This window comes from Acomys russatus, chromosome 15 (assembly GCF_903995435.1).
Source record: "Acomys russatus chromosome 15, mAcoRus1.1, whole genome shotgun sequence".
Taxonomy (NCBI): Eukaryota; Metazoa; Chordata; class Mammalia; order Rodentia; family Muridae; genus Acomys; species Acomys russatus.
The window spans coordinates 55,107,459-55,177,635 of NC_067151.1; the positions used below are offsets into that span (position 1 = coordinate 55,107,459).

The following is a 70,177-nucleotide window of genomic DNA, read 5'->3' on the forward strand; positions in this document are numbered from 1 at the left end:
CTATTATTGCTCCCCGTTCCTGACTGAATGTGGCCTTACCAGTTACTTCAAGCTTCTGCCTTCCTGGTTTTCCCATCAGAATGGGCTGAACCCTCAAACTGTGAGCTAATATAACTGCCTTTCCTTTAAGTTGCTGTTTTCGGGGTATTTTTTTTTTCAAAGCCATTGGGAAAAGAACTAAGATGGCTGGCACTAGCGAAAATGCAAATGCAAAATCAAAACTTAAAAAAATAATCACCTGTGTGTTGGGCTAACATGAAATCTCAACACTCCAAAAGATGGATAACATGGAAGGTCATGAGTTGGAAACTGACTTGGACTACTTAATGAATCCCAGGGGAGCATTAGGCCACAACATGAAACTGGGTCTGAAAAAGCAATAAATTGATAGAGCAAAATATAAAAATGAGGTCTTTCACACAGACTCTCAGTAATTGATTCCCCACAGGAATGATGTCCTCTGCATAATATAGGGTGACAAATTAAACAGGAAGAAAGCAATTCAATGCATGGAGAATACAATTATTTGCATGTGTCCCCAAATGTCAATCTTTTCTCTAAGTTATGCACAAACACAGGGAGCTCATGGCGCTCTGCAGAGGTGTAGTTGATAGGAAAAAAAAAAAAAAAATCACACAAAATAAAAGTCATGTTAGCAACAAGGTAAGCAATGCCCCCGGATTCACCTGTATCAGTCTCAGACTCAAATTATTTCACCACATTCAGTTCGGTTTTGTTACTTTCATAATATGTCATGTAATTTAAGTGGTCATTAATAGCAAGCTTTAACGTGTGCCTTGAGAAGGTGTGGGGCCTTCATGAGGTATGGAAAGGTGCCAACGAAGAGCTGGTTGGCGGTGTGGGAAAAGTTAGTGTCGAGTCCACAGCTACTGATCTTAGACACTTGTGACTGAACACACGACCTTGAACAAGCTGCCCAAGTCCTCAGCGCTTCTGTCTCCTCATCTTCAAACGGATGTGCTGATGCCATTATAGTAGGAACTTATTCTGAGATTTCTAATATAAGACATTTCTAATAGGAGAAATTCTTACCGTTTTCTTACAAGAAAACCTAGACGTTGTTAAATATTTATAAGAGCTGGTGATTGTAAATCATAAATACCAGTGCTTATAAAGGAACAGCCAAAACAGACAAGACAACTGCCCAGGAAAACCACTTAAGATTGAAGTAGAACAATTAATAACTGAATAAAACGTACAAGCTTCCAGAGAAAGTAAAAACATAGTGAATGAGGATTTGACTACTATAAAGGTTGAGGAAGCATTAAGGAGATGAATAATGTTATAGAGACATTACACACACACACACACACACACACACACACATTCATGTGTGTGAACACATGCACACATATGCATACAGGTACACACACACTCGTGTGTGAACACATGCACACATATACACATGCACACATATGCACACAGGCACACACACACTTACATGTGTGAACACATGCACACATATGCACACAGGTACATACACACACATTCACGTATGTGCACATATGAACAAGCACACATATGCACACCGACACACACAGACACACCCAGGCCTAGAATATCACTTATGTCTGGCATAAAATAGAGGCAAGGTAAATTGGGCTACAGGATGGCAGCCGATGGTGGCCCACTTCACACATCACACGGGTCTGTGGTCTCCCTGCTGCGTTGTCGTTTCAGGCCTGATCTCTGTGATAGACAGAAGACCTGGTGTGCTCAGGACAGATCAGCTGGAGCCTCTGCAGCACCCAAGTGCAAGGCCCTGGGTTCGATCCTCAGCTCTGGAAGAAAAAAAAAAAAAAAAAAAAAAAGAGTTTTAAGGACTTTACCCAAACCTTAGGACAACTAGAGGTCTTGTCTACAAAGCGGAACCAAGTCCTATGAACTTCAGATAGCCTCAGCCACGTAACATCAGTGTGTAAAACCTCAGGAGTGACCCTGAGCTACCACATGCCAGCCTGGGCCTGGTACTAAATCCACAGAAATGAGTGCACAGGACATAGTGTCATGAGTTCCTTTCTTTGGAGATTATTTTTACATGTGGTATAGATAACTAATACAAGTTTATTAGTTGGAGGAACTTCCAAGCATTATTTTGTAAATTTACAAAATTCCCTCCTCCTATGTAATGCCATTCTCTTCATTTCATATATTTAATATTTTACAACTTATTGGATAATGCCATATAAGTATACAGTGTATTTTTATCATATTCACCCCTCCCCCCACTCCTCGGAGACCTACCCCCCTCCCCATCTCAACTTCATTGTCCTTTCTTTTTTGGTTGAGTTGAAAACCCAGGGAGTTCAGTCTATGCAGCACAGAAACTCATAGGCATGAGCATCTACTGGATCCTGCATCATCTGCCAGTGGCTATATCCTTAAAGGAACCTCACACCCTGAGCCCCACACACAAACCATCACATATTAGTAGCTCATGTGCTCTCCTCTATGTGTAAACTTACTCTAAAAATCAGTAGATATTTGCCCCTGCCTTTCCCCGATAAAAGCCTTCTCAAGGCACTTAAAATAATTGAATAATTGTATACTTATAACAAATAATTCTAATTTCACTCTTACATGGCCTATGAAAATCGGCATGATCTCTGCTTGTGATTTTATTTATTAACTTTATATATTCATTTATTTATTTTTGAGGCAGGGTTTTTTCTATGTAACAGCTCTGACTGTTCTGGACTCACTTTGTAGACCAAGCTAGCCTCAAACTCAGAGGCCCACCTGGCTCTACCCCTGCTGCTGCTCCCGCCCCTGCCCCTGCTCCCGCCCCTGCCCCTGCCTCTGCCTCCCACATACTGGGATTAAAGGCTTGACTTTCCACTCTCAGGCTTTTGCACGTGATGCTGTACTGAGGGTCACGCGGACTAAGCTGCGAGTAGCGAGGAGTGATCGTCAATATCGCTTTTCAGCGCCTCATGCATGGAGGAAACAGAGTTGATCCTGTAGTCAGGGCACAGAGGTCCACGGAGGGGCCCCTGGTGACAGGCTTGGTCTCTTGGTGATATTAGAGGAAGATAACGCAGACCCAGTGACGGTTTTTTTTTTTTTTTTTTTTAGGTCATCCCTTGAAGTTGCTCCATGCCTTCAGGGTTATGCCTTTGCTCCTTATCACATCTGCCTTGTTCTGGTTTTGTTGTTGTTGTTTGTTTGTTTGTTTGTTTGTTTTAAAAAATATATTTCTGCAGCATTCTGCCCATCAGAAGAAGACATCAGATCTCAATATAGATGGTTGTGAGCCACCATGTGGTTGTTGGGAATTGAACTCATGGCCTTCGGAAGAACAGGTAGTGTTGTTAAACCTCTGAGCTATCTCCCCAGCCCCTGCCTTGATCTTTTATCTATGACAAATATCTAAAGGAATGAAACTGACTCCCTGATCCTAGACTGAAACCTTCATAAACAAGAGCCAAGGAAAGTCATTTTTCTTTATATAGTGCTTGTATCAGGTATTTTGTTATAGTAATATGAAGCTGCCTGATACAGCTGGGTTATCAATCTCAGAGGAAATTCCGTCTGCTTTTCTGCACATTTCATCCCTGCTTATACCTTTGTTTGGTGAGTGGTAGCCTAGGAAGAATACTCTCTTCTCAGAGTCACAGAGACGGCTACAGAACTTGTAATTGTAAAATGAAATTAGAAGGCTGTTTGCTCACAAAGTACTGTGAATTTTCACTCAAATGATGGTGGCTTCTGGCACCCACTTCAGCACTGTCACACTGTTCGAAGCTGGCTCTCAGGGGCCCCTTAGAATGTATCTTAGGTAAGCCTTCCAGATGTCCTCACAGTGGACATCATGGCCCTCTTACATCTGCAGAACCCACATCTCAGTTAATCTTTAGTTTTTATTAGGTACAGGGAGTAACTGTGCTCTGCGTTGCAAAAAGGATGATTTAAAAAGTATGATCTGGCCATGAAGAGAGACAGGGCGGTCCTTCACACACTCACTCCACGATAAGATGTTGTTCCTCTTGGAAAGCTTGGCAATGCAGATGCAGCTGAGATAACAACAGCCCCACAGATTCCTGCGTACGCTCACTTCAGCAATCCGTTCGCAGGCAGCCCTTCCTTGTGGTTTACTCATCTCTACCCATTTTCTTCTGCTATTAAACTAAAGTTAGTTTTCTGATGATATTTTTTTTTTTTTTTGACAATCTTTTCAGTTAGGACATTTAAGTTTAAGTATTCAAGCTCAGAATAATTGCTGTGATTGAATGAAAGTTTACTGGAACTAAATTTAATAAGTTTTAATCAACAAATATTTATTAATTGAGTAACCACTAAATATCGGTGTGGAAGAGGCTAAAGAGATGACAGCATCTTTGGCCTCATGAAGCTGGCATTGCAGAAAAGTGCTATGGCCCAAATGACACAGATGTTCAGAGGTAATAGAACAGCATTCAAATAGTAGGGGAGCCTGGCGTACCATGTCTTTAATCCCAGCACTCAGGGAGGCAGAGTCAGGTTGATTTTCCTGAGTTTGAGGACAGCCTTGTCCAGGACAGCCAATGCTGCACAGGGAAAAAAAAAAAAAAAAAAAAAAAAAAAGGCAGGTTTTGGGGGAGGGGGTCAGTTTAGGCCTGAGGACCAGGGTCCATTTGATCAAAGACAAGAGGAAGAAGAAAATGAAGCAAATGAACTATACGGTCATTCAGATCCGGGCAGGGACAGAAGCTAAGACAGAAATGTTTCAGAGGACCTTCCCGTTTCTGGGAACCGGGTTAAAAGTCCTCCACAACGGATCTCCTTTTGGGCAAGAGAAAGAAGCGCACAGATGAGGAAGGGTGTGGCAGGTAAACAGAAAAGGGAGAAAAGAGAAAAAGAGAGCAAGGTCTCACTCCAAAATCGGAATGTGCATTTTGTGCGCGCATGACGTTCTGAGAAGCAGCTGCCTGATCCCAAGAATCACCAATGATACAAGATGTTTGACCTCAGATTTTTAACGTCACCCAGTCTCCTAAAAAGAAAGCTATGCCCCACTCTACCCCTAAGCTGAGATGTGTATGACCAGGCTGACATATTGACTGATTGGAACACAGTCTGCTTCCTTGTTGTGCACCCCACTCACTGGCCCTGTGGTAAACGGAAGCAGGGTGTTTTTGGTGGTGTTGTTATTGTTGTTTTGTTTCGAATCACACCAATTAATTAAAGCAGGCGTTAGAAAGTGTAGAGGATGGATTATGAAATATTTAACTAAGAAGAAATCAAGAAAAAAAAATTAAAGCTTCCTTGACAGTGAAATAATTTAAAAAGCACACAAAACGTGGCCGACATATAATGAAGCGTTTACAAGAATTACCTAGTTAAATTTCATCACAAATTTTGGAAGCACGTGCGGTCTTCCACAAGTGCAGAAATGCCCACAATATTATAGATGAAGAAAGTGTGTGCTTTTGTGCAGCAGTACAGTTTTTCTATGTATTTGCAAGCATCCACAGAAGAGTAGTGTAAGTTCGCACACGTCACATGTCTACGTGCAACCTGCTGGATTTAATTTGCACACATTTAGCGAACGCGTACTCAATTTGAAACGTCAGGAAGAAAAATAATGGGCAGAAAACACAATAGTTCGTCTCTTCCTGCTGCCATGTAACTCACTCCTTGGTCTCTTTCCTAAAAGATAAGAGGCAAACCCTTGAGGCTCAATAACAAAACAAGGTCGATGATTATCCCAATCAGCACCAAACGAAACAGCGGGACCCCAGCCGCTTCCTACTTCTGGGCACGCACCGCACCGGACTCCGGCGGTGGGCGGAGCCAAGGAATCGAAAGAGAAAGCCGGCTGGGCGCCCAGGACTTCAGGAGCCCGCATGGAGCCTCGGTGGGCGAGCCTCTTGCTGCTGTGCTGCTGCTGCTGCTGCTGCTGTCTCTGCCGTGGGGTTACCCGGATCTGGCCTCGGAGCCAGGAGCATGAGGCGGCTGCCTTGCGGGTACCAAGCTCCCTCCTCTACCTGCGCCCTGTCCCGGGACTCCTAGGGAGGGACCTATGTTCCTGGAGGGCATTTTCCCAGCAGGGCTGCTGCCTAATATCTTGATTCCTCGGAACAGGGATTTATGTGCTGAGTCCTAAAACGTTTCCAAAGCAAAGAAAGCTAAAGGGAAGCAGCACCCTCGGAATCCCAAAGCTGTTCCGTTCCTTCTTTCCCACAACAAACCCGTCGCTTGGAAAGCTACCTGCAGGGGGCGCTGGCTCCCTCCTCCTGTAACTGGAAGTTCAAATGCAGGGTCATTGATTCCGAGGCTGCCAGCTAGGTTAATGATTTCCCTGTCCTGGGACTCTGTACCACATCACTGTAAAGTTCTTTCTGATTTGGTGGAGACTAACGTAGTGCAAAGGAAACATTTCATTGCCTTTCATTTGGATTGCTTTTAAAAAGTTTTCATAATAATCTTTTAATTTTTCTCCAACCTTAAAATTCCGAAACCAGTTAGCTGACCCTGAGGACATTTTCCCAGTAACCAGGGAAACTGACTGGAGTGTGGATTCACAGTTGGCTGCAGTCCCCATCTTTCTATCTGAGAAGATGCCATCGCGATTGTATTAGAAAAGTCACTCGTTCTGAATCAGTCAGTGTGAATTCAGTGAAGTGGCTCACTAGATGTGCTTCCATTTACTTGTTGTTTTTGACATTTCTATGGGACTCCATAGCGCTGCCCTCTCCTGGTTGTCCTCTTTGGGCTGGAAAGTTCCAATATTATGTCAGGCCTTCCTTCCTTGGCTCCAGCTACCCTTGTGTTTTACTCAAACCAAAATGTGTGTGCTTTCTCTCTCTCTCTCTCTCTCTCTCTCTCTCTCTCTCTCTCTCTCTCTCTCTCTCTCTCTCTCTCTCTCTCTCTCTCTCTCGTTACTTTTGAGTTCATTTCTTGTCACCAAACTCAGAAACGCCATCTACTTCGCAGCAAAGTCCTCGGTTGGCCTGTGTGTTTCTGAGTCCTGTCCTTGGTTTCATCTCCTGATCAACCAGACCCACTGGGGTAAAATAGTCAGTATTGTGGGTGTGGGTAATGGGTTCACTGACTAAATAGACGTTTTCTCAACCTTGAGTATGGGAGGCCAACAGTGTAAGTGTATAATTTCTTTCCTTGTTGCCAAAACAAAAACCTGACAAAAGCAACATAAAGAAAGAAGGGTGTGTTTGGTCTCATACTTCCAGGGGATGGTGAGATGGCATGATGGCCACACTACATCACCAGCCAGGAAGGGAGAGTCATGGATGCTGTAGCCCGGCTTACTTCTCATTTTTATTAGACTGACTCCTAAGTTTGGGATGATCTTCCTACCTAAGGTACCTTGATCTAGAAATATCCGCACTCATATGCCCAGAGGTTTGCTTCCATGGTGATTCCAAATCCCAGCAAATGGACAATCAAGCTTAAAGATTACAGTTACTGATAAATATAATTTATTTAGATAATAGAATAAAATAGAATTTGTGTTTGTAAATTATAATTTTCATGCCTACTCATAATTGACTCATGGGAGGTTGTCACCCCGAGACAAATATCTGAAAAATGCTATTCTTTTGAAGAGAAATATAACCAAGGAGTCATATGGGAAAGGGAAAGTTGGAAGTTGAAGGAAACATTCCAAATCTTAGTACATTTTTAAAACTTTGGGTTAAAAATTCCAAAACAGAGCAGAGTGCAGTGGCAGCATGCACCTTTAAAACCCAGCACTCAGGAGGCAGAGGCAGGTGGATCTCTGTGACCCCAAGGCCAGCCTGGTCTACAAGGCTGTCCAGAGAAACCCCATTTTGGGAAAAAAAAAGAAAACCCAAGCTACCAAAATAGCCCCCAATCAGTTTCTGCTAGCTGGAATTTTCTTGATAAGATAGGCGCCAAGTTCTCTGAGCATTTAGTCCTTAAACTATAGTCACACACTGCTCGTCCCTGGATGACATCAATCAGCTAGAGTTGGACACAGTGGGGTTTGCTTCTTTGGGGACTATGGGTGTTAAGAAGGATTCTTCTGGCTTTATGGTATAGATTAAAATGTATACATCTCAAAAGCTTCATTTTTAGAAAATTGTTTCAACTGTTGAATTAGTTGGTTGGAGACACATTCTGTACAGGATCTAGAAAGTGAAGTAAAGCATTTTTATTTCATAAAGTAAAACTGGGTAATCAAACGCTCAAAGTTCCACTGAATATCCATCCCTTAAATGAAAAAAACTAAATGGCAGTCCTACCAGATAGCATTACACTATTCTCCAGTGAGACAAAACTCCGCCATGGCTTATTATGGGATGCCTCAGGCTTCCTGAAGGAGAAGGAAAGGTAGGGACAGAACCCTCCTACATGGGCCACTTGGCTTTTTCCTCTCGGCTTGGTATGAGCATCATCTGTTGCTCTTCGCTTTACTCCCTTTGTGCACTTTCACGGGAGTTTTCCTCTCGGCTTATTGATATTATGACAAAAGACCGTAGCTGACCTGCTTACACAGAGGACACCTTTATTCTTGCTTAATATTTCAGTCCACGCTTACTTGGTTGTGGCTGTGAACCTGTGGCAGCCGCAGAGTGCTCTGTGCGGTGAGTAGCAGAGGAGAGACCTATTTGTCTCTCTGCAGCTGTGAAACAAAAAGGGAAATCCCAGGGTGCTAATTGCTCTCCAACATTCACCAGAAGCATTTGCATTCTTAGCCTATGAGGAGGTGGGGGGCTATAGATGCAATATTGGACCAAATGAAAATTGTCTCCATACTCCAGGCTCCCTTCAGAATAATCCTGACCTATAGCTTCACATACAGCAAGTAGCTTTTACCATAACACTGTAATGGCTTATGCGACATCTTAATTAAATTGTGTATGTGTCCCAGCTCATTTATATGTAAGTGGATTATTATAACTTTTTTTGTTCTGTTTTTCAAGATAGTGTTTCTCTGTGTAGCCTTGGCTGTCCTAGAACTCACTCTGTAGACCAGGCTAATCTTGAACTCACAGAGATCCACCTGTCTCTGCCTCTGGAGTGCTGGCATTAAAGGCATGCACCCACCACTGACTGGCAATTGTTAACAATTTTAAATGAGTGATTATGACGAGTGAGTCACAGAGAGCTGGGTTATCTCCTCCAAATACACCCCATCTATCACGGAAACTGCATGAGAACTGTCTGGAACAGATGACTTTGAGGTTAGGTAACACTGTTCCCCAGACATCATTTTCTGATGATTTTTAGCTTAAAGCACACATTGTCTAAATGGAAATATAGCAAAGAAAAGAAAAAAAAAGAAAAACCTTGGATCAGATTATGTTTGTTCATTTATCCTTTTGACGATCCACTTGTCCAACAATTTATGTGGTGTTTATCCTGTTTTAGGAACTGATATAGATTTCCTTAGTGACACAGAAGAATAATTCATGTAGAGGCCTCTGACAAGCTATATTACAATGACACATAGCATGAAAATATGTAAATTGGGTGTTGTGGCACATGCCAGTAGTCACAGAATGTGGGAAGCTTGATAAAAACTCATACAATCTGTCTGAAAATCATCATCATCATCATCAACAACAACAACAACACGCACACACACATACACACACACACACACACACACACACACACACACACACACACACACACACACCACACGGAGCACTATAATTCATTTCTAAACAGTAGTCTGAAGTCCTGTATACCAGAAAGTAGATTACCTCAACTCGTAAAAAATTCCCCATTGCAATAAGGGATAGCATAATTCTCAGCTGGGAATTACATTTCTCATGTCTAGAGAGAAACCCCCAGCAATGATTCCATTGCTGAGCATAGTCTGTATTTATTTGTTTCTGCTTAGATTTGCCAGACCTGCTAAAAACCTAAGACAGTTCCAGAGAGAACACTTTACATGAATACGTGGAACTGGTCTGTTACACACGATACTTTAGGACTCGCCAGGGAGGACTGATAGGAGAAAAGCTTAACAAATAATGAGGTCAGAATGCTAAACGGAAGTGACCTGACAAGATGGGCAGTGGCGTGAGTTCATGCAGCCATAGCCAACTGACAGGCTGAGGGTCACCGGAGACATGACGTTAGAGATCAGCCGTGGTGCCTAATGAAAAACCCATCTCCAGATCTGAAACACACAAAGACCAAAGGCATGTTTTGCAAGCACGAGCATCATCACAGGGAAATAGCTTTGCTTATATTGGTAGGGAAAAGTGAACCAGAATTGAGGAAGGCCAACATAGCAGTGGGGAAAAGACATCTAATTTCCATGGCCTTCTCTGCTAATAAAATCAATATAAAGCCTCACAAAGCACCTGTCCTGCGTCCTGTGTCTTTCAGGTGGGATGACTGCACCCATGCATCATGTGCTGGTTGTGTGATTTTAGGGAAAACACTCATTTATGCCTCAGTTAATTAACCTGAAAAGAGAAGATGAGGTGAGCAAGTAGTTCATGCTGAGCCAATAGTTTAAATACTTAGAAAAGAGAAACAGTACTTCGGTTAAGCCAACCTTTTCATCCCCTCAACTGTATGTTTAATGAGCTTGGCAGCTATGAGCATCTGTTTTAGGGAACGGAAAGCCCTACAAAGTGGTCCTTTGGGTTTCTTTCCTTCTCCAGATACTATTGAACACATAAAAGGAAAAGCTTTATATATCCAATTTATTCTTTGTATTAACAACCTGCAAGAGAGATTTGCCTGGGTCTTCTCTAGGGGGAGAGTAAGGACTTTCCCACCACCCTGTGAGTTTCTAGCTTTAGATATTTTTGAAAACCACTGTATCTCTCAGCTAATCATAATCAAAACAAGCTTCCACCACTTTGTTTCTCATAGTTGGAAAGGTTTGGATAGTCGAGATAGCTGAAATGGGATGAGAGGCTTTCTGGTTTCAAAAAAAAAAAAAAAAAAAGTATGCTGCCTTCTGAAGAATTTTAAACTTTAGCCTGATCTCCATGTGAGACCAGTTCAGGCGCCTTATCTTCAGAGTTATCTTTTATCACTAGCAGATGGAAACAACCCTCTCCACTTCTGACTTCCAATAAACATTGGGTTTTTCTTCTTCTTCTTCTTCTTCTTCTTCTTCTTCTTCTTCTTCTTCTTCTTCTTCTTCTTCTTCTTCTTCTTCTTCTTCTTCTTCTTTCTGACTGTGGGACTAAAAGCAATTCCAAGCTAGGTAGGCCAGTTAAGCAGCAAATTAGAATATGAAAAGAAAGTCAGACCCCACTCTCCACTCAGCTGTGGAGAATGTCCTGTCCATTGGTTAGATCTGTGTAGGAGTTCAATGTTTACTGCAGGTATTGTCCTTAGCTGGTGCCATAGTTTGAGCAGGACCCCTGGGCCCAGATCTGCCCATGATAATGTTCTTCTTGTAGGTTTCTAGGACCCTCTGGATCTTTCTATTTCCCCATTCTCCCATGATTCTCTCACCTAGAGTCCCAATAGGATGTCCTCCCCTCTGCCCCGCTTTCCGGGTAAGTGAAGACTTTCATGGGACATGCCCCTTGGGCTAGTGTCCAGATATAAGTGAGTATATACCATTTGAGTCTTTCTGCTTCTGGGTTAACTCACTCATTATGATCATTTCTAGTTCAATCCATTTGTCCACAAATTTTGGGAATTCTTTGTTTTTAACTTGATACCCTATGAGCATATACAGGGGGAGGAGGTCCTCATCAGTCACAGTACTTGGGGAGGGGAGTAAGGGGAAAATGGGAGGGAGGGAGGAATGGGAGGATACATGGGATGGGATAACAATTGAGATGTAATATGAATAAATTAATAAAATATATTAAAAATATAATATGGAAAGAATTACATAAAATTATCACACAATTAAATTTTAGTCTTGATATGTGAACAGCATAAGCAAATGTGCATGCTGCATACATATGCATGTGGGCACAGATCAACATACATGCATGCTGGCTCATATATGCAGATGCGTGCATGCTTGCGCACACATACACCTGTGCATACCTGCATACAAGTATACAGAAGCAAGGTTAAGTGATTGGAAGATGTAGAAGAAGCTTGGCAAAATAGGGTTTTCTAGAGTCAGGGTCTTTAAATGCAGTGCTAATTAGAGCCATTTAAAGATATTTTTTTTTCTTTTTTTAATAATAGCTGGAAATTTTCTTTATACTCTTTATCCTTAAATTCGCTCCAACTCAGGCATCTGATATCTCCCATACATCAGTCAATTAAATGGTTAGTTAAAAACCAAACAGAAAGTAGGCAACAGTGGTTTTCCTCCCATTGTATGTGCGCAAAGGCTCTCCTTGGTTATCAGGTCTTTCCCTCTTAAATGCAGTTGTGATTCAAATCTAAGTGCTGGGGTGCAGTACAGTGGTACAATATATGTGTTGCGTATATAAGGCCCAGGGTTCTACCGCAATGCCAAGATCTCTTGGAAATACTTACATCTTTCATTTGGAACGTTGCGTGTAGCTTTAGAGTTGGTTACCGTGTGCCTGCAAACCGTCACGGCCTCTGCTGCTTTATGTTAGAACTCACTAATTGACCTTTCACCTGCTGTCTGTCCTAAGACACAGGTGTTTGCTCCACTGAGATGAAACCAACGCGGATTCACAGCTGCTTCAACAGTGAGAATTGAGGGCTGCAAGTAGAGCGACTGCCAAGAGCAGAAAATTCCAGAAATTAAACAGAATTTTAAACAATGGTGTGCCTCGTGTTAGGTAAACTAGCATTGAGTTCTAATAGTGGAATCAGTGCTCTCAGATAGAATGTTCGGATGGCCTGGCTTCATTTGAGTACAGTATCCGATTGTTTGCAGTAGCTAGTCTTCGTTTGTAGAACCATGAGAAATACTTGCTGCATTTTAACTCAAGCAAAGTGAAATCATGAAATTTGAATGATGTCTTCTATAATTAAAATGCTCTGCTTTTTAAGAGTGGAGATACAGCTTGAGGGTATCTAGCGCGAAGCTCATCCTGTCGGCAATTTCAGTATACATAGTCTCAACAGTATTATAGTTAATCCCTGTATTCTGCAAGTACCCAAGTTTGTCAGTGAAGAAAGTGGACCACACAGAGATGGAATATATGCCTTTAGATTGCATTTCAATGGTAGGATATTTACTTCAGTTAATTTCAAAGTCAAGCGTGTGGATGGTTATGTGCACAGGAATGCAAGAGAATCGTGTCTCTTTAGGAGCTGCTAGGGAGGAGTTTTCACTGTTACTGGAGTTAAAGGGAGGGGTGTGTGTGAAATTACTGGTAGGGAGGAAGTGACACAGAACATTTTGTTCTTCACAAGACATTGGCAATCCCTGGCATGGATCTAGAGGCCTATGAAAGGGCAGGAGTAATCTTAGGGGTGATGATAAGACTGACACGTGGAACCTCTGCAACTGGTGTCTGGTTGAGCAGATGAGACAGACCATCATCCACAGGAGGCCTGCAGGGGCGGGTGCTGCTGTAAGAAGCACATCTCACAGGAGGTCTAATTGTCAATTGTCCTCTAATCCGCCACAGTTCTGCCTATCAGTATTTAAAATGGGTCAATCTTACGTCGTTTTCTTCTATTGCTGTTACTACAAACGACATGGCACCCAGATGGACTGAGCTATAAATATCACAAGCGTGCTATAGATTCCAGGTAACGTACATCGTCTTACGGAAGAACAGCGTGTCGTTTTACTCCCTCATTCTGCTAAAATGATTCATTGTGTTGATATGCTTTCCTGTGCTAACCAGTGTGCCATTTTTATATCTTCTCCGTGTAATCATGACGTATTGTCTGTCTGAAACACTGTAGGGGATGGTTTGTTAATATTTCATTAAGGATTTTACATTCATATTCAAGAGAGTTACTCATGTATAGTCGTGTTTTCTTGAGCTGTCCTTTTCTAGTTTAAAATCAAGGTAGCACTAGTCTTCTAGTATTCTTTCTGCCTTAATTGTATGGAATTCATCAGTGAAGCCATGTGGAACTCGAATTTTCCTTCTGGATCGATTTCCGGTTATAGTTTTAATGCTGTGGGTTGGTGAAGATTCAAGTTTTCTGTTTCTCCCATGTTCAGTAATCTGTTTCTTAAGCGGCTTTCCATATCGTACAAGTTGTAAAATTTATTGGCATGAAGTTGGCGAAAGAATTAGCATTCTAATGCTGAAAGCACTGTAGTCTTGGTCTTTTCATGCCTGTCTAGCGTGTTCTATCTTCAACCTGTCTCTCTCCCTCTGTGCTGCTCTCTTTTAAGTTGCCTCTCCTCTCTGTCCTCATGAGAATTGGGCATACTCTATTCTGTCAAATCTTTCACTGATTTCTCACTTTGTCTGCTTCTCAGCTAGACATCATTTTCAAACATGGTTGCTTCCTTCTACAAACTTCATTTACCTTCATTGTTTGGAATTAAAAGTGTGTACGAAGAGCATGTTCATACCCAAGCCAGAAGGATTAAAGGTGTGGGGTGTGTCTGCATCCCAGCAGGACCACACAGACATAGAAGGCCTTTGGATGTGATCAGAGCAGCCATGTTTACTGGATTCAAATGCCTCTACAGATGGTTGAAGGTTTTTCAAGGCCACCGAATGGCTATTATTTAATAATTTTCTATCAGAAGAGTCTCTGTGTCTGCCCTGTATAGGCAACCTTAGTGCTCAGGCAGCATCTCTTTGCCACCATGGTAACTGCAGCTCCCTGCTGTGGGTTCCTGAAGATTCAGCTGCCAGCAGCTCAACTCCCACAGATGGAGGTCTGCCATGCAAGCTCCCACAGCTGACTGTGCTCAAGCCACATGCTACAAATATCCTGCCTCCTCCATTCTTGCCCTGTCTTCTTCGGCTTAGGAAAGTGATGAAACCATCTGATGAACGGTTCCTGTAACTTTCTTTGTCGTTACCCTTCTGTGCCTGTGTTGTCATTTGTTTCACTCAAACTTACCTTATACATTTTAGTTCTATTTTCAGATGATGATGTGTGGGTTGTATTCCAAGGGTTGCTTTGCCAAAAATTAAGTACCCAGAACTCAAATGCGCTTTTAAAATTCACTGGTTAGCAGCCCTTCTAGTCACGTTGAGGAAGAAAGAATTAAGCTCAACTGTGCTGAGTGTCAAAGGCGGTCTTGCTAAAAAACAAGCTGATGAAGCATATTTAGAGGAAGCCATGTGGAAATTTCCCATATGTCATTGTTAAAAGGCAGGGGGTTGTTGAGAATCTCTTGCATTCCAGGCATGTCATCAGTGCAGTTTGCCCTGATTTGGCTTATTGGTTTCTGATTTGTACTCACAAACAAGTGTGTAAGCCGATATGTACACAAGCTAGCATGGAGAATAGCGGTCCCTTGAATTTCTGGGTAACCTGCACGATGAGCCAGTGTTGGGAAATTTAAGCATTTTCATAGAAAAAGGCAAATGGAAGATAAATTATGATGCAATACAGAGTTATTATTACATTTTCCTTGCCTCCAGCTAGTTAGGAAACAAGTCTTCTTCTGCGGAGGCCCCTAGGACTGCTTCTTTTGTCCCAAATTAAAGAAACCTGGATTCAGCTTTAGGAGAATTGGACTTCTTCATTCACTTATCTACTTAGTCCTTTTTTTTTTTTTTTTTTTTTTTTTCCTAGCTTTGTTACTTTGCACAGAGAAATACAAATGTGTGGAAGACACATTTCATGTGCATAATTATATATCTGGTGCTTGTCAACACTTTAAAAAATGTGTGTGTGTCTGTGTGTGTATGTGTGTGTGTGTATGTGTGTGTATGTGTGTGTGTGTGTGTGTGTGTGTGTGTGTGTGTGTGTGTGTGATATTGTCATCATCTGTCGGGAGGAAGAAGTACAAATGCATAAGACATCTTTTGCCCAGCCTGAAAATCAAGCTCAGGTCTTGCATTTAAAAAAATACATCAAATTTAGTTATACATTTATGGCGTTGGAGAGCTGAGGTCATAGATGTGTAAAGTTTGTTTTCATCGTTTTAGGAAAGTCTTAACAGACATCGATACTTGAACTCTTTCCCTCACGAAAACTCCACTGCCTTCTATGGAATAAATCAGTTTTCTCATTTGTTTCCTGAAGAGTTCAAAGGTAAGGTCTGGCAATACTATTGATTAATTTCCTGTTTTTAACTTTTTTTTCATCTAACTAAGGAAAAGCCTAATTGAAAATATTGTAAATTATATGATGGCTGATATTTTTGTTTTGTTTTGTTTTTGAGACAGGGTTTCTTTGGGTAACCCTGGCTGTGCTGGAACTTGCTCTGTAGACCAGGCTGTCCTGGAACTCACACAAATCCACCTGCCTCTGCCTCCCTCCCAAGTCCTGAGATTAAAGTCATGCGCCACTACCTCCCAGTGATGGTTAATATTTCTTAAATGCCAAATTTGAAGTGTGTATCATATGCTAAGCATAAGGGATGTGAATTAAGGACTACCCTCTGCTAATCATCATTTTATATGTTTACATGCATGTCCATGGAGCTGCAAGCAACACTTGTCTTTTCATGCCAGTAGTTTCCTTTCCCCATTTCAGTTCAGAGTCTTCATGGTTTTGTGGGTAATAATAAAAGAAACATCAATTATACACATTTTTTTCATTACTGGCCTAATTCTATCAACCCGGTCATGTTACATAACCTCCAGTCCTACTGCAGAAATTTACATGTATAGCTTCCAGTAAAATGCATTTCATGTCACAGGAAAACACTGAGGGAAAAATCTCGAATGACAGGCTGGCTAGGTAGTGACTGTTCTTGCCTGACAAGGTGCTCCAAAGAAAAAGACTACAGAGAAGCAGAAGCCCTTCTTGTGACACTCCCTCCATTCTGTGTTCCCCTCTCTGTTCAGCTTTATATTTAGGCAGCAAACCTGCCTGGGCTCCCAGATACCCAGCAGAGGGACAGACACCTATCCACAACGTCTCTCTGCCAGCGAGATTTGACTGGAGGGACAAGCATGTTGTAAACGAAGTGAGGAACCAGAAGAGGGTAAGCTCTGCATCCCTTCCTCTTACTGTCTACACATTAGAAAGCACTTCAAGGTCAAGTTCAGTCAAAGGTGCCAGGAGGAATCCGGGAGCTTTCCTGTGTAAGATCACACCTCAGTTATGCTAATGGAAGAGAAAACTCCTTGGGGGATGAGCCATAGCCATCTAGTTCTGACTTTTAAGCCTGCCTGGTGTGCTCACACACCCATGACCATTGCCCTTAGCGCGCTCATGCCTACCTCAGGAATATATCGCAGTAGCCACACTGCCATGCCAAGCAGGAATTCTGCCGACTAACAGGTGGAAGGTAAACACAATTATGGGCTGTGTACGTGATTCAAAAGTGAAGTGCACCGTGACGTGAAATGAGCCTGGCTACACGGTGTCTGGACTTTTAACTTCACTTCGTCCTATGAGCTCTATCGCACGTTGGACAGAGCTGATCAGTCCTGAGTGCATGTGGCCTCGAAGCTACTCTTACTGCACTTCTAAGGACATGGGTTGGGTGGTATATGTCCTTATGGGAAGTGAGGGTACACAACAGTGTGTGGGAGATGTAAGTAGTGGATTCTGCATGAATCCAGTCCTTCCCAGGTGGGGCTTTTGTAGGATTTGCCTCAGTGGCTCATCTGCTTCTAGCTGTGGGTGTGTTGTCCCCAGTCATGCTCACATCTCTCAGATTTGGAAATCATTTCACCTTCAGTTGGTGACTGTTTTCCCGTGTTGTGTGCACTAAGGTTAGAGCCCTAAATAAGACCTCTTAAAACCATGGTGTTGGTCAGGGCATCACCCTACAAGGACACTCAAGACTTCGCTGTGCTAGCTTTGCAGAACCTGGTCTTATGATTAAAGCAGGTTTTCAGTCCCCCACCCCGCTGCCTCTTCTATGAATCATGCAGAGTTTTATGTGGCCCCCACTCTGTTCCTTGGGTCTCCTTCTTTCCTTAGAAACACCCCGTGTATTCTTTTCCAAGAAGCAGTCAGTGATTCATAAGCAGAAGTTACTGACTAATCGTAAACCAATCACCACCTCCAATTGTTTCCTTGACCCCCCCTCCTAATTCATTAGCCTGGTGTACTTATTTTTAATAGTGACACCACTGATTTAGTTTTAATAAATAACTAGCTGATGTTAAGGCTCATGAGAGAATTTTAGTTTAATTTTGAATGAATGCTTTCTGTTTGTCATTTTGTTGTTTTGTTTGTTTTCCCTATTTATGTTGCTGTATCTAAAATACTGATAAGTTTAATTTAGATACTGTGTGTTAGTCTTCACCACCCCTGTCTTCTGAGCAGTGTGGAGGATGCTGGGCCTTCAGCGTGGTGAGTGCAGTAGAATCGGCTTATGCGATCCAAGGGAAACCACTCGGTTACCTAAGCGTGCAGCAGGTCATCGACTGCTCCTTCAGTAATTACGGCTGCAGCGGTGGCTACCCTTTCGGTGCCTTGAGCTGGCTAAATACGGTAATCATCTCAGCTTTCTAAATCCCTGATCTCCTCTCATGTTCTGTGTACACAGAATTCAATCACTCTCTGGTATTAAACAAGGTTCGGTGTTCCGAAATCTCAGTAGACAAAGCCTGAATGACTTAATCAGGAAGAAAGGTGTACTGTGAAAAATCAGAACAGGGCCAGGCATAGGTTAGGCCAGAACTCCATCGCATTACATCACAGACCTTGAAGATGCAAGAAGTCACGGCTTTTAGCCAATTAGCTATCAATAAACTTAGGGGTAAAGACATCTTAAACTCATTTTCATAAAAATATAAAGATGTCTTCACTTTTGTTAGTAGGTAATTTTCATGTGGAAACCTGTCACATAAAACTTCTCAGAAAGATTAGGGCATGCAGTTACTCTTTTTCCATAGACATTCTGAGTGACAGTGTTAGGAGGACACCACAGGTCAGCTGGCTTTGTAAGTCTTTATAGATGAAGAGATGATCACTGAAAGTTGGAATCATGTCGCCAGACAAAACTTTATGTTAAGTCCCCATGCTCCCACGGTAGCATTTTGTCACACTCTAGTTCCATATCCAGCATGTGGCATGAAGTGCGAAGATAAGGGGCCATCGTAAAGGTCATCAGGTCAGTGTTATCCAAACCCAAATGCCCTCTCACCACACACTCACTTTCCCGGCAAACATTCCATACCAGTGACCACTGTAGACACATTAAGGATAACAGTGATTGTACCTCTACTTTTTGAATAAGCAACCCTTAAGAAATGCATCACATCAAGAGATGCAATGAGAAGAATATGTGACCACTGTTCAGCCTCAGAACATCACTACCTCAGTCTTAGGAGCCCTGTTTCCCTGGCCTTCCCTCAGGGAGAAAGATGACAAGACTTTGTTAGTACATCTATGGTGGTTCTAGGAAGGGAAAGCATAAGAAAAACACAAAACAAAAAGTGAAGGATTCATGTTTTCTTGGATGTTTGGTACAAGGACTTAGTGGTTTCTTAGAATCTTAAGATGCCCACAGGCTGCTGGGGTGCAGCCTAACCAATTTGGCAGCTTTGATGTAAGCTCTATTTAACCCTTAAAACAATTGGCCATGAACACTTTGCAACTCTTTCTTCTAGACACACTTAAAGTTGGTGGCAGAGTCAGAATACCCATTCAAGGCAAAAAATGGCCTGTGTCGCTACTTTCCCCAGTCACAGCCTGGAGTTTCAGTCAAGAATTTTTCTGCATATGACTTCAGGTAAATGACTTATTTTTTGTGTTTTTATTTTTCTGCATGATTATGCTGTTTTCAGATTGATGGAAGTACCTTTTCACACTGGGTTCGGAACCAATTTCCTCCTAAAGAGAGCAACTGACGGTCACCCAAGAGGACTCTTAAAGAGAATCTGCATATTCTTCTATGTAGAGTCACACTAAAAATAAGAAATTTAAATGACTAGCTTTTAACTGAGCTAGAAGCTACCACCACTCACACTATTCTGATACTCAAACACATGAGCCTGTTTCAATCTTAATAGTTGAGTCTGTCCAAATTCATATTGTATGGGATTTGGATAATTGCTCACAGAGAACATTCTAAGAAGCCCTTTTAATCAACATATATATATATATGTTCATATTCCTTGATGTTCTCAAATAACCAGCTATTAGAAAAACCTGAGCCAATCACATCAAGTCTTGGAGCTAAGATTATTGCACTGAAGATAAGGTGTGCAGCATGCATGCCACATGAGTGCGATAGGGATACAGGATGAGTAAAGGCTGACAAAAGGGAAGGAGTGATAGAAATTGAAAATTAGTGCAGCTCTGGGTCACTGCAAGTGTAAACCATAATCATCAAAATATCTCTAAAATCACATGAAAAAAATCAAAGTTGCCCAGTGAATTATTTACACCATTTAGGAACAGGAATAGAATAGAAATGTTATATACAAAGGAAGGAAACAACTCCTAGCTCCACTTTGGTAAATGCATTTTGGGTTATTGTGCCATTATTGAAACATCACAGGGAATAAAGCGATTTATGTCAGACAAGGGCATAGACTGTCCTGTGGCTTACTGACGCTCGATCCAGATGGCATCTCCATGGGACATAAGGGAAGTCCTTGAACAAAATATAACCTTTTAGTGCCCAGAGCACTAGAGATTGTCAACGCAGCTCCTGTTTGCAGCAAAGGCCATGAGAAAGATCCTAAGAACCATCCACAGAATATTTCTTCCACAGGTGGCTGCACAGGGTTCTGGCTGTGAGGACATTGGCCACTGTGTCCTTTGCGAGTAAAGGAAATAAGAAAACAGGTCTTTATAAGTTGCCTGTTCTTGGAGAGTAAAGAAAAGGTATTCTCAGGAGGACCTAGACTTCCACATGTAATTTAATGGAATCAAGGAATAATTATTTCCTGGGTCAGGGTAGTAAGTTGAAAATATGGAAGAGACAGAAGAATAAAAGAATATTACACTGAATGAGCATGTGTGCCGTGGGTGAGGGGGCAAGAGGCTAGATTGGAGAAAGAGAACTCTCTAGCACTAAGCAATACCTGCAGCCCAACAACGTCTGTGGATTTAATATTTTACAGTAACCTCAAACCGCCAGAATCAGGCCTCAGAAAGATCATAAATTGATTTACTCCTTCACTCAGATGACTACGGACCAGTGGTTTTCTGTTGGGGATTGGGCAATGAACAACGTAGGCAAAGTCTGGTCCTTTCAGATTGTCCTTTGGTGAGGAAGACAGACAAGTGAAACAAATAGAAACATGTGCTAGGTTTGGTGTGTGAACTTACAAAGAGAAAAGCAAAAGAAGGAGAAGAAGGAGCATCTAGGAGAGAGTATGTAGTCCAAGAAAGGGTCGTTAGGAGGACCCTGACTGAGGAGTGACTTGGGATACCATGCCCATGAGGACAGGATCATGAATGTTGTCCAAGCAGAGGAAATGGGTGCAGAGGCTTGCCCAGCGTGCTTGCAGAGGAAGGAGGAGACCAACGTGTCTCCAGCGGAGACAAGATCAAGGCCAGCATATGAGGACCTCCCAGGGGACTGGAAGGGTGTGGCGGTGGGAGTTAGAGTTCATTCCTCTTACTAGGACCTGTTGCTGCACACTTCTTTATGGGAGAGTCTAGGCTTTTTGGACGAAAAACATGGAAAACTTGAATTAACAAAGTTAGACAAGAAAGTCTCAGGCAAGAAGAGAGCTACAGGGAAATGTCAGTGCAATTAAGAGATGTAGGCAGTGGCCACAGGATTCCCTGGCAGGGAGAGAAGAAGGTGACAACAAGGCCAAGTCCATTTTATCTTCAACCAAAGTCTTATGACTTGAGGCCAATGGCTGAGGAACTCTGGGATCAGAGGTGAGAAACGCCCTGTGAGCCTCATCAAAATTGGTATCAATAAGACTCTTTAGGTGGGGTGCCACTGAGGCAGAGGTGGCCATGCTGTCGTGATTCCCAGCCTTACTAGAGGCTTCAGGGAGGAAGTATACTGCTGAGAGCTGGAACTGAGAGCTGGAGGGCCTTCTTTTGTATCTGCCTAGGTGATTACTGGCCAGATTTCTGGCATGTCAGAATCACTCCTTGCATCGGCTGTGGGCCCATGACTCAGGGCGTCACCCACCGGGCTATAGACTATAAGGCTAGGACGACGATGCCTGCTCAGCTCTGAGCCCATTCACCTCTCTCTCTAGCTCTGTGATCACGAGCTCTGATTTTAAGGGTTCTCAAAACATGTCATTCAGGGCACAGTGATTCACCAAAACCTCCATAAGTCACTGTGAAGAGACCAAAAAGACCAACGAAGAGTGGAAAATACAAATACAAATCTAGGCTTAAGGTAAAACACCGTCATGCTAGGCGTCTTCTATCGACTTTTGCTCCTCAGATCTGAGGCTGATGCTTATATGACGCAAGCTGGCATGTGAGAGAAGCTATGCAGATAACAAAAGGGAAGGGAGTAGCTGCACTACAGTGGATCCAGACGTAGAATGTGACATATGATCACATCAAGCTCTCAGGAAGAGGAGCTAATATCCCCAAAACCACCAGATGTCAGTAACAGAGAACATTTGCCTTAAACAATCAACCTTGATGACAAGAAAACTTAGGAGCACCCTTTAAAGACTATAGATTCTATAAGTTGTTGATTTGTAGAATAAAATGTAAGAACATAGAATCTAGGTCTGAAAACATCGGCTCTCACCAACCTAGTTCATATGGGAATGACGGGGCGGGCGGTGAGGGAGGGCGCAGATAGTGCAGGCCACAGTTAACTTGGAGAGAGCAACACTTCTCTGCACAACACATGATGGCAATGTTACTTGTTTAGATATCTAAGATCGAATAGAGCAGTTATCCTCTGGCCATGACCTTGGGCTAACCTCTGTCATGACCTTGGGCTAGCCTCTGTCTAATTTGCTAGCACCTTCTCTATCTTTTCTTCAATCTGCTCAAGGATAGTAAACTATTTCAGCGACTGCAGAATTGGCATTGTACAATGGTTACAATGTTGCCCTTCAAACTGGATTATGGATGAGAAAGACTTACTATGTATCTTTTGTTGTCTTGAGTAGATGGAGACAATTGTATTAGGGCAAGAGAAAATATATATGAATTACAAAATATTTTAAAAATTTCAAGACAAAAAGGACGTATTGTATACTATAACCTAAGCTGAACTGAATTAGTGTTTGGGTAATTTAGAAGGCAGAGAAGATTATAAGGTTTGAGTAAACCATGTAAGATTTATTATACATTTATTACAGAACACATGCTAGATATACTACAGAATATAAAGCCTATTCAATTCTATAATGTTATGGTTGTATACCAGATGGGTGGTAGATGGTATAACTACAGTATACATCTGGGATTTTAACCCAGGATTGGAGAGATTCAAAGTCTGTCATTGGCCATGGTGCCTTCTACATTTTTATATTCCCCCCCCCCCTTATCTGTGTCATGCTACTGTGCATCAGTTATTAGAGCAAATATTCCAAGTGTAAAAGCCAAATCTCGGGTTAATAATTTGGATGGCCCCTTGTGTACAATGAGGTCACAGTTTCTATTGTAGTCAATTGCAGCGTTAGGCTTTCAAAGTGCCCTCCATCTGTACACTGTGTGCCTTGGCTGGAAGCAGGGTTGCAGCAGGCAGGGTAAGGAAGCATTTACTGTGAAAGCCACTAATCCTTGCTGGAGCAATAAACAACCCTCCCTGTGCTATCTTTACAGCCTTAGCTATCAGTAACATGGTCTCAGTACCCTTCACCTACAAGCTGGCCTTTGAAAAATGTAAATACTGGTTTGAGCGCATGCATTTAGGATGGATAAAGGCCAAATGCTGTGCAGCATTATACACCAGTAACTGTGAAAGCAACAACCATTTGCTTTGCAATCTTGGTAACCTGGCACGTAGGTCTCCTGGAATCTTGAAATTTCGTCTTTTTTTTTTTTTTTACATCTCTTCTGGTGTTTTTCTGAGTGAACCTTCTTTGTAATTCCTGTATTTAACTTTCACTTATGAAAAGGGGATGCTGTTGTTTCCAGATACTCATCTGGATATATTTACATATATCAGAGCTTTACGCTTTAAAAATATTATTATTATTATTATTATTATTATTATTATTATTATTATTATTATTATTATTATTATTAAAAAGAACCCTGCAGCTAAACAGAATACTTCACTTACTAGATACAAAACTCTTCCCATATTGTTTTATAATCTAGAGCTGGTCCCATAGCTGAGCTCTGGCCACTGTGATCCATGCACGTGCACATGAAAGTCTTATGTCCTGGAAATCTCAACGCTAACGTAGAACTTCTCTTTTGTGTTTCACACTGATTGTACTATGTGATGAATGGTTGGAGGGCCAGAAATGTTAGGCCCTGAGAAGACTGTAAAACTGGAAACATTTCATAGCAAAAGATAAGGAAAGAAGGCGAACTCCTAACATATTTGAGTCCCATACAGCCCCGGGCTTTCAGTATCTCTTGTATTGCTTATGTCCTCTGTGACCACTACCAAACATGTGCCAATTTAACACAGATTCAAAAGATCTCTTTTACTTTTACCCTAAAAACTAAATTGTGTACCTATGTGTATCTTCTTTGATAGCGACCAAGAAGATGAAATGGCAAAAGCACTTCTGACCTTCGGCCCTTTGGTTGTGCTAGTGGATGCAGTGAGCTGGCAGGATTATCTGGGAGGCATAATCCAGCACCACTGCTCCAGTGGGAAAGCAAACCATGCGGTGCTCATCACAGGCTTTGATAAAACAGGTAAGTCCTAGCTCAGCAGATCCTGCTCCAGTTGGAGCTCATAGCTAGGGCTACCTGGAGGATGCTCAGATGCCCTGCTGTGCCCCCCCTAATCTGCCTGTCCACGGATCTGCATGGAACTGTATTGGCAGAACCAAGCCCCCGCCCTCCCTCCCCCCTCTCTGTTGCTGGGCAGGCAATCCTGTGGTTTGGATAAACAAGGCCAGCACCCTACCACTGAACCACACCCTAGTCTGTGAGTGATAATTTTCAATTCACACAAAGCAAATGTTTCATCAGTAATATTTAGGGTAAGTTTCAGCAGAAGTGAAGTGCCTGATAGTTTATCATACTTGCATAATACTTTTAATTCCACTGGAATATGTTTGCTTTGTCCTATCTGCCTCTTACTAAACAAAGTGAACTCAGACACAGTAAGTACAATCTAAATTTACTGAGCTGTCTCGACAAAATAATTTATAGAAAATAAATGTAAATTATTGTTTTATGTTTATGATTTTTTTTCCTCTGGGCAGATAGATTAATAGAATGCTCGCTTTTTAAATAGAGAAATATATGTGTTCCTAATCATGTGGTTTATCAGTGTGTCTTAGCATCTTACCTTTGTAGGAAATACTCCATATTGGATAGTGCGAAACTCCTGGGGAAACTCGTGGGGAGTAGATGGCTACGCCCATGTGAGAGTGGGAGGTAATGTGTGTGGTAAGTCATAAATTTTCATTGAAAACTGTATACTCAATATGAAGGGATTTTTTAGTATTTTATCAAGACAAACCTGAGTACTTGCAATGGGCTCTGTGCCCTTTTGTGGTATTCATTTTATTGCTTAATCAGTTATTAAAAAATGAAGTTTTTCATAATGCACTATTAAAAACATATTTTTTAAATGAAAAATATATTGTGAATATATGTTAAACAATAATTTAACACTAGCAGCTACTTCAAAAACCAGATCATTCACTCCAGTTAAGTGACTAAACTTCGCCTGAGCCATGTCCCTGCTCCAGATTCACTTTTTATAATGTGTGAATTCCCCTAACTGCTCAAGACAGTCAAAAGTAGCTGAGGAGATGGGTCAGACTTAGAGCACTTTCTTAACATGCTCAAGGCCCTGGCTTGACCTCTGACACTGCAAAGGCAAGGAAAACATGAAAGGAAAAAAATTAAGAATCTGTTTGTGTGTGTGTGTGTGTGTGTGTGTGTGTGTGCCAAAGTATGAAAATCTGAACACCACACTTGTTTTCACTTAATTTGCACCATGCTTACAAAATGCCTGTGGAACCTCCGAGACTTACCACATATGCTGATGCCTTTATATTGTATAACAAGCCTAATAAAAACCAAACCGAAAACACTGGGTCAATGGTCTGAGCTGATACAGAAACATGTATTTAGAATTGTAGTGTAAGACCTGGCCCGGGAAAATCATCATATTTTCTAAGTCTTCTTAAAATTAACCTAAATGGCAACCAGAAACAAGCCCTCATTTCTCTTCGTATTGGGTTCTAACAATGTGGCACACATACAAATCCTCACGACCAACCAGCAGACCCTTCAACATGTGGGACAGATAAGAGAGTTATAGCAAAGTCTGAGAGGAGGTGTTTTGTTTCAGTCTACTGAGGACCATTCACTCACTCCATAGCATGAGTCTATGAAAATCACTAATGAACCTGTCCTGTTAGGCAGTGAAATGGTTTTCATATTGGAAGTAGCCAACTGCACAGAGCAGAGCCAGCCAGCCACACAGGCCCTTGCTGCCAGTCGGTGTCACGGCTGGTTATGTCATTGGATTCACTGCTCTTGCCCCTGCTGCCCACTCACATAGTTTCTTTTCTTTCTTCCTTTTTCCCCCCTACCATGCTTTTATTCTATTTTCTTTTTCCTTTTTTCATGTATTCTCTTTACGTCCTGATTGTAGCCCCATCTCTCGGTCCCATTCTCCTTCCCTCTTTCCCCTATCTCACCTCCCCTACTCTTTAGAAAAGGTGAGCCCCCACCACCACCAACCCACCCCACCACATCGAGTTCCATCAGAGCATCAGTTCTGTGTGCATCCACTTCCACTGAGGCTGGTCAAGGCAGCCCTGCCAGATGGAAGTGATCAAAAGACAGACAACAGGATCCATGTCAGAGATATAGCCCCTGCGCCCCTTAAGGGGGCTTAGGGAGACTGAAGGACCTAGGCCTGCTCCTAACATAATTTCTTTTCGTTTTTGTTTTTTGTTTGTTTGTTTTTGTGTTTTTGAGACAGGGCTTCTCTGTGTAGCCTTGGCTGTCCTAGATTTTCTTTGTAGACCAGGCTGATCTTGAATTCACAGTGATCTGCCTGCCTCTGCCTCCAGAGTGCTGGGATTAAAGGTGTGCGCCACCACGCCCAGCGTACATGATTTCTTAAAGTGGCAATGAGATGAGTCTCATTTGTGCAGATAGTTTGCTGTCTTCAGAGCTCTGACCAGGACTGTGGATCCTAGCGAATCCAATAGACGCAATGCAGATCTGATTTGTAATTGCTTCAAATGTTCCGCATTTCACCTTGGCCTTTCCAAGCTTGCCGATGTTTTCTTCCTTCTACCTGTTTCACAGTCTGAGTCTCCAGGGGCCTTCCTGGTTACCGATTGTCCTGGGATCCATGTCCTTCCTGAGCACAGTTCCTGAACATTCTATACCCAATGCTGCCCACATTATTACAATGAACAATAGCAAAAGGCAGAGACTGTTCCACAATCTAAAGAAAGTTTTTAAAATGGGTCATTAAAATGAAATCCAGTTTTCAAATGGACTTTTACTGTGGTACAAGTTCTATATGCTGATGTATTAAGAAAACCTAGCACACTTATGATTCACTATGAAGCCCTAAACGTCAAATCTAAGAGTATACATTTGTAAACGTCTTAAAATAAATTCCATAAGATAGTTTATTTCCTTAGGCAATACATATCAGTACAGATCATATGTATCATTTACTCACCTAGGAAGTAGTTTTGGCATTTGGTTTTGGACACAAGAGTTTTTTGTTTTGTTTCTGAGACAAGGTTTCTTTGTGCGGCCTTGGCTGTCCGGGACTTAGTCTGTACATCAACCTGGCCTCAAACTCACAGAGAGAGCTGCCTTTGCCTCCCAAGTTCTGGGATTAAAGGCATGTGTCTTCATGCCCGGCTAGAACAAAAATCTTAAGTATCTCTTCTAATGTTTGCCTTTGAGGTTGCCTTGCTTTTACTGATGGCTAGGCACAACCATGAAATTATTTTGTTGGTGGATACTAACTCATTCTAAATATATGTGAAAATTAAATTTTGTGAAGCAAATTGTATAAAAGAAACTTATTGCTATTAACGTGTTAATTTTTCTTTTCTTTTTTTTCATTTGTTTGTTTGTTTGTTTTTACTTTTTTCCTTAGGCATTGCAGACTCAGTCTTTGCTGTCTTTGTGTGATTATGACATGTTTTGGAGTCTTCATGAGACAACTACAAAATGATGCAATTTACAGTATGATCTAATATAGTACTCAATTTTAAGCATTATGCACCATCAATTTCAAAAAACGTCTACAAAGAGGTTCTAAGAGCAAGCTAGTGTTAAAAAAAAAAGGACAATGGCAGGTCATCCCATTCTTGCACAGAGATGGACAGCCCAAAGTTCATAGGAAACCCCCAGCACACTGGCCCACAAAGGAATCTGTGAGACAGTGTGGAACTCTGAGAGCCTGGTGTGGTCAGAAGTCACACAGGATCCTCCTTCTGAAAGCAGTTGGGATGTCACTTGCATATTGGACTTCTGGCTGTTTATTTAAATGGGGGTACTTTGTTCAGGTTGGCTCAAAGTGATCAGATTTTGTTTTCCTTTGTGACTTATAACCACCAGCCTTAGATTACCTCATCTACAAGGACTCTGAACCTAACACAATGTGTAACCTCACAGTTAGAGCTGCCCTCGGAGACGGAGTGCCATATGTGCGGATTTGAAGTATCATTTGTTTTATCTCAGCAAGTGGACCTTACTCTAAGACAGTGTAACAACTATGCACAAAGGTGAAATGTAAAAGTCTCTTCTTCAAAGTGGCAACCCCACTGAAGTTAGGTGAAGCACACAGCTGCTATGTGAGAGGAAGTATCGTAGGACACTTCCTGTGAGGCAGAGTTTCCAGAAAGCTTCACTGTCAAGGATCCAAGACATTTAGCTTCTTTCCTGTATAATTCCCATGTGTTCCTGGTGGTTCACTCTCCAGTCCAAAAGAACTCAGTCCCATTGTTGTTATTTCATCTCTATTCCTCAATCTCTTATTTTAAACACCTCCTGACACCTCACAGTCCTGCTCGCTTTGCTCTTCGTTCATTTCCTGCCTTAGAATGCCAGCACCAAGAACAAAACTTTTTATTTTTATTTTTCCTGTCCCAATGAGAAGCAATCTCAAAGGAATGAGTAGAGATTGAAGTATGAAGAAATAACAGAAAATAGTTCTTAATATTTTCTAAAGTAGCTTAATTATCCAGGGGCTTCAGGAAGAAATAATTAAGTTCAGCTATAGTTTTTGCTACTGACCCTCGGTGTGTTACCGGAGATTTCCTGATACCCAGTTTCCTATGCAAAAGAAGTTTTAATTTTTCAAAATGATTGTGACCCCTCAAGTATTCTGGATTTTGATAACATTTATAATAAAACAACCTATATTTGACTTTGAATTAAAAAGAACATATTTTTAAATGCATGGTGTCCAAGTGATTATTATTTATGAGTACTAATGGATACTTACTAGTATCGATGAGCTTTATATTCACAGTTCCTCAGATCCAAATCCGTATCCAAAATGGTTTTCTCCACAGAAAATCTTAACCCTATTATGTTCAAGATTCCCCTCACTGTCCTTCCATTGCTGCTGTCAGTGCCCAGTGGTCCTTTCCTCCAACACCACATCTTTCTGTCAGCAGCACAGCTATTGTGTAAGTAGTCAAGAAAGTCAAAAGGACTTCTAGGTACTCAGTCAAATCAACTCCACCTTAGAACACATTTCATCATCTATCTACCTCCCTCTCCCTCTCACTCATCCTTTCTGGGGGATACACATTTTATTGTTTCTTATCTACACTATTCCGTGTCTCCGGCCAATGTAAAATAACAAACTAAGACAGGTACTACACAGATAGTTGAGTTTATTGTTCTACAATGTATGCTGCTGAGGACACGCCCAATGAGTGTGCCCAAGAGGAAAAGTAAGGCAGGGGATTTTGCCGGTAAAACAAGCCAAGAAAACAAGATTATTAGGCTGTTCTGTTCTGAAAAAGCTGCCCTTGGTTACAGAGATCTACATCAAGCGGAACTAGGTAGTTACCAGGCAGATAACTTCACAAAAGGTTGCTTGTTTGCTTGCTTTTCTGTGAAGTTATGATGACCGTTGGTGTTACGAAGTTCAAACAGTCTTTTGTGATAGTTCTTGTTATGTTTCATATGTATATAATATTCCCCTCTTGGTGATTTTTCAGCTTTATTATTTTTATTTTCTTATTAAAGCCTGGTATGAGTAACTCCCTTTGATTCTAATAATCTTTACTAGTAACGAAACTCAATGACCTTTACCTCGTGGTTCCCAGTCTATAATCTCCAGAGCAGAATCCAGATGGCTGTGAAAGATGCTATAATAATGCGTCTACTGTATTTTCCCAGATTTATATTTCCAAAATGACCATTTTATTCAGAAGTTTTAAACTTCTCAGTGCCTGTGAGATAGCATGTGAATTCTTTCAAATAAGCTCCAGGGAGAGGCCTGTTTCTAACTTTGCATCCTCTGTAAACGAGTGATGACTCATCTACACTGCATTATAGATGCTCCTGCCTTAGAAAACCAGATGCAGAGCAGGTGAATTCTTCATTTACTACTTACAGTTCCTACTAAACTCACCAATGGACCCTGGAAATGATTTCACAAGGTCTCCATTGCAAGTGTTGAATGAGTCAACTTTGTGGTGACTTTGAAATTCCACTAAGAATTGTCACTAAAGTGGGTCTCCACCCCCTAGAGCAAAGGGGATGGGGTCTAATGGAGCAACTACCAGTACAAATTACTTTGAAATTTACATTAAGAATTATTGGCTCAGGCTGGGATTAGTGGTGCACGCATTTAATCCCAGCACTCAGGAGGCAGAGGCAGGTGGATCTCTTTGAGTTTGAGGCCAGCCTGGTCTACAAAGAGAATTCCAGGACAGCTACAGCTATTACACAGACAAACCCTGTCTTGAAAGCAACAACAAAAGGAAAGAAATAGAAAGAAAGAAAGAAAGAAAGAAAGAAAGAAAGAAAGAAAGAAAGAAAGAAAGAAAAGAAAGATAGAAAAGAAAGAAATTATTGACTCCTTTGGGGGGGCTCTTGTAATGGTTTATAGCTTATATATTTAGATATCTATATCTAAATATAGATATAAAAACCCAATAATTGAGTTTATTAAAGAAAGTTATACTTTGACAGATAGCACTTATTCCAGGATCCTAAGGCATTTGAGTCATAAAACATCTATTTATAAGCCTTTTCATTATTTAATGAGAGAAAATGAAGTTTACAAAATAAGTATTGCCCATTTAGACAGAAACTGTTGTTTCTCTAGGAGTGTGCCACAATAGATCGTTAGCAAAGGACAAATCCAGCATTCACATTTTAGCTTGCCGATTTATTAGCTTTTGCCTTTAGTTCCCATGATATTTGCCTCTGTATTTCCCTCTGTTTAGCTCACATTGTTTATTATGTACTTACACATGTGAGTGTGTACACATGCACACCACGTACACACAAGCAGTGTAGCTGAAAGCTGTGGTCATCTTTCTTCTACAATCTTGCAATACCAGTTCCTGGAACCCCACAGGTGTTAAAAATCCACGGATGCTCAATTCTTATATGTGAAATTTCCTTTATTTCAAAATAATCTAGACATGGCTCCTTCTATACTATTAAGTCATTTCTAGGTTAACTGTAATACAAAGAACAAAATGCATGCTATTATTATGTAGAGAATACTGACAAAAATAGTCTGCAAAAGTACTATATTTCTGTTGCATATAAAAATTGGAAAGTAGACAGATCCATAATGCAGAAGCTAGGACACAGATGGTCCTACTTTGCATACATATCACAGAGCAGCTAAGACTAATCCTTATGATGTTTAATTGAGACTGATTTAGTTTCTGTTTCTTGCAAGGACTTCTGCTTCTTGGAAATGACTTGTTAATTCTAATGTTGAATCTGCAGACAATTAACATAATATTTTGCAGTCTCTTTCACATTAGTAATTAACTAAATGCTGTCAGCAGCCTCAGCAGCCAAACAAAGCTCAAAGATGAAGACTAAGGTCCAAGTTGATGTTCACTCTATGCATCATGTTTTTATTAGGAATCGACATGATTGATGCTTAGGCAGTTGTCCTGTTTAGTGAGTTGGAAAACTCTTTCCTCCCTATAGAACTGCTATTTATTTCTACAGCTGGTCACACCCAGCTTAGACACTGGAGCAGGAGAAAACCATCTTTGCTATTCTCAGGGGCCATGGTGCAAGGGAAGAAAGTGCTCTATGACAGCTGACATTGACGCAGAAGAGAGAAGAGCATCTTCCAAATGTGCCAGGAGTAACATATTCTGGGAGCACATCTGGGTTTCTGCGGTTCATTTATCAAGTGTCTTTGAGTTCTAGGAGCTGGTGAAATAAGAATCCTATCCCCCAGGCTCAGACAGACTTCTGCCACTGCTCATAAAGATTCGCAGCAAAGCCATGTTTTACAAGCAATGAACAGCCAAAACTTAGATGTATTATTTGAAGATATATTTGAATAAATGTTTGTACAGAATGACAGTATTTTTTTTGCATCTATAATATAAAGCAAATGCTCAAAAAGCTTTATAAAGAATGAGACAATGAGGTAATGACGGTGAATTGGTTCTATTGATGTGTCAGTGTAAATTGAGTTTTAACAGCAACACGTTCTATATATGATGCTGCTGACATTTTTACTGAATTAGTTTTCATCGCAGTGCTTAATCTGCTTAGTCTTACATCATCACAGTACACAAGATTATAAAATTGTTTCCAGGATTGGACCAAAACAGCATGTCACTGAACTACATATACAAACACATCATAATAATCATGTATTATTCATAAACATTTATAAGGTAAAAGGCAGACTGAGACTCCTGTAGTCTTCACAGATGTTTGGAAGAACTTAATCCGATTCTTCGCTGCTGAAGTACGAGCTGTCACTGTACTCTGCTGTGTAAAGGAATTTATGGATGATTGGATTCATCTTCGGTATCCAGTGTCTGGGAACTAGGTATGTTGAGAGGTTAAATAAATCCACAAACACCTTGTACCTGTCGCTGGAAACATATACATGCAGACATGTTAGAATGGATCACTGGAAACATACACATGTTAGGATGTGCCACTGGAAACATATATACACAAACATGTTATGAAATTTTTTGATATGAAAAAATGTTCTACTCTATAATTTTTATAAACTATTTCACTTAAAAGTTACTATTCAACATTATATCTTACACATCATATAAATATCATATATAGGTTAGTTTCTAGGTTGTAAGGTACTAATGTTATGTAATTTTTAGTGAGTCATAGATTAATATTTATAAACAATAATGTGTTTGACTCAGACCACAGTGATCTAGATTAAATCTTGAGTCATTACTGTGATATTGTTTTCATGTAGCTAAGGCTGTGTCCTTATTCAAATTTATTTAACATTTATTTTAAATAAATATGTTATTTAAATAACATTTATGTGTATGTATCTATGAGGGTACATGCATTTAAGTGCAGAAACTGGTGAGGCCAGAGGTTTCAGGTCCCTCTGGACCTGAAATTATAGGCAGTTGTAAGTTGATGTATCTGGGTGTTTAGAAGCAAACTCTAGAGAAAAAGTAAATACTTTTAAGAGCTGAGACATGGCTATAGGCACCTCATTTTTTATTGTAAAAGGCTGGTATGTAAAGATATAATAAAAAATGGAGTTCTTAGTTGCTCGCTGGCAAATATTTCCTAACAGCAAAGTAGCTGTCATGTAACTTCTATGAAGGATTAATAAATTTAAATATCATCTTAGCTTCATTATATATTTATAGATTGGTTTCCATATGGAAATTGCCTTTCTGTTTGTTAGCTAGCTAGTTTAAATGGTAGTTTTAAAATAGCAAAGGCAGGTAATGTTTTATGGAGGAAGAACACTTGTCTTTGAAGTCAGCTACATCTGGTTTGGAATACTGCTTCTGTCACTTGTCACACATGGGGCCATGGAGACGAAGCTGAAGAGTCCATCTCTCTTAAAGTAAAGCTTACTTATGCCCTCTGGGCAGGACTTTGTGAGGGTTAGTGAGAGAATGATGCCCTAGAAACATCACCCGGGTTCATTATGTCTAGGTTGGGCTATGTGTTTACTTTGTACAGAAACCATTGGCTATTTTTTGCAATAGAATTTATTATCAAAGGAAAGTGAATAGACATAATAGTAAGAATTTCAACTTGTATATTTTATTCATTAGCTCTCATGGTAGTAAAGTGTTGTGAAAATTAATATTCCACAAAAAGAGAACATAAACTTCCCAGAAACTGTGCTACCATGTTTTGTTTGTTTTTTGTTTTTCAAGACAGAGCTTTTCTGTGTATCTTTGACTGTCCTGGAGTCACTTTGTAGATGAGGCTGGCCCTGAACTCACAGAGAATCACCTGACTCTGCTGCCCAGAGTGCTGAGATTACAGGAGTATACCACCGTGCCCAGCTGCACTACCATGTTTTAAGTCCTGAATATACACTGACCTTTCCTTATAGACATTGAGAAAAGTCATTCTGTAGATAGTCAGAATTTGTCTTAATATAAAACAGGTGCATGAAGAAACATATAATTTTGCTTGTGTAACTTGTCTGGCAAAGATATTAAGTGGATTAATGGTGACACTTTTAGTCTGATCAAAACTTGAGCTAAAATCATAAATAGACACCTCTAACCACCCTGCCCCGCTTTAGAGAACATCTCAGAAGAAGGGACCAAAAGAACATAACAGGCAAAAGATAAGAAAATGGGCCATGGTATGCTATCTTCTGGGCATGATTCAGCCATTCAATTCATGAATTCAATGCAGCTGTGCTTGCCTACACGAGAAGTGTGGTTTGTCAACCAGCAGCCACTGATGGAAGAAGGGTTCCTGAGGTCTGTCACCACCTTCCCCACTGATCTGGTGGCTACTGATGCATATGGCCATTGGAGGATCACAGACACCAGGTGAGCAATTACTGGTGAGCCCAGCAGGCTCCAAGGAAGAGTTCTGAACCCAGGGCCATACAGGTGGCTGTGGTTAAGTGGGCAGGATCTCAAACAAGCAAAAGTATATGAATAAAGAAAAGGTACTTGTAGGGAAGACACTAGGTTGATATGAATAGGAATGACACAAGAGAGTCCCACTCATAAGGGTGAGAGTAATCAGAATACACGTATGAGAACGCAAGGAGTAAGTTTGGTTAACTGTTGTACCAGCCAAGGACAATGCATGCCGTAAGCCTAGACCTCCTGTTCAGATCTAGCCAATGGACAGCTCATTCTCCACGGTTGTGGGGAAAATGGGGACTGCCTCTGACATGAGCTCCAGTGCCCCCAGATTGATCACTTCTCCCTTGGTGGGGAGGCCTGGCGGCCACACAGAGGAAGGGGAAGCAGGCTATCCATTGAGACCTGATAGGCTGTGGGCATATGGTAGTGGAGGAGGTACCCTTCTGTCTGAGGTCTAGGGGAGGGAAGTAGGGCAGAAGAGAGAGGGAGGGTGGGAATGGGAAGATACAAGTGAGGGGATAACATTCGGGATAGAATCTGAGCAAATTAAAATAAAAACAAAGAGACAAACAAACAAACAAACAAACAAGCTTGCACCAGAATGAATTGAAGACATTTCCTCCTAGATGCAAACATTACTAAGTCCTCTGTAACCATGGTTCTCAACCTCCTTGATTCTGTGACCCTTTAATACTGTTCTTCATGTTGTGGTGACCCCGCTCATAAAATTAGTTTTGTTGCTACTTCATATCTGTAATTTTGCTATTGTTATGAATTGCAACGTAAAGATCTATTTTTCCCAATGGTCTGAGGGGACCCCTCCCTATGAAAGGGACATTGGGGTCACGACCCACAGGTTGAGAACCACTACTCTACACCATTGTTGACTCAGCAGCCAATGATATCAGACCTACCTTTTGTCACAGGATGACAAGGATAAAGTTCTTTAACTAAGAATTTTATATAATTACCTTGAGTTTCCATAGGAAGATTGGCATCTAACTAGAATGTGCTATTAAGAGTTCAGACAGAAGCAAATGTAACTTTTCCAAAGTGATATGCATAGACCTACAGACACCAAGACTTGCAGACTTCAACCATGATGAGAAGCCCCAACTTACCTCACAGTTGAGCGCAGGTAATGATAGCCTGAGGATCCCCCAGTGCCAGCCTTGGTGCCCAGCATCCTGTGCACCATGCACACATGATTATCTAGACAAACATACAAATTGACTGCATGAATATTTCTTCTGCCATTAGCTCCGCAGTGCTCTAAAACCAAAGGGCTGGTAATGGTGATTGCTTTAGCAAAGGCTGACAACATATCACTTAGCCAGATGGAAAGGTCAAATACGAACCCCAGATGAGACCATCAGGTTGCCTAGCACCAGTGTGGCTTAGGCTATGTGCATTTTAATCCATCCTTCATTGCATTTAGCCTGTGAGAACAGTAACTAGAAGAAAGGGCCACATAAGGACTTTCATGGGTCCTTCTCATTTGTTTTTCAGTAGGACCCTTCCTCCAGGAAAAATAAAAATAAAAATACTGGAAATTATACACTGGAAGGTCACCATGTTAAGTTATATAAGTCAAGACCCAGGAGAGATGGAGAATATATGGAATGAGAGAGTTCTGAGGGGTAAGAAAGATAATACTCCATGTGTTCTCTAATTCGGGTCTAGTTTTAAAAACACCTACATGAACATGCAAATAGGGCCCTGTGCAGGGAAGAAGGCACCAGATAGGAAGGAGACAGAAAGGGGATGTTGGTGGCAGGGAGGATATAAAGGACACTGATGTCTGGGTATGTAAAGATCATGAGGAAACCCATCATTTCACCAACCAAGCGAAAGTTTACTAAAAGCTAATGCAATAAAACAAAATAAAGCAAATGATTTTATTTTAAAGGCATTGGAACGAGGAGAAAACATTATATATCAAAAACTGACACAATGCTCACTTTTCCTTTTCATTCTACAATAAATTAAAGCATTTTTTAAAAATCCCTGAAATGTCTTGTGGTAAAGGCATAGGGTGTGGGTAAGGGGACTTGAGGGAGGAGGACTCACATCTCCATTTGGTCATGAGCGTGTCTATGTCCATAAGCGAGGTCAGCAGCTGGAAAGGGACCTGGAATCGAGGCTCCTCCCTACAGGAAACAACAGTAGGAAGTCCTCTCTGATTAAGAAAACCCAGTGCATCCAGGCAGGCCAGAGTGTCTGTGTGTTGGCCCTACTCACCTTCCAGTCAACTCCGTGTACTTAGGTGCTGTACACCCTTCACATTGTCATCTCAGTCCTTGGTTATTTAACACAAAAAAATGGGAATGACACTATTCAATGCCCAGCATTTGCGTGGAGTTTAGAAAGTTCCATATAATATGTACGAGGTAACCAGCCAACAACTCTTGCCTGATACTGTCTTATTAAAAGGGAGACATATACAGTATCTTAAATAGAATGCTAAAGGCAACCAAACACTTCTAAGCAGATACTAAACAGTGAAAACATAGATGGTTCCTATGCCCCCTAGTGTGCTGGGATTTCTTTTTCCATCTAAGACATAAACATTCTTGAAACATTTTGCACTTAGAATATCCATTTATTTTAATAGGAGGAAAAAAGAACACTAAAAGATTTTGTTTCTTCTAATTCTGAAGAAACAGATCCCAGAGAATGTACAAAATTAAAACATACAAATAAAGCATTCTATAAAGAGCCCCTTGCCACTTGTTTGTCACCGTAATCATTATGCCTGAACACACATTCATGGGCCACATGGGAAAAGTGAACACTCAGCCGACCCTGAAAACATTATAGACAGTAAGGATAATTTTACATGAAACCACTGACCAAGTAGACAACTTTTTTATGAGACATTTTCATTCACCCACTTTTCATTTAATTTTTATTATGTGGTCTTTATGCAGGGCACGTGCACGCAATGGATGGAGTATCTTTGAACAGGAGGTAACCTGAGGGAGTCAGCTCTCTGCTTCTACCATGGAGGTTCTAGGAATCAAATTCAGGATGTCCAGCTTAGTGGCAAGTCCCCTTACCAACTCACCAATCTCATTGGCTTCCAACTTTCTAAGGAAAGATTACCTTTGGCCTTTGGGCCGCTTAATGACTGACACACGCAGTACTTTTTATAATTAAGAGACAATGTGTATTGGGTTGTCTAACACATGAATAAAACCAGCCCACTACATGAGGAACATCAGAATTGTTACTTAAAGTAAGTATCCTCTGTTTTTTTTCCCCAAAATAAAATTACTATATTAAATTTTGATTGCAATTTATAAACGATATCCTTGATATATCCTCCATATCTACTTGCTAGTTTCACTTCCATTTCCCTTTTTTGTTTTGTTTAGTGTTCTTTTTACCTGTAAAAATATATCATCAGAGCTCCCTGGAGTGCACGGTACGACAGCCGCCGTTCACCTGTAGGATATCAGCAAGGTTTCAGCATTAGAATGCCTTCCTTGTGCTAGGGATTGAGCAGTAAGCCCTAACATCCAGTAGGCAAGAACTTTTACAACTGAGCTAGAGTTCACAGCAAGTCTCAAGTCGATAGGTAATTTAAGACAATAATATTAATTTGAATCATCATCTTCAAACGTTAAATGTTCTATGTGTTTTCAGAGGCAGAGACCAACATTTTTCTTTAAATTTTTGTTCCTTAGCTTGATCTTAATAATCTACAGTTCTGAAAGGCAAATTAGTATGTAGCTATATATATTTTTATATCTATTTAATATTATATATTATAAAATCATTTAAATTTATTATTCATATTATTATAAATATATTACTAAATTTATTTTATAAATAAATTATTGTTTATATAATAATATGACGTATTATTTATATTAATTATATTAATCATGATAAATTTAACATTAAACATATAGATTATTTTAGATTATCAAATATGTTAAGTGGTATATTAGAGCCTATATAAAGAATAAGAAACTCCTGTGATCCATGTATTTTTCCGTTGAACAAATACAGTGCTTCACTCTTCAAAACCTAACAAGATTCACTTCATCCCCTACTTGAAAGTGATTTGTTGTTTAGTCTGTTGGTTTATTTTGAGTGTGGTGGTGCACATCTACAATCCCCAGTACTCAAAGGCAGGGAGATCATGGATATAAAGCTATCCTGGGCAATACAATAAGATTCTATCTGAAAAGAAACCAAAACTTGTGGGGCTGTTTTCTAATTCACATCAAATTGGTTTCCTAGAGTGAAGCCGGTAAGCTAAAACAATGCTTTGCCCTCATCGTGAGAACAAAAGTTTAGCCATGCTTCACCGAGGATTTCCAGATGAGGGGGCCTAGTGACTGGTGCTACCCTACGCCACTGCTACGCTCTGTATCATACTCTGTATGATAAAATAAAATGACCAAATAGGGAATGAAGTGAATCTTGTTATTTTCTGAGGAGTGAATCACTGTATGGGTTCAACTGAAAAATACATGGGTCATGGGAGCGACTTATTCTTTGTATTGGGCTGCCCTAATTTACCACTTAACATATTTGACAGTTTAAAATAATATATATGTATAATAATAATTATATAGTTAATATATTAATTTGCCCTTAAGACCTACAGATCATGACGTTCAAGCTAAGGAACAAAATTTTAAAGTCAGCATTGGCTTTTTTTTTTTTTTTTTTAAATCCAAAACCACATAGAACAGTTAACTATTTAATTTAATATTTAAAATTTTAGAATTGAAAATTCTAAAAAGTTTTTGGAATACCTTACAATAAGAATTTCCCTTGGCACCAGTACATATATAGCATACAATATGGAAATGTTGACTACTGTCTTGTAACTATACTGAACAAGCAAGCTGGTTAATGCAGGCCTGCCAGACATAGTATTTACCCATTTCTTGCTTCTCTAAGTAAGTAAACAATTCTTGCCTGAGTTCCCCCAAATTGGGCTTGACACACAGTCTTGTGACTTTTTGTCCTCACGCGTATGTGGTTGAGGCGTAAGTCCCTTAGGACAGCACACCTACCTTTTCTCATTAGATGTTCATGATGCTCCTCATCGAACAAGCACAGCAGAACCTCTTTCTGCTTCCGGTACTCGGCCATCTGTTCCTCTTTTTCTTGAGACTCTTCTTTAGCCTTAAGGGAAAAAATATCACTTTATTCTTCCAAAGAAGAGAGCAGACTGCTGTTTTAGAATGCATCCCTTAGGAGAACTAGAGTCTCAGCTTGCAAGAAGGGTATGCCTCGAGAGTACATTGTTAGCACGGATGCTCCAATGTGGAAGATACGTCTTACAAGTAGGAGTCTTCTAAATGCTTTCTGTTCTTTCCTTTTACTTATGTTTAAATAATTCAGTAATATCATCTACTCTTCAGAAAAACCATTAGAGATGGACTAAAATGAATTACAAGTGATCTGTACTGAACTTGTTTTAAATAATAATCATTTAACATAGAGGTGATGCAAGTCTTAGAAAACAGAAAATCAGAACAACTATTAATTCTATATTGACTATTGTAGACTATAGGTACAGTTTATTAAAAATAGTTTGTATCATGTTTTTATTCAGCTGCTATCTTTTTGACTGGTTATAGAAAGTCTACTTTATTTGCCTATCCCACTGTTTCATTTACTATTGGTTAATAGGGCAGTAGCAGATTAGCTAGCCAGTCATCCTCAGTCCACCTGAGAAAGTACCCTGTGGGTTAGATTATTCGATTATTAAGTAAAGGTTCACAGGAAAATGACACCTAAAAACTGTAATTAAACATTCGAATTACCTCACTTCAAATGCATTATCTTACAGGAATAAGATGTGGTGCAATTAGTCACCCAAGCACAGCATTAAAAACACAGACAGCACTATACAGGAATAGGAGCATCAGAGTGACAGCAGTAAGAAAGATGAAAAGCTCTGCCTGGTGATAAACATCTTAAACTGGGAGGATACAGAGCACAGAGCACAGCTACTGGGCAGAGCTCAGCGGGTTTGGACCGTGTGATATACAAAGCCTTAGGGTCTGTGTTACAGCTGTCTACCTTTCTCTTGAAAACAGCAAGGGAGCACAGGAGGCTTTAGGCAGGAGGGAGAGGTCATCAGGCATGCATTTTGGACTGCAGAACAGAGAACGAACTGGAAGGCCTACAATGGGGAAGGCATGGGACAGTAAAGAAAGTTTTGCTTTAATAGAAATCTGCATTTGAGTCATGGTGAAAGGTGTAGAAACAGATATGTGAGATGTGAGATCTAGTGGAAGATAAAATCTGGCAGTATTCAGGCTCCCCTCCAAAATATTGTTGAGGAGACTGTAGGAATGGCTTGGTGGTTAAGAATACTTGCTGTTACTGATGGTTCAGTTCCCAACACCTACATCTTTATTCACAACCATCTGTAAACTCGAATCCCAGAGATCCAGCACTCTCTTCAGACCTCTGAAGGCATCAACTGGAGCACATATACATTATACATTATATATAATCTGTAATATGTAATATATAGTATATAGTATATATGCAGACAAAATACTCATACATATAAAAATAAAATAAACAAATCTTTAAACCTTTTTTAAAAGTAAAAAGTTGAAGAAGAGTAGTGACAAAGACCACTACTACTTGTCTTACTTGACAATTAAAGACTCTTAGCAAGAAAACATTCTTAACTCTGAGAAGAGTGGGTCCAGTTGAGGGCTCATGGGAAGGAATTTTTCTATTTAATTTTTTTTTTTTTTTGCTTATTTTTAAAGGACCAAGAGAACATACCAAGTAGAACGTTAAGTACATGATCTGAAATCTCAGGAGACATTCAAGCTGGAGATAAATGTGTGAGACTCACTGGTGAATACCTAGAGCTGAGGCAGAAGGTGAAATGACCAATTAAAGAGACAGAGAGAGAGAAGAGCTAGAGAATTAGCTGTGGGCATGATGCATGTCGCTGAGAGTGGTTATTAGATTTATACATGTGAATGTCACTCGTGAGTGAGGAGGTATAAAGGCAGTGGGATGAGGGGTAGATGGGTGACAAAGACATAAGTAGCCCAACTGTCACTGAAATGCTTCAAAACATGAATCTATCATCATAATCCTTTGGGGGTAGATACCCTTACTTTCTATTTTTGCCTACAAGAAAAGTCATGCAAGAAGTTAAGTAACATTCATTGTCACAGAGGTCAACCATTAAGAGGAAAGTTGAGCCCATATCACATAACTTTAAAGTATATGCTTTAAAATCCCCATCTCAAGATGGCAAGTTGAGTGACTAGAGAAGATGAACCATGAAGGCAGAGTGAGAGACCCAGGAATAAAATTCAGAAATAACCTCATTTTTTAAAAAAAGCAAATTGGTCTTGTGGCCAATGAAGAGGACATAGCAAAAACAAGAGCAAAAGAAAAGTTAAGTGGTCAAATATATTTGTCTATTTGCTCTCTTCTACGCTGGTTGTGTCTTGAATTGATAAAAATATACAATTTTCCATAAGGATAAAATTTATACCAATACTGTTTACAATATGTAAAAATATTTTTATAAGAAAGGTCTTAATTTAGCACCATTTTTATATCATTGGAGAAAGCTAAATAAATCATGTAATATGTATGTAGCCCAAGAAGATATATTCATAAAAAGCACATTATAAAGAACATTATGAAAATAGTACACAGTTTATGGGTTAAGTTTCTAATTCTTTTCACAGTATGTTAATGGCACGAATTCACACTTACCTGAATCCTTAAGAATTGCTCTTCCAAGCCTTTCAAGATATTTTCTTCAAACTTTCCCCAGAAATTAAATCCATGTGGCTCTAAGCCAGGCGTTCTTTCCAGCCATGCCTTAGGTAAATAATTATTTATGTGAATAAATGGTACATGCAAACTATTAATAAGTCTTTATAATTTTGAGAAACATGTTAGTTTACTTGTAAAACTTTGTCTTTTCCCTTCATTGTGCTAACGTATTAAATAGCCTCACTATGTTGTGTCTGCTGAGTCTCTGAGCACCATCATAAAGAGTTAACCCTTCAGATCATGCAGAATGAAGGCATCTTCTCCTAGAGTCTGTGATCACATCCAGACACCATCTTACTGACTTCTGATTAATTTTAATGCATATTTTAAAGCAATATAAAAGTGTGATATGTATAAGATACAATTTATCCTTTTCAAAGACACTGAAATATGGAATCACTCGCTTTAAAATAAAATAATTAAATAATTACTTTATATAGTTTATTTCTGCTTTGAATGTCATGTATATCTATCTGCGTGTGGATTTGCACATGTGTGTACAGTGGCTACTGAGGCCAGGAGATAGCAGTAAACGTCCTGGAGCTGTACACACCATGTGAGGTACCCTATGTTGGTATATGGAACCAAATTGTTCATCCCTGGAAAACCAGTAAGTGCTCTCCAGCCTTCGAGCCATCTAGCCAGCCCCTCCTGGAATCATTCCAAGACTACAAATCACCTTGTAGCTTAGAAAGCAAAATGATTTTATACACACCTATCATTTCTTACTTAGCCTCCATTTAGTTTTGAAAGTAACTTCTTATTTATTTTACTAAGCCTTAATAAGTTTTTTTCGGTAAGATGTAGACAATAGTAGCCTAGATTCACACTTACAACACCCAGATTAAAGAACGGGGTATAACTCTATAAAAATATGTGTAACTTGCAAAGAGCAAAGCTTAGTGACAAAAATCAAGACAAATCTTAGACACTATTTATAAATTCCCAGAAAAAAAAAACTATATAAGGAGGGAATTTTCTTGAAGAGGACATTCTTAGTAGTTTCATCAGTAAAAAATTCTCAGTATAGATTTTCAATTACGCTACATTTCAGAGAAACACAGTTAACTGAACAATCAAGCACAATCAAGGCAAGACATCAGCGAACTGAATATTTCTCATTAGGGATATTTGATAGGATAATTCAATGAGATGACAGGGTGCTTAGGTATTGACATACAATTATAGAAATCTTGTTAAATTTCTCAAGAAGAGACTTGATACCCTGTGAGCATACACAGGGGGTGGAGGTCCCCCTCAGTCACAGTCATAGGGGAGGGGAGTAAGGGGAAAATGGGAGGGAGGGAGGAATGGGAGGATACAAGGGGTGGGATAACAATTGAGATGTAATATGAATAAATTAATAAAATATATTAAAAAGAATTTCTCAATAAGATTCTTAACCATGTAAATGTTTTAGTAAGCTTGATTGCAAGTTTAGCAGGTTCTTTTGTTTCTATCTTTGCTTACCATGAAAGTAGCACCACTTTGATAAGAGTGTTAGAGAGTTCTGATACAGCTGACACTGTATTAGCAAGAGGTTGAAGCGCTCCCGGGTGGGGGCACTCATATGCTCCTACCTCCACCAGCTGCAGCAGTGTCTGTTCCTGCTCTGATTTCAGCAGCAGCTCATTGTAGTCTCCTCCGAAGTTATCGCGGTAGTGTCTCCTGTTGTAAGGGACTCTCAGGCTCTGGAGAACCCCTATCTTATTTTCCAGCAGCCGGAACTGCAGACTCTGGAAGCCCGATGCTGGAGATAGGTACTCTCTGAGAATAGGCGTGAAGAGGAAAGGAAAGAGCAAGGACAAGATGAGATTGTTTCTTCCTGGAATGGCTCCTTCCAAAGAGAGAGTTTGTCACAACTAGCAGTAGCAGACAGCCACCGGGGGAATTCTACCTAAAGAGCTCCGTATGTAAATAAGAAACATGGGGTGCTTAAACATCACTGACACTGTGGACCACATTGAAGTGCATAGTTTCAATAGCTATGAAATGCCATACATTTTAGTATGTGTAATGAATATTTTAGTATATATTAATTTATAGACATGATACATTATATACATTTTTCACAAGAAAACATTGAATAAATATACACATAATAATAGTGTGCATTTGTGTGACACTTTTTCCTTCGTAAGAAAACAACAGACAGAAATTGGTGTTTTTCCACAGTGGCAAAAGATTGCATGCAAATATTATTTAATCCCATCTCCCAGTGCTAATGATGAATATTATCATCCCCCTGCCTAGCAGGGCATCCGTGAGATAGCATAACTACAAACATTGAAATGTTGACTGGCCTAGAGATGATACTAAACCATCAAAACTCTTACACCTTGCAAATCCCCTAAGTGATGCTGGGACTCTAATTTTTTTTTAACGCTATCACAGATAACTTGACTCCTTTTTTTTTTTTTTTTTTTTTTTTAACTTTCATATTACACCATGTGATGGACTCAGTTTAGATTTCTTGAGAAATTTTCTTCTCTAATTTAAAAAAAAAATTCAAGTCCATATTCGGATGCAGATATAAATGCACAGACATATACAGATGGCTTTGTGTGTTTTGAAAGTTAGAGCTAAAACTGACAATATATAATGAAAATGACATTTTGGTTGAAATATTTATTTTAGACTATTATTATGTCTTATATTTTCATAGTGTAGGCTATTTAAGCCAGTTTACACCCGATAGGACTCCTTTGTTGTATGAAATTAGTGCATCATCTAGTTTCATATCTAAAAACTAGTCATGAAATGTTTTTAACCACCTCTTAAATATTTTGTGATCAAAACCCCGAGTGTCCTTTGCGTGCTAATGGGTCAGGCTTCTCCTTTATGCCACACGTTTATAGAACTGAAATGAGTTAGGGAACCCACTGCATTCTAAACTGTAGGTGCACACCTGAAATCGTTGAAGTCCAAGGCAGTCATGGTCTCCAGCACAGAGAACTGCTGAACCAGGAGCTTGAGGATGACCACCACACGGTGCATCCGCGTCATCACCTTGAGCATGTTCCTCTCATCCCTGACCTGGTGGGAGAGGAAAAAAACCATGAGTAATTGGTTGGATTTTTGAGAAGATACAGAATAGATTATTTAAGACAACGGACTGCTATCGCTTTTGTGTAAATATTAACAGAGGTACTTAGAACTAACATTTTCCATAAATATTTTAAGATAATAGCAATTCTGAATTGCATAGAAGATTTTTTTTTTTTTTTACAAAATGTAGTTTATTTCCTGGTTTTTTTTTTTTTTTTTTGTTTGTTTTTTTTTTTTTTTTTTTGTTGTTGTTGTTGTATATTTTTTGAGACAGGGTTTCCATTGTTAGCCCTGACTGCCCTGGTCCCACTTTGTAGACCTGGCCTCAAACTCACGAAGATCCTCCCTCCTCTGCCTCCTGAATGCTGGGATTACAAGCATGCACCACCAAGGCCAGCTTCTTTCTATTCTTAAAAGTAGAAAATTACATGGATGCAAGCTAGAAGCTATCCAGTAGAACACCTTACTCTGATTTCAAAGCATGTTTCTGTAAGAAAAAAAGCTTAGCGCACCAGAGAGCCATCTAGGGAAAGGTTAGATACGTTAATAAATCTATTCACCTAGTCTACACTAGAAGCCCAGGTTGACACTGACAAGCCATGGTGCTGTACTCACATGAGAGAGCAGTAGACGTTGGGGAAGAGAGGAGAGAGGAGGAGGGCGCGAAAGAAGAGGAAAGAGATAGATGGGGGATGGGGGGAAGGAAGGGAGGAAGAAGATGGGAGATGGATGGTACAGTTGCACTTCTGGCCCCTGGGTGCTGTTCTGCCTTCTCTCATCTTTGTCTTCCTGCTCTTTCCCCGTTCTTTCCTTCACTTCCTTTTTAAATTCTCTCATCTAACCCATTTTGCTTTCCCTCCACCTATCTTGCTATAGGTAATTCTAAGTAGAAATAGAGTTCTGTTACCAGCTAGCAACTATCATTGCTACTCATGTAATCGACCACATTTATAACAGCATCTTAAAGAGAACAGTGAGTCTTTGAAAAGGACTTGAAGACTGGAAATATGTTGAAACTTCTTAGAAAGAATCTCCAAAAACTCTTAAGTAGCTTCAGTATTTAAGTATTGGTTACAATGTTTAGTTTATGTTTTCTAAATGTTTTTTAAAAGGTAGACAAAATTGATCGGTGTAATGACATTGACACTTACGTGGCCGTTTTGGAAAATCTCTCGAACAGAATCTAGTTCCCAGAGGATTTGTTTAAACCAAAGTTCATAAGCTGTAATTTTTAAAAAGTCAGTTAGAAAGTTACAGGTGCCCCTTTGACTGCAATTATAGGACATATAATTTTAACTACATGTTATAACACATAACTTTAAAACTGACACATGTGAGCATGGACCCATATTTGTGCTAGAAACAAACATTTAATTTAACTATCTCTAAGTTTTGAATTTCCGATATATTGGATATTTTACTTTATTTCATGTATTTATTATTATTACAGTGGTTCCTCCTCATAGACATATTTGTTTAGGTCTTTTAGTATGGCACACACAAAGAATTCTCGCTTCCTATATGGATGCCTGCTGCTCAGCTTTCTCCCTCCACTGATGAACCTAGATCAAAACTGAAAAGACATATATTGGTGAAGTAGTGTTTTGTTGTTTTGTTTTTGTTTTGTCGTTTGCTTGCTTTGAGGTTGCTGAGATTTGGCTATTCTTTGTTTCCAAAAATCTAGGGAACTGGGATCCCAAAACAGGTAAGAAAGCAGATAGCCTATGGATCAAACAGCAACAGCAAAACCTCATACTGATCACATCGCAAATTGACAGGCCCCTGTCTTCTCAGAGAGTCAGCCTCCTGCTGCAGACAAAGGGCAAGAACTCATTGAAAGGAAAATGTGTGTGTGTTGACTGGAGCAGAACTCCTTGACAGACACACAACATAACACAGAACTGACAACTGGACAGTAAGGATTCTTAATACTTGTGGATCATGGGCCTATTAATATACATATTTGTGAAAATGTGCACATAAGAGTGCAAGGCCCTTATGAAGGCACACTTGCCAGCTTGAACACTAGTATCCAGAAATAGAAACTCTGATAAATGTTACCAACTATACAAACTATGTGTTTCTGCTTAATACTACACTTTTATAAAATTATTTGGATTTTAATAAATTATTAGAACTTATTTCTGGAAAGTAGATTTTTCAGTGCTCCATAAAAAAAATAATAGTGGCATCTTTGCTTGCAAATCCTTTGTGACATTCCACAAGCTGAAAAGTCTCTCTTGAATTAAGGACAAAACTGGAGTCCTGTCCAATCTAACTTGCAGTGAAGGAACACAAAGATGATGGACAAAAGCCCAGACAGGTTCCTGTTATATTTTTGTATCACACAAAATATTCTTAAGAGTATCTATCAAATATTCCTTGGGCTTGTACTACCTTGCAGAAGAAAGAGTGATTGCATTATTTGTGAGGAATAATTGCAACACTAGTTAGTTGTTTCTGGCCCTGGCAGCTTACCTTGATGAGTTATAATAAAAAGGTGTTCGTCGTGGATTTTATTTCCTTTTATTTCACTTTGAAGCTCTTGTGCATTCAAAATCTTGTCCAACTTTAAATAAGAGAATGAGAAGATGGATTTTACAATTTCAAATCTTGAATCATGGAAATAACACACTAATAAAAAAGCCATCTACAGTTTCCGGGAAAAAAGTCTCCCAAAGTCTCAAACTCTCAAACTTCAATTTGTTTTTTTTTTTTTTTTTTTTTTTTTTCTTCCCCAAATGGTAAATGAGTGTCATCAAAAAAAGTTAAATTTGCAATTTCATAGGGGAGGGTAGTAGTGGGAAAGTGAGAGGGAGGGAGGAATGGGAGTATACAAGGGATGGGATAACAATTTAAATGTAATATGAATAAATTAATTATATATGCATATACATATATACCTATGTGTGTGTGTGTGTATATATATATAACTGCAGTTGCTGTTTAGGAACAGTCAGTGTGATGGCATTGTCCTAGCTAATGCCACTGCACTAAAGTGAATGTGGTGGGAAGCTAACCACAGGCTTGGCCAGCTGCAAGTCTGCAGTACCTTCCTTGCCTCCCGGTAAAATGCTTCTGGAAGGTTCTTACATTGTTTATCAATTCATCTTTACAAACGTATCTAAGAAAATATGAGGAGTTTAGCCATTTTCCATCTGAAAAATTTCAAGCTGAAAATTAACTAAAATAACATCCAAACTCCTTACAGAATGCTCACTTTTATATACTAATAATTTTGAGAAAGCCCTGTGTACCTTTAACATTTCTCCTTTTTTTTTTTTTAATCGTAATTTATTCAGCTTACATCCTCATTGTTATTTGGTGGCTTCTTACAGTGATTTGGGGTTCTAGCCACATCTTTGTATACATGCTGAGCAAACTCTGCCTGCTCTTTTCACGAGAGTTTATCTTTCACAATCATCTGTCCTCATACAGAATTCTCTGCTCCTGCCTCACCTCTTCTAGTGAGGCACATTGCACCCCTTAACGTGCTATAGCAAACTGAAAAGGACATAGGTCTGTATGAACAAAGAAGCCCTAAAGTTCAGAAAACTGTCCATGATTAAGAAAAGACAGGCAAGGGAAAGGCAATGGAGCCAATTTTTTTGTTTGTTTGTTTGTTTTGTTTTGTTTTTGTTTTTGTTTTTCGAGACAGGGTTTCTCTGTGTAGCCTTGGCCATCCTGGACTCACTTTGTAGACCAGGCTGGCCTCGAACTCACAGCGATCCGCCTGCCTCTGCCTCCCTGCCTCCCGAGAGTAGTGGCTCCCAACAGCAGCTGATTCCAGTGAGGACTTTCCACCCACCTGCAAGTAGTTCCCGTAGATCAGTCCTCCGCTGCCAGCTCTGTTTACACCACTTTGTGCTTTGTCTTCTTCATTGCCTTCTATAGATAAATTTTCCAACGTATAGCTGCAGTTTTAGAAAATGACATTTAAAAAAAAAAGAGCTTGAGAAAACACAGTGACAACAATATCAGCAACTGCGAGATCCTGTTACTAATTCTATTTGGTTTCTTAATAAGTGAAGAGAATAATAAGTAAGGTGACTTTTAAGGCTAGAAATTTAGCTGCCTATAAAGTAAGGCTGGAGAGTCCCCCTCCATTTGAACAGAGAAAAACACTTACCCCACACTCTTTCCTAGAAACGGGCACCCACTCATGGTACTGACGCGTCTCCGTAGCACACAGGTTTGCTAGGTCAGTGACAGCATCAAGCTTCTCCGGTAGTGTAGTCCTGCCTTTTATCTATCCTGATGACCAGCCCCAGCCAATCAGCACACAGCTTACACTCTTAGCCAGGATTCATTTGAACCTTATTCACAGCTGAACCTCTGTAACTTGAGGGTGGATATTTGTTGGACGCAGCTTGTTTGCTAGCAGATTGAGCCAAATCGAACCCTTTCGCTTGCCAAGTTGCGCTTTTATATCCAACACAGAACACACCAAATAAATCAATAGAGGCCAAGTCCATGGGCATTTTCATTTAACTACGCAATTCTAATAAAGCTTTCCTATTAGTGTTAGGGACCCTAGAGACAGTGACATTATAGACAAAAGTTTAATCTTTCCAAGTAGGATAGTCTTACAACTTCTAAGGAACAAGAATTGAAATGTTCTTGGGGAAAGAAATTTTACAAACTGCCGCTGCTGAGAGCCCACACCCAGTCCGTGCTAGAGCTCTTCTGGCTTAGCTCTTCTCTCATGATCCTGAGCAGCATACTACACTGACCTTAACAGCTTACATTCAGCTGAGGTATGCCAGTGACAGGGAGGATCCACGTTGGTGCCTGGTGCAAAAAGAGCAATTGCCACTTGTCTACAGTTCTGAAAGATATGAGCCATGCAGTTGCCTTTCTATAAACACCACTTACTGGGTTCATGAATAACAACTTTGAATGCAGTGTGGCCAAGACAGAAGCTCCATCACCCTCTCTATAGTCAATCTGTGCTGCTATTAAGAACTTGACATAGACAGTATTGCCCACTGACCCTACTCCAAAAGAGATATTTCACCTTCAAGTTTCTCAGAGTAATCAGAAGCCAGAACTTGTTTCTAGTCTTAGCTATAACTGTAAACGGGTAATGTGAAAAATAAAAACTGATTTAAATGTTATAGCAACTTCCTCAAGAAACAAAGCTTTTAAATTCGGAAGACCCTGTTGCACATGTAATTCTTTACTTTATTACTGTTTAATACCCTTAAATATATAACTGATAAATACTATAGAATAATTAAATGCTATGTTACTGGAGAGCCTGGGAATCACCACACTCCTATGGTGTACCAGGGTTATAAGCTCTGTGTTCTGGCATGGTCTGGTCGTTGCTTATACACAAGACAGGGCCTTACATAGGGAACGGCTATAGTCCTTGCTCCCTTTCCTGCTGTCCTGGCCCAGAGGGTCTGGGTCCGAGGATGCGGATCCCATTAACTGACTTGCTTTTTTAGCTAGGTAGGTAATTACAAGGAGGAGAGCTAAATGGCTTCTTTTGCTCTTTTTAAGGCTCTTGTGCTGTAAACTGCTCTTCATTTACAGATCATCATGTTAATACAAAGGGTCAGAAAGTTGCTTTAGAAGTTTACTGCACATATTGTCCTTGGCCGGTGCCGTAGTTTGAGCAGGACCCCTGGGCCCAGATCATAATGTTCTTCTTGTAGGTTTCTAGGACCCTCTGGATTCTTCTATTTCCCCATTCTCCCATGCTTCTCTCACCTAGAGACCCAATAGGATGTCCTCCCCTCTGTCCCACTTTCCTGGTAAGTGAAGACTTTCATGGGATATGTCCCTTGGGCTAGTGTCCTGATATAAGTGAGTATATACCCAGATCTAGCAAATGGACAGGACATTCTCCACAGTTGAGTGGAGAGTGGGGTCTGACTTTCACACAAACTCTGATGCCCCATATTTGACCACATTCCCTGGATGGGGAGACCTGTTGGCTTTCAAAGGAAGGATAGCAGGCTACCAAGAAGAGACTTGATACCCTATGAGCATATACAGGGGGAGGAGGACCCTCTCAGTCACAGTCATAGGGGAGGGGAGTAAGGGGAAAATGGGAGGGAGAGAGAAATGGGAGGATACAAGGGATGGGATAACAATTGAGATGTAATATGAATAAATTAATAAAATATATTTTAAAAAATTAAAAAAAAGAAAGTTGTTTTCATTCTGTAAATTAGAGATAGTAGATATCTTAAGAACAAAAGAGTTTCCCTTTTTCTTAACATTGCATTCTGTATGGATCTCCTTACAAGGGTTAGTTTAGTGATTTATTTTCCCAATTCTGGACAAGTCATCCAAATATTCCAAGCTGCTGTATCAGAGAATGGGTAAACAGATGGAGGGTAATGTTCCTCCTCCACTCAGGGCTGGCGGCTGCTGTTGCAGAGCCTGAACACTCTCAGTCTTCATAACATTTGCAATAGTCACCACATCAGATTCATGAGTAGTTATAATCTGGCCAACACTCAGTTCTTTTTCTATGGGGAAAAATTTACTATTTGATGTTTGCTCCAGACTGGGAGTTCTTTTTTCTCCATTTTCTTTTCAGTATGCATGAAGGAATGTAGTGACTTGTGCATGTGAGGTGAGTTCTCTCTCAGTTACTGAGCTGTGTTCCCAGCTGTCTTCAGTATCACCAGTTTAAAGTTTTACAACCATCCATGTGTATTATCCCCAATAAATTTTAAAGTCTCTCTGTCTCTTCCTTTTCCCCTCTCTTTCTCCATCCTTCCCATTCACCCACTCACTCCTTACACTGTACAGTACTGAGGATCCAACCGAAGGGTCGTTGATGCGAGGCATGTTCTCTGCTCTGAGCCCTACTCCAGCTCCTGTGTTGGAAATTTTCCACAGCTCTTGAGAATATACACTCTAACTCAAAGTAGAAGATCTAGTACTGAAATTTAAGCATTAGAACTTATCTAAAAAAATATATATGGATGCAGGCAATGAACTCTGGTAATCCTCTGAACTCATATGCCAACCATATCCCCATGCCTTACCGAGGAACTGTGCTGGCAGGAGCACTGACTGAGGTGCATACTTGAAAGATGCAAATTATAACTAACTACCAGCCTAAAACAATCCCAAGAAACCATCTGCTGGAAATACTGGAGAGAGAACATTCTTCCGCCCTGGAATGTAGTAACAGAATGTCAGGAATGTGACACATAGAAAAAAAAATTTTTTAATTGAAAATAAGTTTTTTTTTCTCCACATAATATACCCCCATTATGTTTTCTTTACCCTCTACTCCTCCCAGTTACTCTTCATCCCCTCTCCCATCTGGATCCACTCTCTTCTTTCTCTCATTAGAAAACAGACAGGTCCATCTATACCCCTTCACTGTGTCTACCTAGACACACCAGCCAAATAAGTCCCCAGGTCTGCTGAGGCTGTGCTTTGGAAGAAGGCAAGCTCATGACTGTATACTTACATCACAAGGGCTAATATATTTAGAAACTAAGTAATTTTCCACTCAGCTTTAATCATTTCCAGGCAAAGGCGTGTCACGCGTTCAATATAGTTGATAGGTTCAGTCACAGTATTAAAGCAGTTTTCTTCTGTTGGTGTTGTTTTGCTTCATTTCCCTAGATGGGAGTCTAGAAAGAATAAGAATCCTTTAGCCAGGTTTTAATTTAACGGGACAGGTTGGAGCTGTCCAACAACTCTTTAATTAAGCCCAAGAGTAGACGTGTATAGTGGTGATTGTGGCAGACTGGAGAAAAACTGGGAAAGAAACTATCAGTTTCAAAGGGAGGAAATTGTGTTGCCACTCAAGAATAACTGAAGGACTTTTTTTTAAAAGATTATTTTTCAAGGGAGAAAACAAAGCATTCTAGGAAAACGAGTCCAGCTGTATCATATTCACCAGTGCTGTAAATAAGAAAACAAAGATCTAGAACGGTATGGTAGCCACCAACCAACCAGGACGCCGGGACTCTTTCTCAGAGAACATAGTGTTTGTGCAGACATGCTTATGGATGCACTTTTATTGTATTTATATTAAAATGTGCACTATTAACACAATTACATTATTTAACACAAAGTTATTATAAAACTGCTATTCTTTGTTATTAATGCAGTTTGTGGTAAAATTCCAATCAACATTCTGACAATAAGTTTTCCCAAGATGAAGATGATACATTGGGGGCTGGAGTGATGGCTCAGTAGTTAAGGGCACTAATTGTTCTTTCAGAGGGCTCAGGTTCAAATCCTAGCACCTGCAGGGCAGCTCACAACTGCTGTAACTCCAAGACCTAATGGTCTTACATAAACATACATGCACACAAAACACCAATGCACATAAAATAAAGATAAATAAAAAGATTACTTTAAAAAGATGATACATTGGCCATTAAGATTTTTCTTTTTCCTTTTTTTCATTTAGTATAATTTGTTCATATTATATGTCAATTGGTATCCCTTAAGATTTTTTTCAACAATGCCCTGAAGATGTAACTCACTGGCAGTTTGCTTGCTTAGCATATCCCAGATTGTGGGCTCCATCTCCATATTGAATGAATGAATGAATGAATGAATTAATTAATTAATTAATTGATGAATGGATGAATGGATGTGTAAATGAAAAATAACTAATTAAACAATAAACATAATCAGAATTAATTATTATACAGCTCAATGGGCTTTAAAAATTAATATATCGAATGTAATTATGAAAATAATAAAATTATCAAAAAATAAAAACTGTATAAAAACTTTTGCAAAGATTTTATTTCATTTACAATGTACAAAATTTGGAGAAAACTAAAAGCACAATGATCATAAGCTATATTCCAAACAATAAGCAATGGTAACCTTTGGGGCCATTACTGTAACACACCATTTGAACTGCATGAAATTGATGTTTGGTGGGTCTTACTGACTGAATGTCAGTAATATCAAAAGTTTCTTGCTTTTGCTTTTGAAGTATATTGAAACCCTCAACATTAGACTTGGATAAGTCTCTGTGATTCAGGCAAACTTTCAAAAATGCTCCAGTAGGAAAGTGCGGACTTTTGGAAGAAGCAGCTGTCCTGGCGCTGCCTGTATGGACTCCATGTCTGTGAGGCAAGCACATGGGGAGGAAGACTTCGCACTCTTAAAGATGGTGGTTTTCAGGAGGGTGAGGGTAAGGACTTCAGGCTTGCTGGCTCCTGGCCTCCTCCCGGTGCCTTCTGTGTTCAGGGACTAGGCCTCTAAAACACGGCTCCGACCATTTTTCTTAGGATGTTTTCTAAGATGCCTCCAGGAAGAAGCAATTCCTTCCTCCTTGGGAATTTCACCAACTTGTTTCCTATTCAAATTCTTAGCACTTATCATATGTAATTGCTCTCATCCAGTTCTGTGCCCAGTTTGTTCAGGAGGCTGTATTTGCACTAGGTAGGCACAGTGTGTGTCACTTCTTTTCATATCTTCTGAACTCAGCATGGAACAGCTATGGAAGGACACAGCTATCATTTGTCAACAAAACAACCTTCCTGTGCCCTTTGCTCATTGGGATCACAGATGTGAGGATCTGGGAAGGAAGAGCCCCAAAGAGCTGAGGGAAGTCAGTAAGCAGGATACAGCTTTGTTTATACCTGGTCTTTCTCTACAGGGATGACAGTAAGTCTACAACTTTTGCTTTTCAGTGAAAGCTGTGAAATGGGTATTTGGGCTTGGTTGGTTGAAGCTGTTGTTTTCATGTTTCTTGATTGTTATTTTTGCCAAAAGACCCAAGAGAAAATACTGAAAAGAAGAATGTTCCATTTTAGCAGTTTGATTCCATGAATATGGGTCCGAGCAGAACACCATAACAGGAGTGTGCAGGCACGTGCGCATGTGCATACTAGCATGTGTGTGCATATGTGTGATGGAAGATGCTGTTCACATCCTAGTAGAAAGAAAGCAGAGCAAGAACAGAATTAAGAACCAGAGATAAGTAAAATTTCCAGAGTCAAGCCTTCAGTGACTTACTGCTTCTTGTGAGCATATTACCTGGACTTCCCGCCCCTTCGTAAAATAGTACTGGGAGTTGGGCATGCGTGGGCCAGCACAGAAACCTGTGGGAGACATCTCCTATCCAAACCATAACTTATTAAAAATAATCCTCATTATTAATTTATCACTTTCTTATGTTTGTAAAGTTACTTATATAAATGATTACAGAACACTTACTAATGTGTAAAAAAAAAAAAAAAAGAATATATATTTGAGATGCCTTTCTATGCCACACACCCTGCTGTAGTCATTTTCTTTTTTGCTAAATTAATTAGCTTATTGATTATCTAACAGCTAAGTTTTGTTCTTGACTTCGAAGTATGTTGTCTCTCCAGACTGTTCTGAAACTTCCAGGGTCATCAACTCCTCCCCGCATCAGCCTTCTGAATTTAGCAGCGGGGTTATAGCACCGGGACCAGCTTGTTCCTCCACTCAAGCCTTGGAGAAGGGATCTTGGCAAGGCTGCACTAGCTGTTCACTGACAAAGCCAGTATGCATTCCCTCATGTGACACCTGTGGTCTCTTGCTCCTACGCAGACTGCCACATAATTCCCAAAGATTGGACTCTTTTATCTTTACTGATTCTCCCATTTTTAAAAGATAAACTTTTTATATTATTGAGCAAGTAAAAAATGTCTGACATTACCAAGTTTAATAAATAAGTTTGTCTTTGTTTTTATTTAACAAACTTATAAACAAAAGTATTGTTTAATCGCATGGGTGTGAATCACCAGATTCACCTGATTCATACCCTTATGATGATTTTACTAATGTCTGCAGGAAGTAATATATTAGTTCAAGGATAATTCCCAACATTTCCATATTTTCTTCAACATCTGGGCCTGAGAACAGACAAATTGGGAGACAAATACCTGAGTTAACATGATAAGATATTGTAATGAGACGCAATGATCCCAACCCTCATACAAACAAAACAATTAGGATTTCCTATGTGCCTTATCTATTTCATACATTCTAGATAATTTAAATACAGACTATGCTGTGGGAAATTCCACCAGTAAGTAATGGTGGGAAATTATTCAAAATAACACAGTAGAACATGGGCTGGAGAGATAGTACGTTAGCAGTGTGCGTGCCTAGCACACGTGAGGCACAGTCCCAACACCGCAGATAAAACAGTATAGGAACTATGGATACTAGTAACTGCTAATTTGCATTGGAGACAAAGCTAATTAGATTTGTACTCCAAGATTCCCTTCACTCCAAATATTATCTGTGATGACACCATTGCAAGCAGAGTTGGAGAATCCAGGATTGAAGTGATGAGCCGAAAGCAGCGACCAGCAGAGAAAAGGGGGGGGGGGGGAAGCAGCAATGAAAAACTAAAAAAAGGTGAAAAAAAAAGGGGATAGATTACAGTTGGGGTTATGAGAAAACTACAACAGGGCTTGGAGATAGGGAGCTAGAGGAAGCAAAGGTGAATCGAAAAGGAACAGGTATGAAGGAGACACCAGCTGAGTGTAGATACAAGGAAATCACTGGACACAGACCTGTGTGAATGTGAGGCCAGAGTAAGGGTGCTCAGGTTTAATTAAAATTTTTTCATGTGAATAATTGATTATTAGGGATATTCAGATTCTTAACTCTTATTAATATTCTGTTGGAGCCATAGGAGCCTCAGCCGCCTCTTACACCTGCCTCAGGCTTTACTCATATACAGCCACAGGGTCACATGGCAACTCAACTGGCTGGGCCATTTCGTGTGTTCATATTAGTTGTGAAAGTGTTTTTCACCAGAGCATGTTGTTGACCTCTAGTCGCTCCTTGGTGCAAGGGGTCATATGAATATTGTTTCCTGTGTTTCTGTTTCCTTAGTCTCATTTACAGAAATACCAGGTGGTTACAGGAATGTGAACGAAAGTCCATGCCTTCTCTGTTGAGCTTTCCTGCCAAGTATCTTCAGGGCTGGAGGTCACGCTAAGACGCCTGGTTAGTTCTGCCCTGCTCCCAATGGACTATCTAAATGGACAGCTAAAATTCCAATACCAATTAATGTTAATCTTTGATGCTCAGTTGGAATAAATAAACCACTTTTTAAATTTCATCTCTAATTCTTCTATACTAGTTTTAGAAAAATTTAAAATACAGAAGAACAATAAAGATGCAATGTGTAGATAATTTCAAAGTATTGTTTTTAACTTCAGGAATTAAAGTAGATTTTAGTATGAATATGTTTTAAAAGTAATTCTTATCACGTAATTTTTTCTTTTTTCCTGCCCTTAAAATAAGCTTAAAAACCATAATCTCTGAGATACCGACTAAGATAAAATGATGTTTAATGTTGGCAGAAGTTAGCATCACCAAGGAGACTGGCCTCTGGGTATCTTGATTGTATTAATGGAGGTGAAAAGACTTGCCTAGTGTGGGGGTGCCTTTACTCTAGGCCAGAATGCAAGTGGAGAAAGTGAGCTGGTCACCAGCATGCAGGTGGTCACTGCTCTCTTCTGACAGAAAACACGATGTGCCTAACGGCTTTGAGCGCCTGGTACCTTGACTTCCCCACCACTATGGACTAAAATAAACTCGTTTCCCTTAAAGCCATGTTTGCCAGAGTATTTAATAACAGCATAAGAAAGAAACAAAAAACAAAAACAAATGGTTAGCTAACTCTAGTTGCCAAGTATCTTAGTCCAACCCTGGCTGTATCCTCACTAGTGACAGAAGCGATTCCACAAGTCTCCTGTGCTTTCTTCTCCAGCCATCATGTGAGAGGCCCGCTAGAAAAAAAAAAATCTATGTATTTAGGGGGTTTTCCAGAGTCATTGTATCTCAATAAAAGACATGTCTTGGTTATAAATCTTATTTATTTGCTTATTTGGTCTTTCAAGATAGAGTTTCTCTGTGTAACCCCAGTTATCCTGGAGCTCACTCTGTAGACCAGGCTGGCCTTGAACTCACAGAGCCCCACCTGCTTCTGCCTCCTGAGTACTGAGATTAATGGTGTGGACCACCACTGCCTGGCTGCTTAGAACTCTTAGGACGTTGATTTGCAGAGACTGAGCTGCATAAGAATGGTTAAATCAAGTGTACATACAATTTCAATGAAATATTATCTAAAATTATGTTTAAAGCAATTGTTTCATTAAATTTGGAAAAGTATTAGTCAATTTAATGGCTGGTTTCTTTTGAGCCAGTGTTCTGAGGTTCATTGTTTTATAGATAATTTGTTATTTTATGTATATTTTTTTAGAGAAATTCAAAGAACTACTTGTTTCCTTAATGTCTTTGGGCTTGATGTAACCTCTCATCTGAAAGTCAAGCCACTGGGTTTTCGGAAGTATTTTTCTCTAAACCATTGTGATGTGCCTGGCATCTTTCTCTTTCTCCATGTGTTTTAAAATCTTCGTGTACTCATTTATTTAGGGCTACTGCATGTGTAGCTCAAAGAACATTTACAGAATTCAGTTCTCTTCTTCTACCACGTGGGTCCCAGGAATGGAATTGAGATGGCTATCCGCCATGGCCATCTGTGTGTACTTTTAACAAGTAGTCAGATACTTAATACATAGAACAACCAAACAGGGTAAATAGTCACAGCAATTCCAAGGCTTCAGTGAGTACAACGCAAACACCAGATTTCACTCCGAGATCGGAAACCACTGTGAGTACAGTAGCAAAGACAACATCTGGAGGATGAAATTCATGAGCAGACATCCAGGAGATGATAGGAGGTCCACTTCACTGTGGACAGATGACACCGAACAAAGCACACCGTGATAGAGGGAGCATTTTAATCGAGGCTTAATATTAAAGGAAGTATTTAAGCTGTGCCCTTGGGATTTGGAACCCACACCCCAGCATCTTAGGAAACTGGCTTGTTCTTTAGGGCAGTGAAAGAGACTGCACCCAGTGAACTCGAATTCCTTCTTCTTGTAACACAAAGTTGTTGTTGTTGTTATTGCAATTTCTTGACTCACTTTTCCTCTTGGCTCTTGACAAAAAAAAAATCACAATGCTCTATCACAAATCAGTAGTTATTGTTGTGTAGTTGTATTAGTTATTTTGTTGATGTTCTTGTTATAAAATATATGGCTGTGGTTACCTGAAGAGAAAAACTCTTGAAAGGCCTGAATAAGTCAAATGGAGTCTTTATTATCCTCTCATGGGACCTTCCCAAGCAGATTAGGAGGATGCATCCTTGACCTCTAGATAGTGTGAGTCTAAAAAAACAAAAAAAAAGCAATTGTGACATATACAGAAAGGCAGCTCTGGACATTTGCAGCAAGCAAGCACTGTTTATAGAAGTGGAGATAGAGCTGATAAATGGTCAAGCAGTTAACCTTTATCTCAGGGTCACATTTTATAGGAATTTAGAGCTGATCCAGAGACCAGCTTTACCCAACATACTTTAGCACTTAAAGTATTCTTAGAAATACTTTTGTAAGGTGGCATAAGTAGCACTCTGCAGTGCCATGGCCAAAGGTACCTTAAGGAAGAAGGTTTAATTTGGTTTATAGTTCCATGGAGCTAGATACCCATAATGATGGGGAGGACATGGAAGCAGGAGGAGGAAGCTGAGTGACCACATCTCATACACAAGCAGAGAGAAGGGGTGGGGTGGGGTGGGCATACGGAGAGGAAGTGAAAGACACCTGCCTCCAGTGACTTACTTCCTCCATCAAGGCTCCACATGCTCAACCTTTGATTAACTCTCCAAACAGTGCTAACAACTAGGAACCTATGGTCCCCTGAGGAATATTTCTCATTTAAGCCACTTTACTAATCCTGATGGTTTTTTTTTTTTTTTGCCTCTCCCATTTAATTACCCATGTCAGTTCAGAAAAATGTGCATCTACAAATGAGACGCTGAGGTTCTGATTGTGGTCAGTGGTGTGTCTAGCCCAGGACTTCCCAGACTTGACAGAACTCCTGGAACTTTTCAATGAGAGTCATTTAAATTTGAGCCTCTCCATCTGTGTAGTCAGTCTAATACATGTAAAGTTCGTATGTTCATTTTCCTAAGCCTTACCGGGCATAGAACTTACAGGTACACACTTGTCTTTTGAACAGAAAATGTATAGCTAAAAAGGAAATAGCTGTATTTTTAATGAACTACCTGCATGCATTCATTCTCTTTGATGAGCTCACTGCCCTCCTAGCACTGTTGTGAAACACAGATGGATGATTACAGCATTCTCGGAATGATGAGACTTTCAAATATTTTATAAACACATTTAAATAATATAATTAAGCTAAATTGTCCTCATTAAAGATTTCAGACTAAGGAGATTAGGCTGGGAGGTAGAAGCCACTGTTGCCCCCTGGAGAAGAAAAAATAAACTCTTTGGCGAGTTGCTTTTGGTCATGTAGCTTTACTGCAGCTACTCTAAGACCCTCATATTTCAGCATCCTGCTCTTGGCTGTGCATATGTACAATCCTCAAACTCTCCCCATTGGACACTTCACCGTGAGCTATTTAGATGCCTTAAACACTGTGTCCCATCCCAGGTTTGGTGGCATGTGCTTGTCATTCCAGCCCTGGGGAAGCTGGATCAGAAGGATTTCCACTGGTCTAGGCAACCCATGGCTCAGTCATGAAATCCTATCTTAAAAAGCAAAACAAAAAACAAACAAACAAACAAAAAACAAAAAAACCAAAAACAAAACTAAACAAAATGAAAGCAAACAGACAAACATGTTCTAACAATCTCTCCTACTTTCCCTTCATATCCCCTTGATTAGATCATTTCTGTACGTGTGGATAAAGCATAAATAAGTGTGCTTTGCGAATGCTTTTGCTGATCACATTTTCCACAGTGGGGCCATCTTATTGCTTCACTTAGCAGCAGAAGCACAATTCCAGAGAGCAGCTTGTGTGTGTGTGGTGTCAAGCTTTTTGTAGTGGGTTGAATGAGAATAGAAGCCATATTTTAATTTTTGGTCTCCAGTGGTGGAAGATTTTAGGAAGGATTAGGAGGTGTGGCCTTGTCGGAGGAGGTGTGTCACAGGGATGGGCTTTGCGTTTCTTTGTGTAGCATCCCTGGATGTCCTGGACTCCCTCTGTAGACCAGGGTGACCTTGAACTCACAGAGATCTACCTACTTCCGCCTCCCAAGTGCTAGGATTAAAGGCGTGTGCCACCATGCCAGGCTTGCACTTTGAAGTGCTTAGAGCCTACACTTTTCCCAGATAGTACAGTCAGCCTTCTCCTTGTGGATAAGGATGTGAGTTCCCAGCTGCTGCCCCAGTGTCACCCTGGCTGCCTACTACCATGTATCCTGTGATGTCAGTCGTGGACTCTAGTCCTCTGCAGCTGTGAGCCCCAAATAAAAGGTCTATTTTTATAAGTTGCCTTGGTTATATTGTTTTGTCACAGCAATTGAAAGATAACTAAGATAGAGTTGGTACCAGGGATAAGGTTTTAAGTGTGACAACTTTGACCATGCTGTTTTTGATTTTTTGGGTTTTTTTGGTTTGTTTGTTTTTTGTTTTTTTGTTTTTTGTTTTTCTTTGGGGGGGAGGAATTTGAAAAATGTTGAGACTCTGGACTAAGAAAGTGGCTGAATACTCTAAGTAGTCTTGGTGGGTAATCCTAGAAGGAGGTTGGTAGACAGTCCTGCTGGGAGCCGTATGGACTAGATAGCAGTCCAGATCAAAAGGTTTCTGAGAGCAACAATATTAGCAGCAGAACTAAAAAGCCTTTCTTGTGATGTTTTGGCAAAGAATGTGGCTGCTTTCTGCCTTTTTTTCCCTTCAAACTCTGCCCGAGGACAAGCTAAAATTAATTTCATTGGCAGCCAAGATTTTTAAGACAGCTTAATATTATTCTGTCCCACAGTTATTGGCACACGCTCTTATGCACGTCTACAGTGAAAAGAAGCAAGCTGGGGGAAATGCAGTTTGTGGAGAAAAAGAGTAAAAGGAAATTTAATGTCAGAGGCAAGGCTTGTGCTGCAAGAGGTAAGAAAAGGCCGGAGGTGAAGTGGACTAAAGGGATGGCTGCCCTCAGGGCAAGACTCCCCTCAGCTAAATGTCTAACTTTTTTTTTTTTTTTTTTTTTTTTACATTTTTTTTTATTAATTTATTCTTGTTACATCTCAATGTTTATCCCATCCCTTGTATCCTCCCATTCCTCCCCCCCCCATTTTCCCATTATTCCCCTCCCCTATGACTGTTCCTGAGGGGGATTACGTCCCCCTATATATTCTCATAGGGTATCCAGTCTCTTCTTGGCTACTTGCTGTCCTTCCTCTGAGTGCCACCAGGTCTCCCCCTCCAGGGGACATGGTCAAATGTGAGGCACCAGAGTACGTGAGAAAGTCGTATCACATAAACACACAGACAGAAATAAATGTCTAACTTTTAAGAAGGAAATATCTGCAAGTTCTCGGTTTAGCTCTGTACCCCATCCTGAGTGAGGTAACCCAGACCAGAAAGATACACATGGTATGGACTCACTCATAAGTGGATTTTTAGCCATATATACAGGATAAACATACTACAATCCACAGACACAGAGGAGACAATTAACAAGGAGGACTCAAGGGAGGATGCTTAAATATGACCCAGAAGGAGAATGGAATAGACAGCAAAACTGGTTGAAGAGGGGGAACAAGGAGACAGGGTGCAGAGAGAAATGAGGGTGGAGATCAGGCCTGGGGAGAGGACAGAGGACTTCCAGAGGGAAAATAAACCTCAGGCAGAGGCATCTCTCTGACAAGCTGGAGACATAGGATAAGGTAGGCTTCTGGGAGGATATGGGGGTGATGCTCGCTGAGACTCTTAGTAACAGGGGTTATAGAGAGTGAAGAGGACACCCTCTAACTAGACAGACTCCTAGTGGAGGGAGGGGAACATCAACTCACCAAGAACTTTGACCCAAAATTGCCTGCCTATAAGATATACAGGGATAAAGATGGAACAGAGATTGAGGGTATGTCCAAACAGGCCTGGTCCAACCTAAGACCCATGTGACAAAGCCATCACCTGACACTATTAATGACAATCTCACAGACAGGAGCATAGCACAATTATTCTCTGAAAGGCTTTACCCAACAGCAGATTGAAATAGCTGCTGAGACTCACAGCCACCCATTGGACGAAGCCTAGGAAAATTGGGGGCAAAGCAGAAAGACCTGGAGGGTATAGGAGCTCCAAAAGAAGACCAACAGAGCCAACTAAACAAGGCCCAGAGGGGCTTACAGAGAGTGAAGCACCAATGAAGGACCATGCATAGACTGGACCTAGGCCCCCGACGCAGATGTAGCAGATGAGCAGCTCAGGTTTCATGTGGGTTCCCTAGTAAAGGGAGCAGAGGCTGCCTCTGACATGGACTCTGTTGCTCGCTTTTTGATCACTTCCTCTTGATGGGGCTGCCCTGCCAGGCCATGGGGGAAGAGGATACAGTCAGTTGTGTTGTGACTTCATGAGCTGGCGTGGGTTGATAGGGGAAGGGGCTCCCCTTCTCTGAGATACAGGGGAGGGGGAAGGGGAGGGGGGAAGAATGGGTGTGGGTAAAACTGAGAGGAGAGTAGAGAGTGGGCTAAGATTGGGATGTAAAGTGAATTAATTCATTCATTCATTCATTCATTAAAATATAGTGGTATCTATACCTCAAAAGGAGAAGGAGGAGGAGGAGGAAATGCCTGAGGAATTCTTATACGCCTAAAAAGCAACAACAAAGACAATATTATGCAAATGAAATTCAAGAAAGGGGCCAGGCTCAATCCCTAGTGGCCAGCCAAACATTGAAGAGTCAAGTGGAGCATCAGTAATGTGGTTCTGGCTTCAGAGTCAAGAAGGATACCAAGTGAAGGGGTGCTGTAATCTTCCTCTGTGGTTAAAGACAGCCACAATGGCAGGCATGCGGGGACAGGAAGTCCCTGAGAGCCTGAGAGGGTGGTGCTTGAATCTGTGTGTGGAGGCCTCCAACCAGCCTATGAGAGAGAGAGAGAGAGAGAGAGAGAGAGAGAGAGAGAGAGAGAGAGAGAGAGAGAGAGAGAGACAGACAGACAGAGACAGACAGAGACAGAGACAGAGACAGAGAGACTTGCACTCAACAAAACTGGAAATGAGCCCTTTGCCATCAGTCATGACGATAAGGGTGCTGGAAAACAAACTGTTCACCTGAAAGGCAGGAAGTGCTTTTAACCACCAGGTCATCTTTCCAGACCCTGTTTTCAATGAGCCTAAAGAAGATCTTTTCCTAGCATGTGTCTACTGGCTTCAGGCACTTCTGGCGTTCCTGACAGTTTTACTCTCTGTGTCTGTTCCTTTCTTTATTGCCTTCCCACTATCTCTCATGAAGACACCAGTGTCTGGATTTCGAACTGTCCTAAATCTACAAAGATCTTAGTACAAAAACCAAAACAACAACAACAACAAAAAAAAAACTTGAAAACTTATCTGGAAAAATGGAAAAAGCCCTACCACAATGAAGTCACATTCTGGGATTTTGAAGATACGTAGTTATTTTGTAGATACTACTTGTTCCATTGTGGTATGCAAAATCCACAGTGTGAAACACCATCAGTTCAGTCCCCGCCCTCCGTGGTTTGACGCTGTAATGTTCTAAGTTGTGCTCTGCCATCTTTAGGTTGTCTTTGCATTTGATTTTGCCATCTTTAGTTTTGTTTTGCTTTGTGTTACAAAAGAAACATTGTTAAGCCTAAAATTTATCATCTCTATTAGAATAATGTCAAATGTACTACAATAATAATAAAAATGAATATTTTTGTTCCAGGGTGCAGGAATGCAGGCAACTGTTACCCAGATGTTCTACTGCACAGAACTAAAAGTTCTGAATTGAGAAAACAGAAAGGAACATAAAATTTCTGGGTGAATACTTAGAAAAACCTTTTTCAAGTAACCTTGACCCTTGGTGTCATATGCTGTAGGGACACATCATTTTGCAATCTTGTGGGCTTACAAGTTAAGCATTAGTGCAATCCTTCCCCTTCTGTTGACCAATGACGGATATTTTTGATAACTGCACATGAAATACCTCGTAGTTTTAAAGGAAGAGTTGTGTGCTTTCCGGCCAAGATGCAGCTGAGTGACAAACAGAACCCTCCCACAGGCTGAGCCAATAGTAGGCTCCCAAGGACTAATGAGTAAGAAATCCATCAGCATTCCCCCAAAGTGCCTTTTGCATTCAGAAGACTAAGCACAGTGGCTAGGTATGGGCTTCTGACATGCACAAGTAATTAGGGCACATAATTAAGTAATGTTTGTTAATGATGATGTCACAGACACAATATTTCCTGTCTATATTGTTCCTGCATATAGCACAAAGAAAAGCTGTTTTCCACATTCAAAGATCTAAGTATGGGAATTTTCTTCAATCGGTGTATGAAAATCAAAAACAGCAATTCTGTTCAAAAACCAAGTTCAGCCTCTGTTAGCTACAGTCACAGAACAGACACATAATAAAATAATAAAAATTTATGACATTCACATTTTTATGACTCAAGAAGCTTAGAAGTTTTGTTTTTAATATGTTTGATACAAAAGTATAAAATGTATAAATGAAACACAAATAAAATCATTGAGTTGTTTAAAATAAACACCCGGAAGTTATTTGTCTATGCATTGCCTCACCCATCTCTTCATAAGTACCATATAATTGAGAGCGGAAATGCTTATAAGATAGTGCCTTTTCTTCATGCAAGGATCGTGGTATCTTAGATTGGCTCATCAACATTTCAAGTATTACAAATTTAAATTCTCAAATGATCAGACTTTTTCTTCCATAACACATTTTCTGCTAATGAAGAATTATATAGCAAACCTATTTTAATTAGTTTTTTCCAGAAAATTGTAAACTTAACTTTTTATTTAATAACTATCAAAATATGGCACAAGGTCCAAAATGATAGAAGAGATCATGGATTTACAAACACAATCATTTTTTAATCAGGAAGAACAGAAGTCAAGTCTCTTTAATCTTTTCATTATGTAAGGATTCCAAGCTGGGGAGTGGTGGCACACACCTTAATCCCAGCACTAGGGAGGCAGAAGTAGGTGGATCTCTATGAGTTTAAGGCCCACCTGGACTACAGAGTGAGTTCCAGGATAGCCAGGGCTACACAGTGAAACCCTGTCTCAAAAAATCAAGCAAACAAATGATTCTAATCAACAAATGTAGAAAGAGTGATAAGAATCAAATCCTGTCATTTTATAAACATCATATGAAGTGTTCTCTCCAAGAAGACTCACTGGCTTTTGTTGAAGGCCATGGCATAAGAGGATTTGGAAGGACATGTTCTTACTGTCACATAGGCTGCCTCTATAGTTTCCTTGCTGATTTTGGAAGAGAAAGGGTACTGTCCCCAGGGGAAACCTGGCCTAGTCCATCCAATGGAAGGACTATAGTCACTAAATTCAGGAGGAGCTCAGATCTTGAGTCTTTCTCTGTGATGCCTTGTGAAGCAGCACCTGTGCAGCTCCCACAGTGAGTATTTGACCTAAGCCTACAATACAGGAGACTGTAAGATCCTGCATGAAGATGTGTTGTGTAAAGCATCTAACAGGAGTTCTTGAAAATAAATAGCAATGAGACAAAAAGTAAACCAATGGTTTCAGTTCTCTTTTGGATTAGAGATCATTAGGTACACATGACAAATGTAATCTATGATCCTTGATTAAGTAAATTACATATTATAAAGTTATTTGGAGAGACAATAGAACATTTGAACATGGGCTGCTGGTATGGCTGTACCAAGGAATGAGCCCCTGATACTCTAGTCATTCTGCCAGATTCTGGTTCTCTCTCTGTCTGTCTGTGTCTGTCTGTCTGTCTGTCTGTCTGTCTGTCTGTCTGTCTGTCTGTCTGTCTCTCTCTCTCTCTCTCTCTCTCTCTCTCTCTCTCTCTCTCTCTCTCTCATCCCCTCCCATGGAGGTCATGCAAGGCAGCCCACCAGCTAGGCGAAAGGGACTCAAAGGCAGACCACAGAGTCAGAGACAGCCTGTACTCTCATTGTTAGGGAACCCACGTGATGACCAAGCTGCACATCTGCTGAAGTCTGGTTTTTGAGAAATAAAATGTGTATACTTTTAAGAGTAAAGATAAAGCTAATGGAGGTGGTGATGCATATTGGTAAAAAGAAAATCTGTGTATTCACTGAATAATTTCCTAGGACCAAAGGCATGTGGATTTATTAATATGCTAAAGTAAGGACAGACTGGTGGCCCCATCTCCAAACATGGTTATCCACTGGCAAATAAAATTAAAAACATTACAATCCCATTTCTAGAGCGATGTGACAGAAAAGGAAATTTTAAGGGTCTGAAAAGTGATATTTTAGAGGGACTCAGAATTTAGAGAGCAGACAAGGGCACTGGTCAAATCCCTTTGACATGCAGAAGAGACAGTGGCTAAAGTACAGAGGCCAAAGAGGATCTTTTTATATTTTACCATCTATGCCAGAACACATGCCAAAGTCTTTCTGAGGGCTTTGACAGTATGATGTGAACTGTATTCAGGAAAGCTCATAGAAGTTACTGCAAGTGAATCTTCCTTTCATAGATCTGGATTGTGACCTGATAGAGAAATTCGCAGCAAGCTAAGAAAGGGGAGAAGCAAGTGTGGGTGAAGAATAGAGAATAGGGCCAGCTCTAAGTCTCTCAACTCCTTCCTAACAAGTTGCTCAGCATGCCACACTTCTGTAGCTCTGGTTTCTAAGAGCAGGTTTCATGTGTAGTTCCTTTTCACTTGAGTTCTGAAGCTGATCCATGTCTGTGCTTATATGGATTTGTTTCTTACTCCTGAAAGACTCTGGTACAAAATTCATTATAAATCATCACAACATGGTTGATCTTTGGTTCCAGTTTCTCTTTCTTTCATCTTTATAGATAAAGAGTCAAAAGGAAAACAACTGAAAGCTGGAGATTCCATTCTATGAAAATCAATACATGGGAGAGTCTTCATAGTAGCCAATGATCTACAAAGACCATTTTAAAAACTTTTCCCCACCATTCATTCATTCATTCATTCATTCATTCATCACTTTAGAGTCTGATCACAGCAGCCCTCTCCCTCCTCTCCTTATAGCCCTACCCTCAAGTCCCCTCCCCATATTCCCCCTTTTTTCAGAAAATGGCAGGCCCCACATGGATACCAACCCACCCTGGTACATCAAGTCATGCAAGACTAAACACATCGTCTCCCACTGAGGCCAGACAAGGCAGCCCAACTAGGGGAAGGGATCCAAAGGCAGATGGCAGAGTCAGAGAGGACACCTTCTCCCATTTTTAGGGACAGACCTGTTAATCAAGCTGCACATCTGCTACATATGTGTAGAAGGCCTAGGTTCAGTCCATGCATACTCTTTGGTTGGTGGTTCAATCTGTGTGAGCCCCTACGGGCTCAGGTTAGTTTACTCTGTAGGTTTTCTTGTGGGGTTCTTTACCCCTTCAGCTCCTTCTAACTTTCCTCCCACTCTTCCACTAAACTCCCTGGCCTGGGCCTATTGTTTGGCTGTGGGTCTCTGCATCTGTTTCCATCAGCTGCTGGATGAAGCCTCTCAGAAGACACTTATGCTAGGCTCCTGTCTGCAAGCACAGCAGTCATTAATAGTTCCAGGGATGCTGTGTGTCTCAAGTTCGGCCACTCATTGGTTTGCTGTTCTTCAATCTCTGCTCCATCTTTATTACTACACTTCTCGTAGGCAAGACAAATTTTGGGTTGAAGGTTGTATGGATGAGTTGTTGTCCCCTCGCTCCACTGGAAGTTCCATCTGGTGACTTCAGGCCTTATTTCCTCTATTGCTAGGAGTCTCATAGACTCCTGGGAGCCTCCCCTGTCCCAGAGATGCCCCTCCACCAATTTCAGTTCTCTTTCCTGGTCCTTCCCTCAACCTGCCTCTCCCCATACCTGACCCCCACCCTGTTGTTACCTCCCTCAAACTCTCCCTCTCATTCAGTTCGTTCACTCTATCTACTTCAGATGTCTATTTTATTTCACCTTCTAAGTGAGACTCAAGCATCCATCCTTGGGCCCTCCTTATCACTTAGCTTCTTTGGGTCTGTGGTTTGTAGCATGGTTATCCTGTACCTTCTGGCTAATATCCACTTATATGTGAGTGCATACCACGCTTGTATTTCTTGGTCTGTATTAACCTCACTCAGGATGATCTTTTCTACTTCTATCCATTGACCTGAAAATTGCATTATGTCTTTGTTTTTTAATAGCTAAGTATTACTCCATCGTGCAATGTACCACAGTTTCTTTATCCATTCTTTGGTTGAGGGACATCTAAGTTGTTTCCAGTTTAAAATGGGACATTTGATGACATGGAATGAGGACACCACATAGATTGTATACCTTACAGCTACAGAGTAGGAACTTGGGTGGGGTATAGGGACCTGGGTGGGGTGTGAGCACATTTTTTTTT

The 70,177-nt window shown here is 40.3% G+C and overlaps 2 protein-coding genes across 2 annotated transcripts; one reads left to right on the top strand and one right to left on the bottom strand.

The window, feature by feature from the left end:
- Positions 1-14,629: 14,629 nt before the first annotated feature.
- Ctso (cathepsin O) lies at positions 14,630-28,637 on the top strand. Its single transcript, XM_051156915.1, has 8 exons — positions 14,630-14,701; positions 15,927-16,032; positions 16,791-16,930; positions 18,226-18,393; positions 19,515-19,636; positions 24,509-24,672; positions 25,282-25,374; positions 28,537-28,637. Exons 1-8 carry the CDS (start codon positions 14,630-14,632, stop codon positions 28,635-28,637), a joined length of 966 nt encoding a protein of 321 aa, XP_051012872.1.
- A 3,813-nt stretch (positions 28,638-32,450) lies between these two features.
- Tdo2 (tryptophan 2,3-dioxygenase) lies at positions 32,451-49,997 on the bottom strand. Its single transcript, XM_051156916.1, has 12 exons — positions 49,963-49,997; positions 49,642-49,756; positions 48,312-48,402; positions 46,985-47,055; positions 45,694-45,821; positions 44,366-44,552; positions 42,723-42,830; positions 40,028-40,139; positions 38,381-38,438; positions 37,062-37,141; positions 36,113-36,203; positions 32,451-33,026 (listed from the first exon to the last, which is right to left on the bottom strand). The coding sequence occupies exons 1-12, from the start codon at positions 49,995-49,997 to the stop codon at positions 32,873-32,875; spliced, it is 1,230 nt and encodes a 409-aa protein (XP_051012873.1). The 3' UTR covers positions 32,451-32,872.
- Positions 49,998-70,177: the final 20,180 nt, after the last annotated feature.

Excerpts from the sequence above, each read along its gene's own strand:
- Ctso (XM_051156915.1), top strand. The coding sequence starts at position 14,630 with ATGGTAACTGCAGCTCCCTGCTGTGGGTTCCTGAAGATTCAGCTGCCA. Across the intron at positions 16,033-16,790 it reads GTTTCCTGAAGAGTTCAAAG|CTTTATATTTAGGCAGCAAA; the intron begins GTAAGGTCTGGC and ends CTCTCTGTTCAG. Across the intron at positions 19,637-24,508 it reads TTTTCTGCATATGACTTCAG|CGACCAAGAAGATGAAATGG; the intron begins GTAAATGACTTA and ends CTTCTTTGATAG.
- Tdo2 (XM_051156916.1), bottom strand. The coding sequence starts at position 49,997 with ATGAGTGGGTGCCCGTTTCTAGGAAAGAGTGTGGG. Across the intron at positions 48,403-49,641 it reads TCTACGGGAACTACTTGCAG|TTGGACAAGATTTTGAATGC; the intron begins GTGGGTGGAAAG and ends TCTTATTTAAAG. Across the intron at positions 44,553-45,693 it reads TTGGACTTCAACGATTTCAG|AGAGTACCTATCTCCAGCAT; the intron begins GTGTGCACCTAC and ends GCCTATTCTCAG.